The 72,089-nt window shown below is 46.3% G+C and overlaps 1 protein-coding gene across 1 annotated transcript; it reads right to left on the bottom strand.

The window, feature by feature from the left end:
- Positions 1-27,414: 27,414 nt before the first annotated feature.
- On the bottom strand, positions 27,415-71,690 carry AQP1 (aquaporin 1 (Colton blood group)). The gene is made up of 4 exons (XM_053259364.1): positions 71,157-71,690; positions 35,739-35,903; positions 32,822-32,902; positions 27,415-31,990 (listed from the first exon to the last, which is right to left on the bottom strand). Exons 1-4 carry the CDS (start codon positions 71,544-71,546, stop codon positions 31,817-31,819), a joined length of 810 nt encoding a protein of 269 aa, XP_053115339.1. The 5' UTR covers positions 71,547-71,690; the 3' UTR covers positions 27,415-31,816.
- Positions 71,691-72,089: the final 399 nt, after the last annotated feature.

Here is a 72,089-nt window from a genome sequence, read left to right as displayed (position 1 = left end):
GCAGGCAGGACACTTTACTGGTACGTGACTTCCTTGTCTGTCTTTTCTGGTGATCCTTTTGGTAGCAGCAACGTTGGATGATCGTAGATTTACACATACTTTTCTGTACATCTGTGTTAGCAGATTCCTATATCTGTATACTACAGAGATTAAGATATACAGTAGCTATAGCGATATACACTTACAGACATACATTTTTTTCCTCCCTCCCCCAACTGCCACCACAGAGCGAGCAGAGACCATCTTGCTCTAATGGGGGGAGAGAAGAAAGAAGTGAGCCAAAGGAGGCTACCATGTAAAGATCTAAATATGTGGCTTGATGTATTGTTCCTTATTTAAGCTTCGGGGGGAGGGGGGGTACATTGCTCTGGAAGGTCCCCCTGAAAAATGGCACATAAATGCCGAGAGAGAGAGAGAGAGACAGACAGACAGACAGACAGACAGACATAGACACATATTACCATTCAAGACACTGGCCACATTCACACATATCACGAAACCACAGTTAAATGTGGCAGAGGTTGGAATTTGTGTACGTCCAAATGCATGAAACCGTGGTTTCACAGCAAAAGTGACCTGCAGTCAAAAGCAATCTGCAGTTTCCCTTGCCAAATGCCAATTTGAACTTTCGGTTTGTAGTGAGTTTCATCACCCCAACTGAAGGTTTTGCAGCGGCAGCATTACATCCAAACATGGATGCCGCCATAACCACATTTTTACAGTTTTTGGAACTATAACAATAGAGAGGGCAGCCCAGACCCACCCAGGATCGTGCCCACTCCATGCCTGGGGCGCTTCAAGCTAGCCGCCACTCTGAATACTTTCCCCGCCCCTGTCTCTGATCTAATAAAGCAGTTGCCTCATCCCAAACATGTAAAACTGTCCAACAGGACAATCACGGGGGGGGGGCATGCCCTTTCCCCACTGTGTCCCTTGTTCTCCACTCCTGGCAATCAGGAGAGAAAGGGGTCAGGATGGCAAGATGGGCACTATCTGCTTTGCTCTCAGAAAGTGGAGTGATAAAGATGTATGTGCACATGCAGTCGCGGTGGCAAGATAAACAGGGCAACCCCTTTTGATTGCTGGGACAATAACATACAGAAGGGCAGCGATACCTGTGGTTGGGTTTAAAAGGCAGCCCCACCCAGGAATTCTTGAATGGCTTATGTCTATTTTTTGTACAATGATGTTGGGGAAGGGGGCCCCATCCCCTTCCCCTTGGGTTAATGTCCGTAGTCCCTAGGCTTACTCATGAGAAGGGCCGGGCAGCAGGATCAGCATTGCCTCCAGTGAAAGGAGCGATTCTACCTGTGTGATGATGGCAGATGCTGCTCCTAAGCGGACCACTCTCTCATGAGAGTGGCAGGCCATGGGGACACCCCTTCACGACTCATGAGAAGAACCATCTGGGGAGATGAGGGGATTGGGCAGAATCACTAATAGTGTGTGACAAAAGCAGATGCCGCCCGGCCTTGTTGCTCCACACAAGCCAGCCGAGGGGACGGGTACCCTGGCAAGAGCTCTCCCTGTCTTGATGATGACTGGCATGAAAAAATGGTCAAAGCAGGCCCTCTGGCAGCCTGTCTGCCCATTTAAACATATCAATCCTTATTTTTGCCTTGGACAGTAAGCCCACTCTCCTGGGGTTACATACAACTGGGGCTTCACTCTTCTACAATTCCCCATGGTGGCAGATCTGCATATGCCGCAATGCTGGTCCAAACCCAGGAAATCTGAGTGAGAGTAAAGATCTGTCACCAGTCCTGGCGTTTCCCCAGTCTGCCCACCTGGCAATGCTAAGACACATGGAGTGCCATATTCTTCTTTGGGTGTATCAAGGCTTCCCTGGAGAGGAGGGAGTCCCTGTGCAAAAATTCTATCATTAATCTGAGGGTGGGGGCACACAAGCAGGGGGCCCCTTTCTTTGGATGGCTCAACTCATGAGCGTGCAGTCCAATGGAAGACTGAAAGCTGGTGAGCCTAAGGTCCTTTCCAGTGGACTGGCCCTCTCATGAGAGGGCTAATCCCCAGACAGCAAGGGATAGGAGTGTGATTTGATTTCCATGGACTGCTTTGCCGGGGTAAGCCATTGCAAGAGCACTCTTAGTCACAGTGGGCAAGACCCCAGGATCCTTTGCCCTCCCTCATATACATATCACCTCCTAGGAAGTCATTGTGTTTCCTTCCCTCTCCAGATTAGCAGAAGAACAGTGCACCTGAGCATCCCTCACTGCCAGAAATTGTGCTTGTGCGAGACTGTTTTTTTCTGGGGCTCTTACTTGGGCAGCAGTGCAATCACTGTTAGATGAAGAGCTTGCATGGCATTTAAGTGAATTTAAATGCCCTTTCCCTGGTAAGGGTAGGCAGTCCATTCTGAAAGGGCATGATCAGGGTCGGCACACCCTTTGAAGATCATGGCCAATGGCTGTCATTCTGCAGATGTTCTGATGCCTTCCCCACAGTTTGGTGATGTAAGTTCTTTGGAGCTTGCTGGGATGTGGGCTTAGCTGACTAGGAAGAGGGAGGGATTCCCCTGCCCTAAAAACAGAGGTTGCTGGTCTGCGGTTGGATGAACATCTGCGATGTGATTCATGGTTAGAAAAGTTAACTGCAGGTTCGACAACCTCCTGTTTCACGTTACGTATGAATGTGGCCCCTAACTAATTACAGGGCAACCTTAAACTAAAACACTGAAAAATAATTCATTTTTCCTCAAACAGAAATTATTCTCCCACTAGTGGTCCAATAATAATCCAGACACCTCAACATCCAGTAGAACTCACCTGCCACTTGGAGACACAACCCAAAACTTTACCCCAGGCACATCCCTGGCCACAACCAGCCCCTCCCCCCAGCGACACCATCCCAAACGTAAATGTTATTTCTGGCTGCAACCAGTCTCCATCCTCCAAATCAGCTTCCCCGGGAAGCCCTCCCCCATGCTGACAGAATCTGCTACCACGGGATTTAGTATCCTTTTTGGCTCCCTCAAACCCTGTTTCCACTTTTATCCTAATCCTGGCTTCTACCTAGTTTTCTTTGTACTTCCAGGAGCTGCCACCCACTCACATACACACAATTAAACTCACATTTGGGTGATTGTCTATCGAGTCATCTGTCCCCATGTACATTTCTAATGTGTTAGAAAAATACATGGAACTAAAAAGAAAAATCAGGCTGGACTATATGAAGGAGAATAAGAGATATACACATTTAGAAATTTTCCTCTCTCTGATCTACTGAGGCACAGCCATTACCACAGCAGAGGAGACAAGAGGCATCTGGTTGGGTCCTCCAAGTCTGTTTTCCCACTTGGCCCATAAGAAAAAGAAGCAGAACACATTCAAGATGCAAACACTCACTCACACACACAATTTATTTTCCACACCAAATGATCCCAGTTACAGAGGTCTGCAGAGTAAATGCAATTGGTTTTCGAGCTAGCCACTAGCCAGGAGGAGTCTAAGGCCTCCTGCGAACTGGCTACCACTACCATCATTGATTTCTCCTTGGAATCCTGTTCAAACCAATACAGTTTGTTTAATGGTTGGACTTCGTTCTAGTTGCCCCTTTCCACCATACTTTTCATGGGCTATTTCTAATGCCCATCAGCTTGGCTCGTGGCCTGCGTCATGGCTCTCTCTCCCATTATCCAAATATGTTTTATCTATCTTTATGTTTTGCTGACCTTCTCCAATTTGGCAGCTGCAGGTTTTTATTTTTCTGTAACTGCAAGACACCGCACAGTTTCCAAGCAACAAATATTTTGAGGCACAACCCTTGCGACTGCCACAGTTTGCTGACAAGGGCAGAAACAGAATGCTCATTTTTAAAGCCTGTTTGTAAGTTAAATTTCTTTTTTCCATATGTATTATTTTTTTCTTTATATCTTAAGGCTCAGCACCCCTCAGGGCTGTGAAATGACAGTATAGGAAGTTGCCTTCTACCAAGTCAGACCATTGGTCCTTCTAGCTTAGTATTGTCTACACAGACTGGCAGCAGCTTCTCCAAGGTTGCAGGCAAGAGTCTCTCTCAGCCCTGTCTTGGAGATGCTGCCAGGGAGAGAACTTGGAACATAGATGATCTTCCCAGATCAGCCCCATCCCCTAAAAGAAATATCTTACAGCACTCACACGTAGTCTCCCATGCAAATGCAACCAGGGTGGACCCTGCTTAGCAAAGGGGACAATTCATGCTTGCTACCACAAGACCAACTCTTCTCCCAAAATAGCATGAAACAGCTCTGCACGCATCTTCCACCCATGCACCTACTCTCTTTTTCCATCTGTACAACACAGCAAGGCTATTCACACGACCGGAGGTGGGGAGGGCTTGTGAAGAGCAGGGGAGGCTGCGCTGTACTTACCTCCCCCCACAAATGATTGCGGGTTTACAGAGGCAACCTTTCCATGAGGCAAGGCAAGACAGATCCATCTCAAACAGCGGATTGAGGTGCCAGCAAGGCTGCAATATACTCTCCTACCTCCTACTCTAAAAAAAGATCAAGAAAGAGGGGAAAGGGGGGTTCTTCCTCTCCCCCTTGCATGCAAGGGTGGCGGCAACATTTGACACCCTGCCTCAGGTGCCTAGGAGTCGAGCCACCACTGCATGGTATTTATGCACAGAAACAGACACACATGTGGAGTGAATGTACAGATGCATTTTCCCCCAAATACAAGAATTTTAGTTTAACTGGATTGCAGATAAGAATGTATGGCCTGGTTCATATGTAATGGAAAACCGGAGGTCCCTTCACCTCTGGTTCCCAAACCAAAACGTACATAACAGGGAATTATAGTTACCAATTTTTTTAAAAAAAATGGACCCATGTTTTCCCTCCCCAAACTATACTATGTCATCTTTGGTTCTCTCTAAGTTTCATCTGCTCGGCCTCCAGTTTGCCTGTGCCAGCATTACATACGAATGCTGGCACAAAGTTTGACCTCTCTAAAACTGGAGTTCAGGGAGGAAGCTCCTCCCTTGCCCCAGCTCCTATTGGCTGTGCAGGCTGTCTTTCAGGAAAGAAGGAAGCACACACAGCCAGATCCCCCGCCTCTCGGCAAACTCGCTGATTGCAGAGAGACTGCTCTCCTAAACATATGAACGCTTACGGGAGAGCAGGGAGAGGGGGCACGGAACCGCGGGTCCACTAGACCCACAGTTCCATGTTTCGAATGACCTGGGCCTATGAGACACAGCTTTCAAAAACTTATCGCTTCCCTTCTGATGGAAGATTGCTTGCAAGAAATCTTAAAGGACTATTTGTATGCAGAAGCAGAACTGGACAGCTTCATCCATGCCAGCCATGGAGACGATTCAAATTACCTGGTTAGCCCTTTACTTATTTATTTGTAAAGCCTCCCCTCATGAACAAATTCATTGTTGCATTTTGGTGGTGCACTGATTACATTTGTTTTTGATACAGCTGACGGCCAGAGGCTAAATCAGCACAATCATGGTGGCTCCATCTGGTCACTTGTTTCTATGTAAAAATGTTCCTCTTCCCTGGAAGTTATAAATAGGCCACTTTAGTGTCAGGGATGCTAATTTCCATACTAATAGGGTCCATGAGCTACATTTCCTGTTAAAAATCCCTTCTTCAGCATGGATGGATTCCATGTTCTATGTAAACAATGGGTTGTAGGAAGATAAGGTCGGGAGCAAACTGTCTGGACTAACTCTGGCTTGCAATTCTTGTTTTCAGATTTAGATTCTTGCCATTTGATTTTGTATTAACAATTCACAATTGAAGAAGCTGTGACTTTCAGGGGGATTCAGTGGGCTTTAGGCAGCAACACACCCAGGCAGTTGGAGTGCATGGTTGTCAGGCCTCAGCCAAGCTCAGGGAGAAGCTATGGGGTCCTGGACCAGATGCAGGTCCAGCTGTGAAGCAGAGAGACAAGGGTGCAAAGGGCCAGAGGCAGTAGCCTCCGCCTGGGTGGTAGTCAAATCCTGGAGCAGACAGACAAGATGGGCTATAGGGAAGGTGAGACAGAGGAACCTGTTCAGCAGCTTCTCCCAATCAGCTGTTAGACTGAAGAGTTGGTTCAGTGGTCCAGGCTTTCCAGGACCTGGTGGGTCCCGATAGGTGAGTCCTGATTGGTGTGTCTGTAGGGGAGAATATGAGAGTCAGCCCGTTATTTAGCAGAGAACACCAGTTTGATGAGCTCATGGAGGAGATCTGGAGGTCTAAAACAAGTAAAGGTTTATTCAAAGAAGCTACAAACTTAAATAGAAAGTCTGCGCCATCTACTAGCTAGTTAACTCATGGCTGAAGGCAGAAGAAAAGAGAGCTCAAAGAAGAAGGGAGTGTCTTAAGGGTATCAGTCAACCATTCAAAAGAGATTCAGGGCAGAGTCTATGCTTATGGAGTCACATCTCCAACAGTGTCAAGTCAGCTGTCAGTATTGAGGCTGGTGTTGCACCCTTGACCAACAGAGCTTCATTTGCTGGGCTTGTCGAGACTCAAGAGACCAGAGCTAGAGTGGTGCATGGTTCCAGTCTGATCTGATCCTCTTGTGGAGGAAGGAAGAGGTGATTTCAAGTTACAGGGGGCCTGGGGCAACACCTTGCACAGGGTCCAAAATGGGGCTTTTGCCCAACCCTCGGCATCTCCCTCCAAACAGAGGTGCTCTTACCCCTGGACTTTGGGGCCGACGTCCAGGGCCTCCACACCCCCTGGGAGCCTCCAAATCCTTTTTAGTCTGTCCCGGGTGGTGTGATCACAATAAAAAATGTGTTTAAAATCCTGGAGGTGAGGGGTGGGGTGGGGGGGCCTCCAAAGGCCTTTAGGTCCAGGCTCCAAAATTACCTAGGTGCAACTCTGTCACCCAGCAAATCTGAATGGGAAGGGGAATTCAGCTGTGGGCAAACATCATCTCCCACCCTCTTCCTCATTGAAAGGGGGGTGGAGGGGTGGTTGCCACGGGAGCAGCTTTGCACCCTCCTTGGCCTCAGAGGGTGACGGAGGAGAAGCTGTTGCCATCCCCATGCTCATTTTGCGTTCTGAGAAAAGAAAGAGCACGTTCAGGGGCACAGGTTTTTGTAGGCTGCAGCCTCCGTCACGGGCTGCACGAAGTGGGAGTCTGCCGATCAATTCTGTGGATGGAGGGAGCGTGAGCTTGCAGGGCACACACTAATTCATCCAAGTTGTTGATTTTGGAAACCAAAGCCTGTCCTGATTACCGGCTCTTTCCTGTGAAAAGCACACGTCCCTGGAGCTGCAGCCCCCTGCTAGCCGAGCAGACAGGTGCCTTTCAACATGGCAATTCTCATATTTAGTAGGGGGAGAGCAATTGCCCCACATCTAAGCCCAGCACATCAGCCCTCCAGTGGTTATTGCTGCTGTATAACTTACATTTCTTGTTAGATTATGAGTCCTTTCAGGGCAGGGAACCATCTTATTTATTCATTATCCATTTTTCTGTCTAAGCCACTTTGAGAAATGTTGTTGGAAAGCAGTATATAAATATCCCTAGTAGTACTACCAGTAGGAGTAGTATTCTGGTTGCAACACACACCAGAGTCTTACTCCCTGGAAGATGTTCTAGGAGTTCCACCTTCTGCCCCTGTAACATCGGGAGCAGCAACTGGTAGTGCGTGGACCAAATCTGCCCCCAGTTACCAACCCAGAAGAAAGAAAAGAGTATGAAGGCAACCATAGTGGTGATGGTGGTGGTCCTGTCTAAAATCTTTGGTTGGCCCCTCTCACCTCTGCCACTGCTACTGCCACTGTCACTGCCACTGCCACCTCTGCCACTCCTGCTTCATCCCCCACCCACCCACCCACTCAATGTTAGATGCACCCCTGGAGGCAGGGCTGGCCCTTGGGTTTCTGGAGCCCTAAGCAAAGTTGACCTTGGCTTCCCCTCAACTGAGACGTATAAAGCCCCAGCTTTAACTTGAGCCACACAGACTGCTTATTTGTGAAGTAGAATGACCAGCCTGCGCAGATGATCAGTGAATGACTAGTCCACAGTGGTTTGGGAATACAGTGGGAGAGAGTTCCCAGTCTATTATGGGGCAAAACTTGAACACTTTGGAGATGAAAAGATGCTGCAGTTGATTTGGAAATCCAGCCGGAGACCTTTTTTTTTTCAGAAATGAATGCTGAGGAATGCAATTTGTCTTCAAATGAGGGGGTGCACTTATGAGACTAGCTGTTTATTGGGGGATGAGGTGGAATGCACAAAGATAACTGCATTTTGGGGTGCAGAATGTGCAGGCCCCTTGGGAAGCAGGATGCAGGGTTACATTTTACATTCTCACACCACTATGCAGTTCTTCGCTGTGGAATGAACGAGGGGAAGGAAGAATACAGCAATGACGTATTATGGCACCATTTATGCACCCCTCAAAAACTGTGCTCAAGGCAACCTCCTAGGTCTGTAGTGGACCGGCCACCCCTGCCGGTCAGTCCACTTATTGGGTGTGGGGGTGGGGCGTTAGACCACGAAAGTTGCACAAAAGATAGAAAATCAACTGTTCTACCTCAGATTATAGCTGGAGACCCTCATGATAGAATGCACTTCCATTTTAAAAAGCAACAACTCTGCACTTAGAAAACTAGCACACCAGGGAAAGGGCAAAATTGGATCTCTCTTCCCTGATATCTAGTTTTCCATACATCCAATGAATTATATTATCATGTACTGTGGCTGATTTTGTTTGCTTTCTTGCTGTCTGTTCACATGCACAAATTATTCTGGGAATAACTTCTGTGGGACGAGAGCTTGCTGGTCTTGTGGTAGTAAGCATGAATGGTCCCTTTGCTAAGCAGGGCCCACCCTGATTTGCATTTGAATGGGAGAGATGTGTGAGCACTGTAAGATATTCCTCTCAGGGGATGGGGCCGCTCTGGGAAGAGCACCTGCATGCTTGAATGAAGAAGGTTCCAAGTTCCTTCCCTGGCAGCATCCCCAAGGTATGGCTGAGAGAGAGACTCTTGCCTGCAACCTTGGAGAAGCCATTGCCAGTCTGTGTGGACAATACTGAGCTAGAGGGACCAATGCTTTATCTCAGTATAAGGCAGTCTCCTATGTTCCTGTGACTTTTCATGTGTACAGCCTATAAGTGAACCTTGGTACAAGCCCCTTCCAAGACCCCCTCACCTCTAGAGATGTTCACGGAACTGGTTCGGTGCTCCTTTTCTGGAGCGCCGAACTGGTCTCATCAGCCGGTGTTTGAGCTGGTTCAAAGGGCAGGGGGTTGCGTTAAGAGACAGGGAAGGTTCTTCCTACCTTTCCCTCCTTGCCCTGCCACTTTCCCCATCTGGCACTTGCTTAAACCAAGTGATTGCAGCCCTGTTCAGTGTCACCCAGCATCACCAAGCTCATGGCCAACGTTGTTACAGATATCATCGCAGAATATAGGCTGTTCCCAGTAAAGCTGCTTTTTGTAATTGGCTGATGGTGATTTCTGTGGCCCCTATGGTGTTGAGGTGCTCTTCAAGGTCTTCTGGAACTGCACCCAGGGCGCCAGTTACCACTGGGATTATTCTGCCACAACCTTTCAATTTCAATCTGTAGATCTTTGTGTTTTGTGATTTTTTTCTATTTCTTTTTCTTCTATTCTGCTATCCCCTGGTATTGCTATGTCGATTATTTTGACTTGTTTTTCTTTCTTCTCCACTACAGTGATATCTGGTGTATTGTGTGGCAGATGTTTGTCTGTTTGTAGTCGGAAGTCCCATAATATTTTTACATCTTCATTTTCTTCAACTTTTTCAATTTTATGGTCCCACCAATATTTGGCTACAGGTAGCTTGTATTTTTTGCAGATGTTCCAGTGTATCATCCCTGCTACTTTGTCATGCCTTTGTTTGTGGTCAGTCTGTGCGATCTTTTTACAACAGCTGATTAGGTGGTCCACGGTTTCATCTGCTTCTTTACAAAGGCGGCACTTGCTGTTTGTGGTTGATTTTTCGACTTTTGCTCTTATTGCATTTGTTCTTAGTACCTGTTCTTGTGCAGCCAGTATTAAACCCTCTGTTTCTTTCTTCAAGTTGCCATTCTTAAGCCATTGGTGGTCTTGGTCTTGGTGATGTCTGATTTTCCACTTATATTGTGCAAATATTGACCATGCAGTGGCTTATTTTTCAATTTTTCTGCTCGGTTCTTGACTTGTTCTTTCTTGTAGGCCTGCTCTGTTTCATTGGTGTTTAATAGTTTTGCATTATTGACCATTTGAAGTGCATCTTCTTCACTGTCTCTTATATATTCTTCAAGGCCTCTTTTCTCCCCCTCTGCTGTTTGATGGACTTGCCGCATTCCTCTTCCACCTGAGCTGCGAGGGAGGTATAGCCTATCAACATCACTGCGGGGGTGCAGAGCATGATTGATGGTCATGATTTTCCTGATCTTAAGATCTAGCGTCTCTAGCTCTGCCTGGGTCCAGTCTATTATTCCTGCAGTGTATCTGATAACAGGTATCGCCCAGGTGTTTATGGCTTGTATGGTGTTCCCGCCATTGAGTTTGGACTTGAGGATTTTTCTAACTCTCCTGATGTATTCACTTCCAATTTTTCTTTTAACTTCAGTGTGTGCGATGTTATCAGCCTGGAGAATGCCCAAGTATTTGTAAGGTTCTTTCTCTTCCAGGTTCTTGATCTTGCTTCCATTGGGCAGTTCTATTCCTTCTGTTTTTGTTATTTTCCCTCCGTTCATTATTAATGCAGCACACTTGTCTAGTCCAAACTCCATTGCTATATCGCTACTGAATATACGGACAGTGTTTAGCAGTGATTCGATTTCTGACTGGGACTTTCCATACAACTTCAGATTGTCCATGTACAGCAGATGGTTGATTTTACTTGATGTTTTAGATGTTTGGTATCCGAGGCCTGTTTTGTTTAGTATTTGTGAAAGTGGGGTCATGGTGATTACAAACAACAGAGGGGATAGTGAGTCCCCTTGGAAAATGCCTCTTCTAATGCTAACCTGTCCAAGTGTCTCACCATCGATTGTTAACTGTGTACTCCACATGCTCATTGCTTTTTTTATAAATATCTGAATGTTTTTGCTGACACCAGTTATTTCTAAACCTTTTAGTATCCATGTGTGAGGCAATGAATCGAAGGCTTTCTTGTAGTCAATCCAAGCAACACTTAGATTGGTTTTTCTTCTCTTGCAATTTTCTAAAATCATTTTGTCAATCAGCAGCTGGTCTTTTGTGCCTCTGGTGTTCAGGCAATTTCCTTTCTGTTCAACTGGAAGCTCTTTGTTAGTTAATAAGTGTTGCATCACTTCATCTGCTATTATTCCAGTTAATAATTTCAACATGGTTGGCAGGCAGGTTATCGGTCTATAATTACTTGGAACTACACCTTTTGCTGGGTCTTTCATGATGAGATGAGTTTTCGCAGTTGTTAGCCATTGTTCAATGTCACCTCCTTGCAAAATGTGATTGAACTGTTTTGATAGTTGTTTATGAAGGCTTGTTAGGTGTTTAAGCCAAAAGCCATGCAGTTCATCGTCGCCTGGAGCAGTCCAATTTTTAATTTTCTTTGCTCTTTCACTTATTAATTCTGGTGTTATTATTAGATCTTGCATTTGTTGGTTACATTTTTTGACCTCTTTCATCCAGCCTGCTTTTTTATTATAATCTATTGGATTGTCCCATAATTTCCCCCAGAATTGCACTGTTTCTTCTTCATTTGGTGTTTCTATGTTTCTTGCAGTTTCTCCTTCTATGCTTTGGTAGAAACGTCTCTGATTCGACTGGAATTGGAGATTCTGCCTGTGTTGTGTAGTTCTGGCTTCATATCTGCTAATCTTCTTTGACACTGCTGTTATTTGCTGCTTTATTATTTCCAGGACTTCTCTAATTTTCCTTGAATCTAGGTGGTATTTTTGGATCAGATACTGTTTGATGTTTTCATTCTTCAGCTTCTTGTCTTTCATATCTTTCAATTTACTAGCATCTGATCTAAGCCTGGAGATTTTATTTTCTAATCTAATCTTCCATTTAGGTGATGTACTACTTTCTTTTTTGACAGGTCCATTGATCTTATATCCGAGCTCTTGTGTTGTTATTGTTGCTGCACTGTACATTAGTTGGTTTGTTTCTTGCAAATTATTGGTTGTTATTTCTGCAAGTGCAGCATTGACATCTTTTAATACCTGAGCAAGTTGTTTTTTGGCAACTGTTTTTAGAGCTGGAAGTCGAACCCTGGTGGTTGTTTGGTTCATGTGCTCAGTTATTTTTTGCTTTAGTTCTTGTTGCTTCTCTGTTAAACGGCATTTGGGTTTTTGAGGTGAAGGCAAAGGGGAGGTTGCCTGGTTTTGATTTTGAAACAGTTCAGTAACAGTGGCATCCTCGATTTCCAACACCTCCTCTACCTGCGCCTGAGCATCTGCTTCAGTTGGTGGTAATTCTTTTTCCATATCTTGAGCCTGTGTTGCTCTTTGCAGTTCTTCCAGCTCAAATCCTGTGAATACTTTATTTCTTGTTATGTATCTTCTCTGGTCTGCTAGCCTTTGTTCTGTTATTTCTGTATCTGGATGCTTCTCTTTCCAAATTTGGTACATTCTTTTTAAATAACCTCTTCTAGTTGGACTAGACTTGTAATAGCAGATCATTATTTCCTTGTTGGCATTTTTCATATTTTTTTTAAGTTAAGCGACGTTTCTTCCAGTAACTTTGCAATCTCCAGCCCTGGTTGCTCAACTGAAGATCCTGAGTCCTGTTGCCCACTTGCCACTAGATGTCCAGGGACTCCAGCACCTGGCGCGATCCTTGTTGACCCGGGCGACGGCCGATCCGGTATAGATTTATTAAAGTTACGTCTCACCATATTGTTGATGGGAGAGGCGCTCTTTGTCTGGTTCTTCTGGTGAGACCTGTCCAGTATGGTTGGACCTCTGGCATAGCTCTCACCTTCCTCAGAGCATGCAAGCCCCACAACCATGCCAAGGTAGTGCCTCACTGGGGGTTGTTGTTGTTGTTGTTGTTGTTGTTATTATTATTCAAAATATTTATACCCCACCCCTCCAGTGCACTACTGCTCGGGGCGGCTCACAACAATAAGATAGACACAAGATACAATAAAAGTAATAAAATTAACTAAATTAAACAAGAAAAGAAATAATAAGAAGAAAGTTGTCAGATTAAAAACAATAATTAGGTTCAAATTAAATCTGAAAATTATAAAAAGCTAAAGAAGCTAAAGGACCTACCAGATATAACAAAATAATAATAATGGAGCATTAAAAAGCCTCCTTTGAAATGTGCATTTTAAGATTTTTTTTTAAAAAAAAACACTGAGGGGGAGGGAGCATGGCAAAGCTCTTCAGGGAGGACGTTCCAAAGCGGAGGGGGCACAACCGAAAAGGCCTTGTCTCTAGTCCCCACCAACCAGATCTCTGTTAGTGGCGGGGTCATGAGCAGAGCCTGAGATGATGAGTGGAGGGCCCTGGCAGATTCATATGGGTGAATGCGGTCCAACAGTTACCCCTGGCCCCAAGCCCTGTAGAGCTTTAAAGGTCAATACCAGCACCTTGAATCTAGCCCGGAAGTGGACGGGTAGCCAATGAAGCTGACGCAGGATATGTGTAATACTCGTGAAGTGACTTGCACCCATGAGCATCCTTGCAGCAGCATTCTGAACCAGCTGAAGCTTCTCAACAGTCTTCAAGGGCAGCCCCACGTAGAGCGCATTACAGTAGTCCAATCTGGATGTTACCAATGCATGAGTTACTGAGGTGCTAGCCATCTTCAAATATCTGAAAGGCTGTCACATAAAAGAAAGAACGGACTGCTGCGAAAAAGATTTTTAATTAGACCAGTGAAGTTTCTGGGGGGAGGGTGCATCCACCCACACTCAAAGCAAATCTTTTGCATCCAAATGTGTGCCTTGCAGGACAGCTGGATTCTCCTGGAAATGAGATAATTTTCATATCACCCTAGCGAATGTGCACTGGGGAAAGGGAGGAAGCTCTTATTCAGCCGGATGTGTTCCTAACTGAAGGGACACAGACATTGCTCTTCCTAGAAACCAGGAGGTTGTGGTTGGACCATTTGTTTTATTAGGTTTCAATTAGCTGGGTTTTTGAACGGTGGTGGAGACTCAGTTCTGAGTACATGGAATTCTCTGGTTGGCCATTGGATTCAATTTCTTTTTCATGTGAAAAAGACAAACAACAACACTGCTATTCTATTCTATTCCAGTCTTTATTGCGGTCATAGACCAGAGTAACAACACTGCTAGGAAATCCTGTTATGCCTTCACTGTATTTAGTTGTCGCTAACGCTACTTAGGAGAGACGCTTCGGTGTTTAGCAAAAAGGTACAGACGGTGCTGCCGTGAGGAACAGCAACTTCAGCAGACCAACCATGTTTTATATTTTCTAGTTTCTGCCCCATTTTTTACTTCATGTATATACCGCCTATAACAAAAGATCTCAGGGCAGCTCACAATCAGATAAAACAGCCAAACGTCTAAAAGCAGACATTTAAAACACACAAAGGCTCTCCACAAGAGCCTAAGAGGGCCCTGCGTGGAGAGCGGGCTTGATCTACTCTCCCCGCAGACGAGCAGGCAGCTTGCCCTGGGCAACCAGATCGGCCACCCAGACGATTACCAGCGGGTTGGGACAGTGGGGATGGGGGGCCTCCTGGCCCCCATAAGTCCCAGCCTGCCCCACACAAGTGCATGGGGCATTCTGGGGAGACCCCCGGTGCTGGGAGGCTTGCTGTAGCCTCCCAGTCAGGGGGGCTACTCGTGAGTTGCCATGATGCGGAGCTGCACCACAGCAGCACACAGCCAACTAAAGGGGGTTAGCAGAGCTCGCACCCCGCTGACCTTGTTTAAGGGGAGGGGGATATTAAGCGGGCTTGCTTCCAGGAGCCGCACAGCTCCAGGCGGTTCACACATGTAACGGAAACCGGGCTGGGCTCCCTTAACCCAGTTTCCACCACATGTGAGAATAGCCTCATTATGAGGAACAGCCCCATTTCTCCTCCTGCTACACTCATTAGTACGACTCAGTGCTGACATGGGGTGGCTCTTCTCCAAGTGCAGTTTTAATAGCGGGTTTTCCCCAGCACACCGTTAGATCCCTTACCAAACCACATTGCAGCTCCCATGGAGCTCGTTTCTGCAGGCCTTGCCATGGGCAACATCTCCCGAGCAGCATTGTTTGGGTTAGACAAAACACTCCGTGAATCGTTCCACTCTCTCTCCTTCGGTGGCAGCTGCAGCTGATTTGATTATTCCTGAGCAGATGCCTGTCTAGCCATGAATTTCTGCACCGGGGCCGATTCATTTCCTTCCCTGGCAAGCTTGCTCCGTTGCTTAATGTCTCCAGTTTTTATTACGGAATTATGATCAAGTTCTATTATTTCCCCACTATTTAATCTAATTCCTCCTTGCTGCCTTGTAAATTCATTGCTCAGGCGTTCCTTATTGACAGGGGCGAGGCATTGATTCCTGTCTCCTGTGTCCTATTGCATTCACCATTTATACAGAAACAAACTCTGCTTTTTGTCTTTCCCTTGTGTGGCTGACTCATTTTGAACATGAATCTTTGAATTTCTCTAGGACAAGTGTGCTCAACCTTGGGCCCCCAGATGTTATTGGACTGCCATCATCCCCAGCCCTTGTGGCAGGGGATCATGGGATTTGGATTCCAACAACATCTGGGGACCCAAGGTTGAGCACACTTGCTCTAGGACTTTAAATATAGAGCAGTGTTATCACTATCCCTAGCAGCAAAGGCCTGCATATTTCAGGGAGTTTGGGGGGTAAGCAAAGGGAATCTGTGTAGTGCACACTGTATTCTCTCCCCTGTAAGGACAAGATCAGTGGAGCCTGTCGGAACCATTGAGTGCCAAAGACAGAGTGGCCTTCTGTAATATCACCACTTGTATCCCATTAATTTTTAACCAATAGTGGTGAATCCAAGCCATCCATGTATATGGAAGAAAATGAAGGTGTGTACTCAGACAACGTTTGGGAATGGCGACCTTATTATAGGAGCATGTTTTTCTCACCCTTCCCCAAATCTTTATAGTGGCCCAATCTTAGGATTCCTCCTCTCTGGATCTTCAGAGAAGGAAGATCCATCTTGGGGTAAGAGGCCAGGACCAGGGGGGCATGATGCTTTCGGATTTGATTTTTAAATTTAATATACTTTATTTTTTGGCATTTATATACTGCATTCTGGGTATATAAATCAGGGTACATAAAAGCACTGAAAGGGTACTCATCAAAACAAAGAAAGATACAACCAGAAGACTTGTAAGAGCCAGATCTTTCTACGCTGTGCTCTTTAGGCTTTAGCTCTTCTCTCCTCCCCTCAGAGCGAGATGGCTCTCAGGTTGGCTCTGCCCATGTGCTCATCAGCACCCACCCAAAGCCATCTGACACTGTCAGTCTCTGCCCTCTCACCCACCAGGTGCCATTGCTAGCAGGTTGTATTAGGCTCCATATCACACTGCCGGGTACCCCTTCCTAACTAATGAGTCACCAGCACTGTGCTATCAGGCTCCTTCCCCATTGAGGCTGGAGCTTAAAGGGAGTTGGCAGCCCTAACTGGAAGCCCTTCACTTTGCTGCATATAGGCCAGTAGGAACCATCCAGGCTTAGATTACTCATACACCAAGGGCCATTCATATGTGGCCTAGACATATAGGTTATGCATGCAGCAAACTGAAAACTCAGAAAGCACAGTTGCACATGGAATGACCAAAGAAAAAGCCAGTAGGGATGTTCACAAATTTTTGTATTTGATTTGAATTTGAATTGAAGTTCAAAAATTCGCTTCGAATTCAAATAGAATTTGAAAATATATTTTGAATTTGAATTTAATTTGAATCAATTCAACCCTGTTTTGGCCTTTTAAAAAACCAATCAGGGGCCCTGAGTGGTTTTTTAAAGGTGCCAAACGACTCTCAAATCAAATCTGAATTGAATTTTGAAATTCAAATTCAAATTAAATTTTTTTTTAATTTTTCAAGGGCTGATTCAATTCGAATTAGAATCACTCAAAGCACCCAGATTTGAGTTGAATCAATTTGAATTTGAATTGAATTGCACATCTCTAAAAGCCTGCCAATGCTGGATTTGCACATCTCTAAAATAATTTGCACATCCCTAAAAGCCTGCCAATGCCGCTATGCACCTAACAGAAACACAGGAAACTGCCATATACTGATTCAGACCATTGGTCCATCTAGCCCAATGCTGTGAACACTGACTGGCAACAAGCTCTCCAGGGTTTCCAGCAGGGGTCTTTCCTTGTGCTACCTGGAGACTGAACCTGAGACCTTCTACATAGAAAGCATGTGCGCTACAACTGAGTTATGACCCCTCCCAATGACGTAGTTTGATATGATCCACTCTTAACATAGAAAGCTGTCCTACATTAGACCATGAGCCTGTCTAGCTCAGCGTTGTCTGTATTGACTGGCAGCAGCTCTCTGGGATTTCAGGCAAGGGTTTTCCCCAGCCCTACCTGGAGATGGCAGGGGTTGAACCTTCTGCATGCCAAATCTACCAACCTCTCTCCTTAGATCCACAGTTGTCAGCTACACTGCAGGGCTGCACCATTCAACCCCATGTGAAGGTGAAATGACTCTTACTGATGTCAGTCTCAGTAAGGAGAGCCAGTGTGGTGTAGTGGTTAGAGTGCTGGAGTAGGACCAGGGAGACCCGAGTTCAAATCCCCATTCAGCCATGATACTTGCTGGGTGACTCTGGGCCAGTCACTTCTCTCTCAGCCTAACCTACTTCACAGGGTTGTTGTGAGGAGAAACTCAAGTATGTAGTACACCGCTCTGGGCTCCTTGGAGGAAGAGTGGGATATAAAATGTAAAATAATAATAATATTAATACTAATACTAATAATGATGATGTAAAATAATAATAATAATAATCTATGTGTTGAAAGAACTACATTGGCTGCTGATACGTTTCTGGGCAAAATAAGAACATAAGAACAGCCCTACTGGATCAGGCACAAGGCTCATCTACTCCAGCATCCTGTTTCACACAGTGGCCCACCAGATGCCTCTGAGGAGCCCCTCTCTCCTGCTGTTGCTCCCCTGCAACTGATATTGAGCCATCTCAATAAAGCCCTAAATAGTTTAGACCCAGGGTATTTAAGAGAATGTTTTCTTCGCCATGAGCCCTGTTAAGATCATCTGGAGAGGTTCATCTGTGCTTGCTGCCAACCTGTCTGGCAGCTACTCAGGAACGGGCCTTCTCGTTGCTGCCCCTGGACTTTGGAATGCCCTCCCTGTTGAAATAAGAGCCTCCCCATCTCTGGCAACTTTTTAAAAGGCATGGAATACACATGTATTCACCCAGGCTTTTAATTAGATCTATAGTTTTAAAAATTTTAATACTGGGTTTTAAATGTTTGTCAGGATTTCCTACCCTCCTCCGTGAGACAGGGTTGTTTACCCCATCAAACAGCAGTGTGCCGAGAGAAGCAGAGGGCTTCAGGCACCAGGACAACCCCAGTAATTATCTTTCAGAAGTTAGGAAGGGCTCAGAGAGGTGGCCAATAGCTGCTAGGGGATGGGTGGGTGCAGCCCAAGAGGCAGCAGAATGGTGGAGAGGGAATAGCGATGATATCAGCTGCACAGCTGCAGACATGTGTAGAAATGCTAGTGAAGGGGGTGGAGTTGGAGAACAAGTCCCCTTTGGAGGCCAGGGATTGGGTGGCCAATCTACTTGCCTGGCCAGGGAAGAAGGAGCAAGCTGGAAGGGAGGAGGAGTGTCCTAAATGTAGATCTTTATTTAAGGCAGGGGCTGCCAAAGATGAGACGATCAGCAGGGATGGGGTTTGTTGGTCTGGTGGACCTGCGGAGACGAGTTCAGACCTTGGCTCCCGCTGATAGGCGAAGGAGTGGAGTGACTATACTTCCCTCCTCCCCCAACTCTGAGGCAATGCCCATGCCTATAATTTAGTGCGAGAGGGTGGGAAGGTTAATTAGAGAATTCCTTCTCACTAAACATGGACAATGTTTTTAATGCTTTAAATGATTTTAATTGTTAATTGATTTGATGTTTTAAATTATTTTAATTGCAAACTGCCCAAAGATGCAAGCTTTGAGCGGTATAGAAATTAGATAGATAGATAGATAGATAGATAGATAGATAACATACAGCAGTCTGGGTTGTGTGTTGTTTCTATAAAGGGAACCCTTTTTAGCAATCCATGTTAGTAACGGATTTCATCTTTAGGAAGTCATTTTGGACAACATTCATTCCTACGTAAGCATGGTCTCCAATATGTTATTTGACAAAATGATCACTTTGACACTGAGAACAAGACTGGGGTGACAGTGGCAGCCATGTTTGCTTAATCACATCTGCCCTTCTCACATTTATAGTGTAGAATGGGGACCTCTGATTTTAAGAGGCACAAAAGTGACGGGAGTTATAACTCTCCCTCAGCAACCTTGATGCCATGCGGCCTGTCTCCCAAACTCCATTACCTCCCAAGTTGGCTCCAGTACCTAAAGTGAACCAAGCTGGGACAAAAGTGCTCTTGCTGACGGATCTCCATGTTATGTAAACTGTACAGAAAGATACTTCCTACTTGCTGAATCTCAAATGCAGAGGCAGAGCGCCAATCCAGTGTCAAGCCTCAGAGGATCACAATGAAGGGAAAGCAGAAGGCAGCAACCACCATTCAAGTCATGATAAGAGTTCGACATAACAAAAGCAACACCAGCCAAAGTTAAAGCTCAGCTTGGATTGGACCTGTACCATTTCAAAGGGGAAACTACAGTCTTGCTCTATTTTAGCTTCTGCAATTAACATAAATCAGCTTCATAATTAGTCTTCAGGAGAAGCCCTGTTCAGAGTTTCCCCACCTTTGGAGACAAGGTCTGTGTCTAACCAGGATAGGGCCTTCTCTGTGGTGGCACTCCTGCTCAGCAGGAGTTCCAGAAAGGGAGTGCCACCACAAAGAAGGCCTATCCTGGTTAAACACAGACCCGGTACCTAGCTGTTGACACTGGGCATTTGGTAAAAACTTCTCTTTTCCCCCACAGGCATTTAGGAATATTTAATTCCAGCTGTCTTTGTTATATATAATTTGGGGTGTGTGTGTGTGTGTGTGTGTGTATAAATTGTGTTTGATATTATACTCTTTTTTTTCTTTTGTGGTTTGATGTATAAGCAGTGCTGGAGATGTTCTGATTAAAGGCAGGAAAGAAATCTTTTAATTAATTAAAAACAGATCATTATAGATAGTTGTTGTGGTTGTTACAAGGCAGGATGCAAAGACATTTCACTGTTCCAGGAAGAGGCTGAAATGCAATCTGCTGATGAGAGATAAGCTACCTCCTGCCTGCTTATTTACAGGCTAAAAAATGAGGAGGAAGATAGAGTTCACTGGTGAAAGCAACACTATCATCTCTTTCTCTTTTAAACAGAGGGAAGTGTTAAAAAATGACACACATACACACACGCCCCACACACACCTGCATTCTAAAGTGGTGCATTCCATTCAAGCACCTCTTTCTCCTGCCTCAGTGCACCAGGTCTCATTTTGTACATCCTCTCACTACAGCAGACCCTCCAAAGGTACCCAGGCAAATATGAATGGGATGAGACCTAGTCTTTTGGTAGCAAGCATGAATTGTCCCCTATGCTATTGCTAAGCCACTTCCAGTCTGTGTAGATAATACTGAGCTAGATGAACCAATGGTCCAACTTGGTATATGGCAGCTTCATGTATTCCTATGAGCACTCTCACACTCCTACGGTACCCCAACCCCAACATGGCAAGTGATGCAGCCATATGAGCAGACAATTCGCAGGCATCTGTTCAATGCCATCCTTCACCTAAACTTTAGAGATGACTGTTTGGATATCTTGTTCACCACTGAAATCTCAAAAAGCAAGTGGTATCATGGGGAAAGCTGTTTGAACTGTTATTCCTTTCACTTCCTGTAATGTCACGCCTGTCAAATGCTTCCTGTCTTTGACTTTCTTATCTTATGTCTGAGGAGGTGATTTTTTTTTTAAAGGGGAAATAAGCTTGATCCTAGGGAGTAGTAGAGGAGACTGCCAGCAGCACCTTATATTACTGGATGCTGGGGGGGAATTTTCTGGGATGCTCAAGGCTGGAAATCCAGCCACCACCTGGTAGCCATAACACCTTGTCTCAACTTAATGTTTTCAACCCCCTGTCCCCCGCTGCCCTTATTTTCTTTTCCCTGGCAGTCCTTGGAAGGCTGCCTTTGAATAAAGTACTTAGGAGCTTGGGTACATGTTACATTCATCACCTGGACAGTAGCTGTGTGTTAGCCAGGCTCTGAGGACTTGGGGAAAGTCCTTGTGCACGATGGCTTGGGACCTTAGACATGATGTGCTTTGGGCACATTAGCATTGCATGCATCCAAATGGGCCAGTACATGGAGCATGTGGCAATGAGGAGGTATAGTTTCCAGAATGGAGCAGATGTATTAGGAATTCTCCATTATTTATTTATTTATTTATTTAACAGATTTTTATACCACCCAAAACGTATGTCTCTGGGCGGTTTACAACAAAACAAAAACAGAAAGTAAAACATTACTTAAAACAAAAACAAAAAGTTTAAAACATTACAACCATTTACTATTTTAAAAATATTTTAAAACAGCATTAAAACCATTAAAACAATATTAATTAAAAGCCTGGGTGAACAGATGCATCTTTAAATTATCTCATTTTTTAATTCCCAGATGTTATGGAGTGGGTGTGCCCAGTGGACTCCAGCTTTCTGTCTCTTCAACTCATTTGTGTGTCTTCTTCCCTGCAGTAAAAAATATGCAAACAAATCTGATGTGACTGAAATTTCAGAGCAGGAACTTATTTTAAAGGCAACCAGGTGTGCATAAAAAACGTACATGGATAAGGACTCTCTGCACAGCCCATCTCCTGTATAAATGAGGCCTGTGAGTATTCAGAAGGCGATACATAATGTTTACTTTATCTCTCCTTAGCAGCTACTTGTCCCCTGCAAATCCCTTCCTAACCCTGCCCCCAGCGAAAATAAATTAACCACTACAAGAAAGAAAAGATAAGCAGTGGTAAACATTGGAGTGGGGTAAAGCAGCAAGCAGCTCTGGAAATCCTTTGAGCCTCCTCTTCCTGTTTCTGGGTCCACGTCAGAATCCTCTGCAATCAGAGCTGACCTTAATGGGACCACTTTTCCTGCAGTGGGCACCAGGTGGAGCTAAGCTCTTAGCATGACGGACCTCTCTTCCTAGTGCCTCCTTCGGCTGGTTCAGACAACATACAGAACTGCAGGTCCACTGGAGCCATAGTTTGGCCCCTGCTCCCACAACTCTCCAATCTGAGTTCAGACCTGACTGCATTCAGCAAGACTGCACTGCAGGGAGGCTGTGGAGCTGGCTATGCGGGCTTCCTTCTTTCCTGAAGGACAGACCATGCAGCCAATAAGAGCCGGAGAAAGGGAGGAGCTTCCTCCCTCAACTCCGGTTTGAGGAAAGCTTAACTTCAAACCCTGGATCGGATGTAATTGAGACGCCGCTGAAATGCAGTTATCTGCAGCATAACTTACTACAAGCTAACAGTAACAGTTGTAGTTAGAGGAGGAAAGCCAGGTGTCCATTTCCCCTCTAAGCTGCAGTTCCCCAGGTTCAGGCATTTGGGTGGCGAAACCAGAGGTGAACGGACCTCCGGTTCGTATGTTGTCTGAACCAGCCTATAGTCTATCTCCTGGGGCAGTGCTGCAGTGGATCTAGCAATGCAGAAATGGCCTTTGGCTTTCCTGCGTGCAGGATTCTGGTTCTTTTACTAACAATATGTCAGGCAGAGATTCAACTGGTGCAGCCTTTTAGCATGGAACTGCAGTTATATGAACATTTATGTATTAATGCATTCCTTTCCCACCTGTCCCACAAAAAGCTTGAAGAGTTATATTATCCCAAGTATGTGAGGAAGAGGAGGCCCAGGACCTGGGGCAGGGGTGTAGCTACAATTGAACAAGGTTGGGGGGAACAAATGTTCCTGGGCCCCTGAGAGAGAGGAGGAGCACCAGCTGGGTGACAGTTTGCTCTTCACTCTTCCTATTGTACCTCTGTGAAAAAGCTGGGGGGTGGCGGCAAGGGCCGAGCTTCATGTTTGCCTCAGGATGCTCCTGCTTATCATCCCATTAATAGACCTCTCCTCCATGAAGTTATCCAAACCCCTCTCAAAGCCATCCAGGTTGTTGGCTGTCACCACATCTTGTGGCAGAGAATTCCACAAGTGGATTATGCGTTTTGTGAAAAAGTACTTCCGTTTGTTGGTCCTAGATTTCCTGGCAATCAATTTCATGGGATGACCCTTAGTTCTAGTGTTATGGGAGAGGGAGAAGAATGACTCTCATCAGCTTTCTCCACACCTTGCATGATTTTATAGACCTCTATCATGTCTCCCCGCAGTCATCTTTTTTCTAAAGTAATTAGCCCCAAGTGTTGTAGCCTTGCCCCTGGTGCCCCTGGTGGCGCAGTGGTAAATGAGCCCCTGGTGGCGCAGTGGTAAAACTGCCGCCCTGTAACCAGAAGGTTGCAAGTTCGATCCTGACCAAGGGCTCAAGGTTGACTCAGCCTTCCATCCTTCCGAGGTCGGTAAAATGAGTACCCAGAATGTTGGGGGGCAATATGCTAAATCATTGTAAACCGCTTAGAGAGCTTCCAGCTATAGAGCGGTATATAAATGTAAGTGCTATTGCTATTGCTATTGCTATTGCCTCATAAGAAAGGTGCTCTAGGCCCCTGATCATCTTGGTTGCCCTCTTCTGCACCTCCTCCGGTTCTACAATGTTCTTCTTTAGATGCGGTGACCAGAATTGTGTGCACTACTCCAGGTGTAGCCGCACCATAGTTTTGTCTAAGGGCATGATAATATTAGCAGTTTTATTTTCAATCTCCTTCCTAATGATCCCTAGCATGGAATTGGCCATTTTCACAGCTGCTGCACATTGAGCCGACACTTTCAACGAGCTGTTGGGGGCAAAAAGAGCCCCTGGTGGCGCAGTGGTAAAACTGCCGCCCTGTAACCAGAAGGTTACAAGTTCGATCCTGACCAGGGGCTCAAGGTTGACTCAGCCTTCCATCCTTCCGAGGTCGGTAAAATGAGTACCCAGAAATGTTGGGGGGCAATATGCTAAATCATTGTAAACCGCTTAGAGAGCTCTGGCTATAGAGCGGTGTATAAATGTAAGTGCTATTGCTATTGCTATTGCTGTGTCCACCACGACCCCAAGATGTCCACCACGACCCCTGGCCAGTCACTGAAATGCTTCGGATCCCTGTAGCCAAAAGGTTTCGGCGCAGGGCAAGGGTTTCCTTTAAAAGGAGGCAAGCAGGTCCAACCTGCCCTTCCTGAAAGCCTCCGCCACCCTGCACCGCTCCATCATGGTGCAGTCCTCTGAAAACCGAAAGCATGCATCAACGCCATTTGTTTGCCAAATCCACGTGAGGGATGCTGGGGGAAGCATCCCGTCCCCGTGTTGGGCGGTTTAAAGGAGACAGCGGCATGGACTGCCACTTCCACAGGGCTGGTTTTCAGAGAACAGGGCTGCAATGGAGCGGCACAGGGCAGCAGAGAGTAGGACCTGCCTGCCTCCTTTTAAAGGAGCCCCTCACTGCCCTTGGGATGGTGCTGAAGTCATGTTGAGATCCTGTCCACTAGATATAAATAGATAGAAATATTATATATTTTGAAGAGTTTGTTTGTGAGTACGGGTGTGCAAAATCATCATACTTCCCGATGATTCAAAAGTCCCGAACATTGCATTTCCTATCCTGCCACTGAAATTAGATGAATGAACTCCCTTTTACACCAGAATATGCTGAGGCAAAGGTTTAATTTTAATTTTTGTTTCTCTGAAGAAATTCTGCATATAAACATACTTTAACTGTTGTTCTCAACAGATTTTTAACACTCAATAATCAGATCAATGATTCCAAAATGACATCATGTCCAGGAGAAGCAGATCTTTCTCAGGTGCAAGTTTGCTATGATTCAAAGCTATATGGTAATTATCCAATAAGATATGGACCACATTCGCATGTAGCACGAAACCGGAGGTAAAGGGGCCTCCATTTTCGATTCGTGTCCGTCCAAATGCCGACAACAGTTTAGGCAAAAAAAATGGACCCATGGTTTCCCTCCCCAGATTCCAATGCTTTTTATGCACAGGAGAGATCCATCTCTTGCTAGATGGCACTTTTTCATTCTGCATGTAACTATTTAACATTAATTATTAATTCAACTTCAATTTTTATGAGACCCACATTGAAAATCATGCATACATCTTATAAAACCAAACCCTTTGGCTCCTCCTGCCCGTTTTTTCTTTCTTTCCATACTTCTTGTCGTTGCATTTCCTGGTTTTATCTGAGTCTGATACACAAGGCTGATAATGTACAAAAAAATCAGGTCCTTTTCAAAGTTTATAGTTAGAATATGAAGTTTAATTTTAAAAGATTCACTAGGCAGCCACTGCTTCTCTGGTGTGTGGGAAAGACAATGGAAACTTCCTGCCTAGTGGGCGGCATTCATGTTATTTTTCAGCTGCGTGCATTCAGACATAAATAATTAGAGTCAACAAGCTTTATAGAACTGCATTCACCTCATTTTGATCAGATGTATAATTTGCCCTGCAGGATTTTCTGCAGGATTGAGCTCAGGAGAAATCACTTTTGCTAATTTTCAGCTGTGCACAGCACTGATTGGCTAGTGCTTGTGTATCACAACATCACCCACTCCCCAGAATAGTTTTTCAGGTTAACATGTTTTTTAAAGTTCAGAAGAATAAAGCACTGAACAAACATCTAGTTGGATAAACTTGCCAGACACTCCCAAATCCCACCCCCACCCCCAAAAGTCAGATAGCCTACTTGAAACATGGGGGAAGAGTGAGGTGAAAGAGAAAACCAGCTCTGAATATGGGGGCAGATACATAGGTCTTTTGAGAAGCAAAAGTATGGGGAAGCAAAGCTTACCCCGCAGCAGAAAATTCTGCATGGAGTCCTATTTGTACATATATCTGCATACAACCTCAGTGTCTTGCCTTCTAACTTACAACCATGTTCAGAACAGATAACGCTAGGAGATAAAAGCATCTCAGCATCTAGCAAGGACTGCCAGTGATTCTCCCGTTCAAAAATAGAAAAGAGGCAAAAAATGTACAATCATGGTTTAACTCCCTGACTCATGTGACTCCAATTTCCATGTAGCAGAAACCTTGATTTAAATCAACACACCCTGGCATGATATAAATAAAATACAGAGAGGAATATCAATGATCATGTTATATTTTAAAATGCCAAATGAAAAACGTGTTGGTCTGTACACATGGCACTGGATGCCAGGTAAGGGGAAACTGCTCCCTTCACAACCTGTTAATACAGCAAACCCTATTTTGCTGCTGAACATGATCCAAGTTGTTTGTGCTATGAACAGGAAGCAATGTTGAAGGACCATCTTGACTTGCATTGTTTCACAACGGCTATCTTTTCTGCAGGATGTAACTACTACAATAATCTTTTGAAAGGCATCATAAAACTTTCCTTTAATATCTCTTGAGTCTCTGATATGGAATCAAACCATGTGATTTTCAACAGTCTGTGCACTAGATATACAATACAGAGAAACCTCAGTTTTACAGACTCCAATCTTATGGATTTTGTATTTTATGAACAGTGTCCACTGAACCTTTTGTTGTTGTTGTTAGAGCCATACAAGTTGTATTTTACAGAGAGCATCCACAAAATCAGGGGGTTTGTCCACAGAATCAGGGTTTTTCCCCAGTGAGTTATTTGCAAGCTGCATGAACCTTATCTAAATCACATTGCTTCCTCTGTCTGCTCTTGAACTCAGTTATATGGACTTTCACATAATCTGGACAATCTTTTCCCCCCACATAATCCATAGAATTAAGGTAAAACTATAGATTTATATCTCTATTATATCTATATATCGATATCGATCTATCTATCTATCTATCTATCTATCTATCTATCTATCTATAAAATATTTTAAAAATACATTTTTAAAATGTCACTTTATAAGCTTTGTTTTACTTGTAGTGAGGTGTTTATTTTTTAAACAAGGGGAAACATTAAAAAAATGTGATCCTGTACCTGCAGTCTGAAGTGGCACATTACACTCTGTCACCTCAGAATCCTACCTCCTGCCATTTTGTTGCCTGTGAGGACCAGACCTTAGTTATATTAGTCTGGATGAAATCAATGGACCTTAAGAAATTCACTATAGTTCTTTGGTTTCAATGGTAGCCATGCACAACAATCTTTACTTGGATCAGGATCACAGAACACGTAATTAGTCTTTCCACCAAGGTGTCATTAGATTATGAATCAAACATCTTTTCTGGGTCAGCGACCATTAATAAACAGAACTGAACTTAACTGAATCAAACATCAAAGCATCTTCACAGATGTGAGCACAATGAATTTTATTTTTAAGCCAATTGCAAGTCCATTCATGTCATAATATTTACATGCACAATACACAAGATACTATGTCAAATGTATTCAAGAAGGAAGGAGAAGGTTTTCTACTTAGTGATTCCCCCCTCCTAGTTTCTTTTCTTGGTCCACATATTGAACTACCTGGAAATGTTCCTACCCTGTTTGACTCCCAGATCTGTTTTGTTTCCTGGACATCAGAATGCATGAACTATCATATCCACAATGGGTCAGGTAAAATGAAATATGTGGTCTTTTTTTAATGACCCAGAAAGTATGGGCAGGTTCAAGGAATGGTGACAAAATGTCAAAAAAGTGAAATTCAACATCAATTTCAGGTTTTCTCTCAAGGTGAAAGATCTGAAAATGTTCCAAATGAATTTCCCTAAAACAAGCTAAATTTCACAGGGGGGTCTGCATTGTCCTAGGAAATGCCAGATAAGTGAAATTCAAGGTGAAATTCAAGGCTTCTCCCAAGGGAAAGAATCTGAGGTAAGCCAGACAAATTTCTATAAGACAAGCAAAATTTCTTGGGAGGTTTCTGCACATTATTAGGTTCTTCCCACTCTGCGTTTCCACATCACTTGATGTCGCAGTGAGCAGTTGAAAATGTAAGAAGCACTATGGGGCTATTCTCACGATCAACAAAAATCGGAGTAGGAGATCCTAGCCTGATTTTTGTTGATCGTGTAAACCACTGGGCTTGCAGGCGAGCCCAGTGGCTTACAAGCAGGTCACCCGCTTTGGTAGCTCTCCTTAAATCCCGGGTTTGCAGAGCGAGCGCTCAGCAAATCTGGGCTTTCTGATCATGAGTAGCCGCAGTGCGGCTCTACACCATGGCTACTCATGAGGAGACCCCTGGAAGGGAGGCGAAAAGCTGCCTCCCAGCTCTGGGGGTCTCGCCAGCATGCCCTGCGCGCGCCCACTCCCCCCAGCCCCCGCCGGCTCCGTCACGGAGCCGGCAACCGTGTGGCCGCCCAGGGCTCCCTCCCCGCTCACCGCCCTAAACCAGGTCTCACTGATCATGAAACCCAGCTCTATATCTTACTAAATGTAAGAAGGGGTGATATGGAAGTTCTGTCTATAAAAGAACTACACCAAATTTCACCTCAAGTGAAATCTGAGGAAAATCTGGCAGATCATCCTTAGTACACTTGAGGGAAGCTAAAAGAATTTCACAAAGACAAGTGACATTTCTGAGGGAATTATGCACATTTATTCCTTGGTTGTCACAGAATTTCTCCTCATGTAAAATATGAAGTGAATTGGGCAGAGTCTAGTGAAACACCTGCTAACAAGAGCAATGTGTGTTAACTCAGGCAACAATAAGTATGACAAAAGTATCTATAGTACATGTTAAATTTACTTTCCCAGGTTTTCTACCTTTGGGTGTTGACTCTCATTTTAATTCGTTGCTACAAAGATCTATAAATACACAAACAAAGCAACAAGCCCCAGTTGTAATAATAAAAGAAAGTTTCTAGGAACAGACATTTAATTATTGTGCCCATTTAGAATATTGTGTATGTTGTCCCTGAATTTCTCAGTATTAACTAGAAAAATAGGGGAAGGGAATTGTTTTTGCATAGTTATGCTTAAGAGGTTAAGAAAAGCAGAGCTATCAGGCCAGTGTGCGGAGGAGGGAAGGACATGCGTTTCTACCTATTAAAGGCAGTTTTCGTCCAGATGTGAAAGTAATTGAGCAAAATCTTCTCACCATGTAGGTCTTTCCTGCCCGATTGTTCCTGTCCATCCTGACCAACAATTGAGGTGGAAAGACCCATGTGGTTGTTTCATTTCCACAGGCAAGGCGCACGATGGAAATGCTCCAGGGAAGTGGCCCCCATGCAAGCGAGTGTGAATGGGGCCTCTGAGATTGTGCCTCAAATGGTGGGATGAGAGGGCTCAAAACGGATTTCTGAATAGCTAGCAGAGGCATGGTTTATCTCTTGTGCTAATTATTGCTATAGTTTCTGAATACTGGCCTGCCCCTGAAACTTCATGTGGGTTTTCTCCTCTGTGACTCTTATACTGGGATGAAAACATGACTACTCTAAATCTATCCCCACAGTAGATTCAAGGGTAGTCCTTCCATGAAGCAGGGTGAGGTGGTCAGTGAGGCCCAGACACAAAGAACGGCACAGGAAGCACCAAGCACTGGCCCCCACCACCATGGGTGCTACCCCACAGCCGCTCTGCTGTTCCTCCACCCTTCGTCAACCTGCTGGGGAATGCTGTTCATTTCCCCCTCCATGGCCTACTGGGGCATAGCTCTTCTTGCCCATCCCTCTGTCCCCCTGCCACCAACGGAATGCCCTGCCACCACTGGCTTGGTGGCATAGTCTACAGTGCTTGCAGGCCTCTCCTGCTTGCTTGCCAGCATGGCCTGAGGATTCTGAGCACCCTCCCACAGATTAGGTGGGGGGGCACCCTATTGTCCTTTGCGTCAGACAGCAAGGTATCTTGGTCCACCCCTGAGTAGAACATGTGTGGAATGTTCTTCCTATATTGGGTTTTCTGATCGTTGTGAAGATTTGAGCATTGGCTGAACTGAGTGAGCCAGTGTGGTGAGTAGAACAGTCTCGGATTGGGAAGGAGAGGACAAGGTTCAGTTCCCTGATGCTCCTTGGTGACCTTGGGTCAGTTGCTAGCCCACAGCCTGACCTAACCTCACAGGATTGTTGTGAGGAATGAGGTTGGAGAGAGAACCCTGAACTCAAACATGGAATCATTATGTTCTTGCTCCTTGGTACAGTTAACTACTTTGGTTTTACTTAGAATTGAAATGACTTGGGAGCAGGGCTTGAGACACAGTGTCCTAACTTTAAATCGATTGCAAAATTTAAATTTTCCCAGAATTCCTAATGAGGGATATTTTTGCGTGTTGGGCTTCCATGGGTGGGGGGGAGGGTGGCACCAAGGTTTAAAAGCAGTCGCTTTGGCAAGCTGGTAATCTGTTTGCCTTAGATTTCATCTACAAGAAGTAATATTTTATAGTCAGTCTGGAAAAAATAAAATGGGAAAATATAATTATTTTTTTTGGTCAAGTTTGAATCCTGACAGAACTTGAAATTGTTGATTTATTTTTTCCAGCTCTTTGATTTGACTTTTCATGATATAATTCCCTTCATGGCACTTTATGTAATGGGCAAACCATTGATATGTACAAATACAGTTTATATGTGCTTAAACCTATAACATGTACACCTTTCTTGGATTAGACAGCTTTCTATACATGCAACAGAAGTTATGGTACACTGTGATGATGAATGTATATTGACAGACAAAAATAAAACTTGGTTTGTTCCATGCAGTTAAGTCTACAATGTTTGACAGCAAAATCCACAAAAAAATCTTCCTGCGTGGAGACGAAAGAGAGTTGCACCAGAATTCTTGGGTAGTGTTCATTTGTTCAATTAGGCTTGTGCAAAAGAATTACTGGGGGGTGGGGGGGTGGTTTAAACCCCAAATGTTTATTTCTAAGGCAGAGGTGGCCAACAGGCAACCCAGAGGTCAGATCCAGGTCTCATGCAAATTTTATCTGACCCTTGGTAATTCTGCCAAATTTTAATCAAAGTCTCATTTAAAAAATGCTTTCATTAAAAAGTGGGGGAAACAATACAGTATTTCCAGGAAGAAACAGACATACAGTCACTCTTTCATGTTATACCTCTCCTTTGGATGTGGAATGCAATATGAAAATATGCACATTTGTAAGTAACGCTATGGACTCCACAACTGTGAAGCTCTTACAGCTGGAGGTGTCAACTTATTGTCACTTGACCAGTTTGCAAGATGAGGAGATGTCTATTTATGTGACAAAATACACTTCCAGTCTCAGGACCACTTTCTAGAGAACAGTGCGGCCCCCAAGAAAATAGAAGTTGGCCATCCCTGTTCTAGGCCTTACTTTCAGAACCGGCACTTGCATATACCTAAAATCTGGGCCTCACCCTGAAATAAATAATTTCACTCTGGTGACATCTCTGCAGTCAAAAATCTCCTCGACGTTCATTTCTGGCTGCACGTTGGCTGTTCACATGGACTTTGTTGTCATATACTGATACATTTTGGTAAAAGCCAATCTCTTCAGATAGAGAAATATCGATTTGGTCTTCCAGAATCATTGCTGCAGATCTCCTTACACTCACCCACGAAAAAATATAATCATTTTTGCCCCATATTGATTTTTCCTCACTGTGCAGCCACAAATCTAAAAGGCTGGAAAGAATGAGAGAAAAAGAGAGAAGGAAACCCCTAACAACTTATAAAAACATTTGGAAGAACTGCTTGTTGTTTTACAAAGAGTCTATAATACTGATAAAAATCTTCAGAAATTCGGTTTTTCTTTTCTTTACATCTTGATTCTCCTTTATTTTGGCTTCATCTCCACTCTGGAGTCATCTGCATCGAGGTCATATTCTTCCACCTGGCCACTGGTCCAGACTTTCATGCGATCGGTGACATCGCTGGTCCTGGGAGCCAGGATGAAGTCATAGATGAGGGCAGCACTGGCTCCTCCAATCAATGGGCCAACCCAAAAGACCTGCAAAAGACCATCACAGATGCACTTGATATGGCAACTCACACAGAAATGTTAATTCTAGAGCTTCGATAAATCTTAAAATAAATCTTAGTCAACAGACACATCAGTTAATCCATTAAATGTGCATAGATTTACATACAAGAAGAACAATAGTGTTAAAGAAAAAGGAATTCTTTCTCTTTTTTGAGATGATGCATGTCTGTACTGCAGTAGGCCTGGTCTCAAAAGAGGAAATCCCCCTTTTCTCACAAACATATACAAATTGCAGGTGCCAAGCACCATCTTAGGAGGAAACACTTCCTCTAATATGGTGTTCACTCTCTGCAGTTTTTATATGTATTTCCATAAATATTTAACAAATGTTTTAATATTCACTGCCCGATTATTTGGGGGAATGTATTTGATGGATCAACCTGTCTTGAAACCATTCTTCTAACCAATTCATCAAAGAAATTCACTTTGTAATCAAATAGTTCTTGTTCATTTCCCTGAAGCAGTAGTACTTTGTGGGCAAGAGCTGTCCCCACCCCAAAGAAAAGAGGGTAGGTAAAGAAAGGGAAAGCAAAATGATTCTGAAGTGCTTGATAACAGCAGCCAAAATAAGGGTGGGAGCTGCTACTGAGCTCCTAAATGTTTCTCACACATATATGTTATAGACAATGGGCTGCATACCCTCCATTGCAGATACTCTAGCTCTGGGGGTTTTTCCCCCTCCAAACCTATAATTCTGTGTTTGAACTTCATATCATAAAAAGCTTCCAGGATAACCACACACACACACACACACTTGAATAAACATGTGTCCACTTCAGTGTTATGTTTTGAACCTACCCAGTGACTGGTAAAGTTATTGGCAATCAGCGCTGAACCAAAAGATCTGGCAGGGTTAATTCCGCAGCCGGTGTAGTCAATCTACGAGAAGCAGAGAGGATGACAATTAGGAAGAGGCATAGATGCCACCATAAATCTGACTGGATGACCTTTTCCCATGAGGCACACTCCCCTCCCATACAAAAAAGAAAGAAAAAGAAAAGAAAACTCAGAAGCTAATTAGTTCATGCTTGCTTATAGAGAGGCTCAAGGGAGACTGGGTTGTAGCCCAGTGGAAGGGCATCTACTTTGCATGCAGAAGGTCCCAGGTTCAATACTTGGGAGAATCTCACCCAGGTAGGGCTGAGAGAGACTCCTGCCTGAAACCTTGGAGAGCTGCTGCCAGTCAGTGTAGATAATACTGAGCTATATGGACCAATGTCTGACTCGCTATGAGGCGGCTTCCTATCAGGGGCATAGCTAGGGGAGAGGGGGCCTTTGCTTGCCCCTCTCCTTGATGGCCATTTGGAGTGAGAGAGATAATGAAGAAAATAGGGAGGGGTGGAGCTGGGGGGCCTTCAGGAGCTGGGCCCCCCAGCTTCTTTGAACCCCTCCACTCAATTATAGCTACACCCTTGCTTCCTATGTTCCTGCTTCTACAGGACCATAAGAAGGTGCATTGAATTTCCAAATGGCCAATGGCCATTCAGAAATCCCATGCATTCCTATGGCCCTTTGGAAGCAGGGCTTTTCAACTGGCATTCCCTGTCATTCCATTCAGAAATTCCATGCATTCCTCTGCTTTTGGGAAGGAACCAGGGCTTTTCAGTTGACACTTCCTGTCACTAATTTTAGTACATTCCCTAGAGCAGGCCTGCTCAACTTAGGCCCCCCAGCTGTTTTTGGACTACAACCCCCATAATCCCCAACCACAGTAGCCAATAGCCAGGGATTATGGGAGTTGTAGGCCAACATCTGCAGGACGGCCAAAGTTGAGAAGGCCCGCCCTAGAGCATCTGCTTTGCATGCAGAAGGTCTCACGTTCTATCCCTGGAAGCACCTCCAGGTAAGGCCAAGAGAGACTCCTGCCAGAAACCTTGGAGAGCCTCTGCCAGTCAGTGTAGACAATACTGAGCTAGATGGACCAGTGACTGACTCTGTATATGGCAGCTTCCCAATTTCTGTCCCTGAGGTCTCCAGTAAAATGATCTCAGGTAGCCAAGGTGGGAGGAAATCTCTTCCCAAGATATTCAACAGCTTTTTGAGGAACAGCCTGGACAGGCCCTCCTATTCACCAATTACTTCCTTACCTGAGACACTAAGAGGAAGTGGTAAATGTATCTCCAGGGCTTGCCTTCACCCTCAACAACAAGCTGCTTCAATTGACCAAAGCCAGACAGTGCATGTATAAGGTCCTAGGTTCTATCCCTGGCAACTCCATTATCAGGCTCTGGGACAACTTTGTTGAGCTGTCCATCAGCTACTGATGGCCATTTGCCTCCTGGATGGATATATACTGTAGTAATGTAAGAGGCACCTTATACCTGAATATGAGTTTAAGGGGAGATAAGATAGCAGTCTTCAAATATTTGTTGAAGCAGACTTGGGAGCATAGGGTTTCACCAGGGGCCCCTACCCCATTGCCAATGTGTGCATACCAGAGTGCACGTGCCCTAACCACACCCCCTGAGTCAACAGCAGAACCAGGGGGCATGTCAATAACCAGGAAGAGGGCTGTCCGGCTCCTCTCCTGCTCCTCCCCTGTCAGCACTCCTTTCAAGCACTCACTGAGTGGGTGCTTCTTTCCTTGCCTTGCTCCCAGTGAGGCAGAGAAAGGAGCTCCCAGCCAGCACTGGAACAAAGCAGTGACTGAGGAGAATCAGGAGTGGAGCTGAGCGGCCTCTCTCCCAGATATTGCCACACACTCTGCATATGACATTGATGCAGCGGGGACATGGTTGCGAGGCTGTAGGGACAGTTCCAGGAAAATGGCGGCTTGTGTTCCTTGAACATGTTCACCCAAGGCAGACTTGATCTCTGTTGCTCCTGAGGGCACGGCTGGAACCAACAAGTGGAAATTACAAGGAAGCAGATTCAGGCTAGAGGTGAGGAAGAATTTCCCAAGTACAAGAGTTGTTTGACAGTGGAACAGTCTGCCTCATGCAGTGGTGGCCTCTAGAGGTTTTCAGACAAAGGCTGGCTGCCCATCTGTTGAGAATGCTGTAGCAGTTTCCTGCACTGAGAGGCAGGGTGGTCCAGAAGGACTCCGAGATCCCTTCCAACTCTGCATTCCATGATTTTATGAGTCAGACCAGTTTTATGAGTCTGACCAGGTTCATTATATAAGGTAGCTCCCATCATTATTTATCCAACCAGGAGGAAAAAGCAGCAGTTTGTGAGCAAGAAGCTTGCTAGGGAAGGACCCTGGCCAATCACCTCCCTTGTCTCTTCTCAGAATTGGCTCCTGCTGTTCAGAATTCCAACTTACTTTATTGTTTGTTTGCTTGTTTGTTTATTGGTTTGTTTATTTATTGTATATGCTGCCCTATATCTCTGGGCAGTTTACAATTAAAACCCAACAATCAAACCTAAAAACAAATTAAAACAACCGTCAATAAAACCCAAATCATCATAAACTAAAAGCCTGATCAAATCGGTGTGTTTTCAGATGTCGCTCAAAAACAACCAGAGATGGGGAGAGTCTGATTTCATATGGGAGTGTGCTGCAGAGCATCTGGGGCAACCTTAGAGAAGGCCCGGTTTGGGGTCACCACCAAGCGAGCCAGTGGTGGGAAGCTCAACCAGACCTCCTCCGATGATCTTAATAGGTGATGGAGTTAATGAAGGGAAAGGTACTTTCTTAAAGATATACCCTCTGAATATACCTTTGTCTTGGAAATGGAAAACTGCCCTCCCCCAGATGAGAATTTATACTCACAGCAAGAAGATGTCCCAGGGCTACAGAAAGGCCAATGGCCAATGGTGCTGATCCAGAGACATCATTCCTCCTCCGGTCTGTCGTGGCAAGGACACAGAGCACCAGCTGCAACGTGCCAATGATTTCAATGCCAAGGCCTTGTCCTGAGTTGACTCCGGCTGCGAGCTGTGAGGAAACAGGACAGAGAAGAGGAGAAAATTATTTTAGCAAAGTGAAGGAGACCCTTCGTCTGACCATCCCCTATTTGAGACAGAGAATTCCCACACAGCAGCTTTCTCCTCTCTCCAAGACACTCCATAGTGGAGTCAGATGCTGCTGGAATTCCTGCAGTTGCCTGATTTGCTTCTGTGGTTGGGCCGGCCCTGTATACACATGAACTACTGTAGATCAAGCAATGACCTTACCCACTAAACCTTCCATGAAAATTGCTGGTGTCGCATCCCCTGGTTTTACTAGATGTTATTGGGGAGAGGAGAAAGTGGAAGAGATGCAGAGCTGCTGTTTACAATGGCAGTTATAGGAACATAGGAAGAAGCCTGATTCTGAGTCAGACCATTGGTCCATCTAGCTCAGTATTGTTTTCACAGACTGGCAGCAGCTTCTCCAAGGTTTCAGGCAGGAGTCTCTCCCAGCCCCACCTGGAGATGCCAGGGAGTGAAGCTGGGACCTTCAGCATGCAAGCAGATGTTCTACCACTGAGTTACGGCCACATCCCATAAGGGAAACATCTCACTCCAGACAAAGCTCACCCATCCAAATGCAAACCAGGACAGACCCTGCTTAGCAAACAATTCATGCTCGCTACAACAGCTCTTCTACAACAAGCATCTCTTTAGCATCTGAGGGCCATTCACTCATCCCATGTGTTTTGGCTGCCTGACACTAACATGTACCCTGGTCTCATGCTCCAGTGCCTACACATTCAGCTGTATCTGTGCAGAACCCCTTTCATGATAATGCCAAACATGTGGCCTCTCGGGGGATAACAAGTGGCATCAGGGTATAGCTCACAGATGTGGGCCCACTTCCTGCTTGGGGGTTTGAAGTTTAGAACAGCAATTCCCAACTGTGGGTCTCCAGATCCTGTTGGACTACAACTTCCATCATCTGAAGCCACAATGGGCTTCCACCATTGTGACCGGGAATGGTGGGAGTTGTAGTCCAAGAACATGTGAAGTCTCAAAGCTGGGAACCCCTGGTTTATTTTTTAAAAGGTGGCTAAAGGGCCCATGGCTGAGGTGCATCCAGTTATGCATGGTATGGAGAAAGTGGGTACAGACACATTTTTCTCCTTTGCTAAAGGAGACTAGAACCCATGAAACTGGGGGCCATCCTATGAAACTGATTGAGAGGAGATTTCAGATGGACAAAAGGAAATACTTCTTCACACAGTGCATAATTAAACTGTGGAACTCTCTGACACAAGTTGTGGTGATGGCCACCAGCTTAGATGGCTTTAGATGCGGGTCTTACACAGATTGATGGACTACGGATCTATCAATGTTGCTGTTAGTCTTGATGGCCATAGGCTACCTCTAGGTTCAGAAGGAGAATGCCTCTGAAAAACGCAGGGGATCAACTGTAAGACTGGTGGACATGCCTGGTTCCCCCCACATGAGGCATCTGGTGGGCCACTGTGGGAAACAGGATGCTGAAGGAATATTGGTCCGATCCTGCAGGACTCTTCTTGTGTTTTTCTCTTCCTCTAGTACTCCTCTAAGAGCTGTATCTGCTTGTATGAATCGTTGCTTACATCGGCAAAAGAAAAAGGCCTGTCAGCTGCCATAACAACAACACTGCATTAAAACCCAGATTGAGTGATAATATAAAAACCATGAATGCAGCCAACTAGAAATGAAGGGCCAATGTTGTGGCTTGCTTTGCACTGACATATCCTTCTTGGCAGCGTTTGCAAAGGAACGTGTTAATTGGAACCAGAAGCTTGTTCTCTAACATAAAAGGTCACCTGTATCTAAGGGGATAAAAGTCAGCTCCAACCACCTACCCTTCATTCTCAACTTCAGAAACCCTAAATGTTCTTGTCACACTGAGACATTTCTCAGAAATTGCTAGAGAAATGAGCATAGATAGAATAGAGGCTGCCAAATCAATGAACCCTACACACACAGAACACACACTTCCTTTGTCAGTTTTAATGCTTCATTTTCATGTTTCTGAGGCAAAACTATGGATTGGACCGTAATGTGCAAGGGCAGAATTCAGCTCACTCAAAGAACGTGAGCCCTTTGGGGACAGGGTTCCATCTTATTTGTTTCTTATTATTTCTCTGTGTAAACTGCCCTGAGCCATATTTGGAAGGGCGGTTTAGAAATTGAATAAATAAATAAATAAATAATAATAATAATAAAAGATCTCCTAGGGAAGTGTATGGAACCAGTTTTGCAAGATCGGCTCAAATCCAGACCGTATTGGAGCCGACCCAGCCTGGTCCAGTTTGGACACCTAGAGGGATTCCCCTTCACAACTATTGCCGCCGAGCCGGTTCGTGAGCTGGTTCTCTGAACCGGGGGCTGGTCTGGTTTGGATCACCACCACCCTCTTTCGGGCTGTCCAGTTCAAACTTGGATCGCCCAAATCAGGCCAGCTCGATGTCAATCCCGGCTCGAGGTGAGCTGGTTTGCACATTAGGAGCTCCCCGCCCCCTCCTCCACACAGAAGCCCCCCTTGCCTCAACATATCTACTTCCTAGGGATCTCTTGACTTTCGATAGAGGCTTTTTGAGGACACTGGACTGCTGTGCAGTGGAGTGGATAGGAAAGAAACCCTTGAGCGAGTTTCATTTTGCTCATGCAAACTAGGACCCAACCCTATCTTTGCAGCCCACCTCAAGTACCGGCACCACTCCAAGGTGGCAGCCATTTCCCAGGATCTCCAAGTGGGTGTGCCGAGAGCAATTGTGCCTTTTCAGAACAGTCCGCCTGCCCACGGCATGGAACGGGCATTTAAATCCCTTTAAATGTCATGACATGCAAGCCCTTCTTCTGACCATGATTGCACCACCACCCTCATAAAAGCCCCACAACAACAAAAAGTCTCGCACAAGCACAATTTCTGGCAGGGGCGGAATATGAGGGGCACAATTTTTCTGTTACTCTGGGAAGGGAACACGATGATTTCCGAGGAGGGGATATGTATATGAGGGAGGGCACAGGATCCTAGGGTCTGGCCACTGTCACCAGATCCTAGGGTCTGGCGCCCTTGTGATGGATCATCCTGGCAAAGCAGTCCATGGAGACCAAACCACACTCCTGCCTCCCGTGGGGGCGAGCACTCTCATTAGTGTTCAAGTGGTGTAGTCCAGATCCAGGTTCACCATATCCCTGACAACTAGGCTATAAACAGGAGATATGATTGCATGATAACCTTTGAGATCTGGATAAATAAACTCCAGCTCTTGTTGATTTGGCTAGCTCCCCATTACCAGAACTTCAAGCAGGAATGTTGGAAATGAATAGCATATTTTGGATTCAGGACACTTATTTGTTATCTGCCTTTTTTAAAAAAGCAGAAACAGGAAACAGGAAATTAAAGTGGAGAAGGTAAACCAGTGTGCATTCTTTCCTAGTGGCTAGACTTTTTCCCATTAGAAAAATGGATATCAAGTGAGAGAGAAATTGGTTTCCATTGCATGAACATAACAACAATAACAATAATTCTGTTTGCTTGTTACACAAGGTGGTACTCTGGCATGCAATGGTACTTTTTTGCATTATCAAACAGCCTTTGGCTAGGCAGATGGCTCTCTGCCATTCAATTCATTTTATATAAGCTGGAAATGGTGGGTTCCTCACTTTATTCCCCTCACCCCACAACACATGGAAAACTCTACTAAGATTTCAGTCACGCGGGCTGAGACAGACCTAAAGGTTTGCTGTAACACAGCCACACCTGTTCACATTCTGTGTTGCCAAGCTTTCTTCTAAATGGCTTAGTCACGTGACGGCTGGATTACTGTAATGTGCTCTACGTGGGGCTGCCCTTGAAGAATATTCAGAAACTAGTGCAAAATGTGGCAGACAGGATTTTATCTGGAGCTGCCCACTGGGATCACATCACACCCATTTTGAAAGAGCTGCACTGGCTACCAGTTTGTTTCCGGGTCCAATTCAAGGTGTTGGTTTTGACTTTTAAGGCCCTTAACGGTTTTTGGGCCTGGGATACCTGAGGGACCGTCTTCTCCCAAGGGCTGCTGCCCATTTGACGAGGTCATCTGAGGGAGCTCTGCTCTAGATGCCGACAATGAGGGAGGCTCAGTTGTTATGCACATGGGACAGGGTCTTCTCTGTTGCTGCCCCAGACTCCGGAATGCTCTCCTGGTGGCTATTAGCTCCTCAGTCTCCATCACAGGTTTTAGAAAGTGTGTGAAATCTTCGATTTTTATCCAAGCTTTTATATTATTGTCTCTACTGCTGCTTCTTTGTATTTTGTAGTGGTTATCTTATGCTTGTATTTTAAATCTTTTTAGTCAGATCTATGTTTTTACATATTAGCTTAATATTTTAATGATGTAATTTTTACAGTCTTGTTTTAATTTTTGTGTGAGCCACCATGAGATTGTTTTAATGAAAGGTGGTATGCAAATTTAACAATAAAACAATATATAAATAAATAAATGCAGAACCATGGCAATAGGATTGGTCTGGAGGTATGATTCTTGTTTAAGGTGTGAGGGGTTTTGGATTCACATGCTGGAAAGGTTCTGCTCAGGGAGCTCATATTATTATACCTTTCACAAGAGCTCATCACACAGTAGTAGGGCGTATGCTTTGCATGTAGAATGCCTGAATTTCAGACACTAGCATCTCTGCTTCTGGACTATTCCAGGTAGCAGTACTAAGAAAGACCTCTGTCTATGAGATTTGGAGACCCACCATCAGTCTGAGACCCACCACAGTCTCTTGGGCTAGGTGGATCAGTCGTCCAACCTAGTATAAAGAAGCTTCCTATGTTCATATGAAAAATAAGGAGGCTGTTCACCCAACAGAAAACTGGGTAGGACAATTGTGTGTGCTCCCAATTTTTGGTTGTGTGGGTGCAAACAACTAGGTAGGAGGAGGGAGAAGTGATAGTGTGGGAGGCAGGAGCTGGCTAGGACAGCCTTTTCTCCTACCTTGGTTAAATGCTGGGTATGAAAGCTGGGTAGGACGGTGCTGTCCTACCCAGCTCCTGCCTCCCATACAATCACTCCCCCACTTCTCCTACCTAGTAGTTTGCTCCCACACAACCAGAAATTGGGAGTACACACAGCTCCCAAAGCTGGGTAGGACACTTGTCCTACCTAATTCTCGGTTGCATGACCAGCTTCACAATCAAATTGGTATTATTCCCCACTGATATGTTACCTTAAGGCAAGGAGGCAAAAATGCCAGCATTCAGTAGCTACTGATGGCCCAGGGTGGGCCTTCCATGATGCAAGGTGAGATGGCGGCCTAGAGAGACAGCTTTTTTGGGTGCTGGCAGAACTGCAAAATACCCACTGCCTGCCTCCCTCACCATCCACTGCTGCAAAATCCCTCTCATCTATCTGCCTCCCTCACCATCCACCACCATGGGAGCAGCTCTTCCTCGTTTGCCTCAACTCCGTCCCTGTATAAAGGCAGAGGTGGGGGAAGGGAGCAGAAGGAAGTGGACTGGGCCAGTAGACTACTGGTCTAGAGAGTCTCCATGGAAATATTCTCGGCCATCACTCTATTTTCTGGCTAAAAACACTTCCTCCTTCTACTCCTTTCCCCCATTTTTCAAAACCCAGGGCAGGAGTGGAGGAGTGGGATAGAGAATTGGATACACCACTCCATATAAAGTCTGACTAGTGCAGAATAAAGTGCAACTATTACTTCTTGTGCCTTGGAAACCATAGTTTTTTTGCAACTGCATCACAAGCTGAAAACTGCCGGGTTCAGCTTCTAATTGATACCATTCCAAGATCTTTTTGACATGTCCTAGCCAGGTATCGGAGGGCTACAGGCTACCTCCAGCCTCAAAGGCAGGATGCCTCTGAGTACCAGTTGCGGGGGAGCAACAGCAGGAGAGAGGGCATGCCCTCAACTCCTGCCTGTGGCTTCCAGCAGCACCTGGTGGGCCACTGTGCAAAACAGGATGCTGGACTAGATGGGCCTTGGGCCTGATCCAGCAGGTCTGTTCTTATGTTCTTATGTATCCTCCATCTTATACCTTGCCCATGTGTAAATCTTTGTGTTTGTCTCTGTTGAATTTCATTTTATTAGTTCCAGCCTAGTGTTCTATTTTATCAAGGTCCCTTTTGAATGTTATTCCTGTCTTCTGAGGAGTTTGGTATTCATTCCACTTTTGTGTCATCTGCAGATACAATGAGGATTCCCTCCACCACTTCATCTAAGTCACTGATAAAAATGTTGAAAAGTGGCAGGCTCAGAATTACTAAGAATAATTATAGTCCCATCTGTATTATCTCACAGTGGTTAAAAAGAGTAGTTGGATCCTGGTAGAAGACTGTAAATATCTGCATTTCAATGGCTCTTCCATTCAACATTGCCAGCGAGAGCCATTCCATTTGCTCAATTGTCTCATTCAGAGACTTTACCTTTGTCTCTTTCTTGTGTGAATGTTTTCTTGGAGCCAGGGAGAAAGTTTGAGAATAAATCAGGAGGGTTTTAAAACTGTGACCAAAACAGTGTCAACCAACAGGGCTAGCAATAAATCTTGAAATATTTGTTTAGCACTTTTATTTTCTCCCTTGTAGTCACCTTAATTTATTGACTCTATAAAAGCATGGGAAATGCTGTCACAGAATGCTCTGCTCATAGCACCAGAATGAACGTTGCTGCCGAAATCTCACCTACAGCAAAATTCAAAGCAAACCCAGAGGAGGTTCCCAACCAGACCCAAAGATCAAAATATGTTATGATAAGCGTGGTGTCAGGAGCTTTCACACATTGAAGCTCTTCTCATGATCAGTAAGAAGAGCTTCTGCCCGCTCTCCCCACAGATGAGCAACCTCCAAGCCCTGGGCAGCCAGATCAGCCACCCACATGACTGGTAGCTCCGCCATGGAGCCGGTGGGGGCCATGGAGCCAGTGGGGGCTGTGGGGATCAGGGGCTGCCCGGCCCCCGGAGGTTGCAGAATGACCCGCATGAGTACATGGGACATTCTGGAAAGACCCCTGAGGCCGGGAGGCTGGCTGCAGCCTCCCAGCTGGGGGTCTACTCATGTGTCACTGTGCACCATGGCAGCACACAAGCAAAAAAATGTAAGGGGAGGGGGAATTAGGCGGGCTAGCCGCCTTGGAACCGCCGGGCTGTCCCACAAGCCTGGTGGTTCTGACAATCAGTTGAAAGCAGGCTAGGTTCCCTTAGCCCGCTTTCTACTGGTCGTGGGAATAGCTTCATTCTTAAGTGGGATACCAAGAGAGGAGATGGAGCCATAGTCCAGTGGTAGAGCATCGGCTTTGCATGCAGAAGGTCCCGGGTTCAATCTCTAGCAGCATATCCAAGAGACTCATTTACCAAACCCTGGAGAAACCGCTGCTAGTCAGTGTAGACAAGACTGAGCTGGATGGATCAGGTGTTTGACTCAGTATAAAGAAGTTTCCAGTGTTTCTACGAGAGATGAGCAACCTACTAATATATATTTGTTTATTTGCTACATTCACATCCTGCCTCCTCACAAGATAGTGCTCTTTAAAAGTTTTTATACTGTTTTTACATTTATTGTGTTTTCTAACCTTGTACACTGCCTAGAGATGAATATACCAGGTGATATAGAAATATGATTTATTGGTTGATGATAAATAGATAGATAGATAGGAACATGATTGAGCCGGAATCTTCTTAGGAAGAGACAAAATTAGAACATGGCACTGAGGAAGGGCTGGGATATTTAAAGACTGTCTGCTCTGCATATTTATGCCTTTTATGTGGATCGGGGCGAAGGGATGGAGCATTTCCCAGGAGCAAGGTCCAAAAAATTCCATCATGTAATGAGACAGCTAAAGGCAAGCATCTATTGTGGCCAATGGATTGGCTAGCATTGCAAAGAGAGGTGGGGCTGAGAGAGACACCTGCCTGCAACCTTGGAGAACCCGCTGCCAGTCTGTGCTGACAATACTGAACTAGATGGCCAAAGGGTCTGACTCAGTATAAGGTAGCTCCCTATGTTCCTAGGAGTTCCTGTTGAGACTAAGTGCTAGTTGGGCCAATCCTTGCCTAATGTGGCTCATTTCCCAGGCACACCTTTGATAAGTTTTGGCTACCTTTATAGGCCTACCCATTGTAGGAGAAAGGGGCCTGCATATTTCCAGTCATATAGGGGGCTTCTATACTTCTAATCAAAGTCCATGTTAAGATATTGTTCAGAATCAGTGCACAACGTTTGCATCCAGCACGAGTTATTTTAACCCTGTACTATAGCTAGGAAGAAAGGAGAACTGAAACCAGCTCCTGTTAGAACATCTCCAGGCATTCTGGGGAAAAGGGGAAGTACGAGCTGCTGTTCCAGATGCTTGGGAAACAGATGTGATGGGGAATTTCCACTGGGTGCTAGCAATCTAGAATAGCTAGATTGTACAGGGAACTCGAAATATTAAAAAAAAAATGTTCATTGTTTTCAAGTGAGAGTTACTGGAAGAGATTAATATTAAAACTCTGAGGTAATCCTCCTCTCAGCAATACACAAGAACCCAATATATTTTCTTGCAAACATGGCAACAGTAATCAAATCTGAAAACGCATTCTAAACCACGTCTTTGAAAATTCGATGGGCAGTGACTTCATCAAGACCTCCCTTTGAGGAAAAGGACTATAAGAGTCTGAACCGTGGGTTTGGGGGTTGCCTTCACATTATGCCATCACACTGGGTCATCAGATTCACAGCGGGTTTCCAGCTGAGGGCTGTATTCCTGGACTTTAATCAAAGACTGGTGAGATCTCTACTAAACCCTTTAATTGTTCTTAAACTCTTTAAGATAGATCTTTCAACTTAAATAAAACTCATAAACTGTTGTTCTTTGAGTGTGTGCTTCATTTTCTAAGCATTGGGCAAACAGCTGAACACAAACCTGAGATCCATACCTAATCCCTGAACAAGCAAGGCTAACAGGGAATCTTGGGTACACAAGAACATAAGAACAGCCCTGCTGGATCGGGCCCAAGGACCATCTAGTCCAGCATCCTGTTTCACACAGTAGCCCACCAGATGCTGCTGGAAAGCCCACAGGCAGGAGTTGAGGGCATGCCCTCTCTCCTGCTGTTACTCCCCTGCAACTGGTACTCAGAGGCATCCTGCCTTGGAGGCTGGAGGTAGCCCTCCGACTAGGAGCCATTAGTAGGCTAACTACAGCTCTCATCATTCCCAGCCACAATAAATTCAACAACAGCTGTAGTTCAACAACAGCTGGAGGGCCAAGTTTGCCCACCCCTGGTTTAAATAATTCCAGCAGCTGCACAGCACCTAGGGAGAAGGACCCTAGCTAGGGAGAAGAACCCAAGAGGCCCAGTTCTCAAGGGAAACCATAACATGCAAGTAGTATAGAGGTGCTTGTGAATTTTGGAGGGTGGCAAGTTCTATCTCCAGCCTCTGTAAATTGTCCATGTAGACAGTGGTGGATTAACGGAGAGGCAGATCAGGCATTTGCCTACAACAGCAAAATTTGCCCCTCAGATTTTGCCACCTCTCTCTGTGGGCAGCAGCCGCTGCAACAAGGGTGGAGTGGGTGGGGAGAAAGTCCCCCCTTTTACCTTTTAAAAAAAGAGGCAACCTTTTTTGTTGAAGGTAAAAGGGAAGCCTTTTTGTCTATGGGCGGCAAAAAGCTTAATCCGCCCCTGCATGTAGAGCAGATGCTACAGTAACAGCTTGCCCCGTGAGCTGTTGTACAAATATAGAAACTACAGGAGGGTTACCACATTAGGGCCACTGTTTATATAGCAAATAAAGATCCGTCTTCCATATGACAGAGACAGCTGCGATCATTTTGGAAGTGAGGATACACTTGGGGGGAAACAAATGTGTTGCATTCGGTTTGATGGCATTCTGGAAACCAGACTCAGCTACATTAGTAACTGAATAATGGAAGAAAATAATGCTGTCAGGAAATTGGAGCTGGTGTGATCTTAATGGGAGATAATATTGAACCTAGGGAAGCTGGGTGCAAGTCAGCCTCAATAATCTATACACATGCCAGTTCCAAGGTGCTATCACAATGAAAAAACACAGACGTTGAGGTATGCAAATAAAGGGGAGAGGTATGCAGATTCTCAGTGGCTGTGATCATGAGGAAAAGGGAGCAGGTTGAGTGTAGCTCCTACAGCAACGGTGTGCCTGAATGCTCCCCTTTCCTTTCTTTCTGATACTTGAATTACTATCCATTTCCAGTTGGAGGGAGTGGATTAAGGCACTGTATATACTTGGAGAGCACACAGAGAGGTACACAGACAAAGTCAGAATCTGGGGCAAGACTCAGACCTGGCCCAGAAGCATCAGTAGTCAGCCCCGGCAAAGGGGTGCCAGTGGGATTTCTGGTTAGGCAGAGCCATGCTGGAATTTGGGAGGAGAATGTCTCTGTTTCAGTCTTCTCTGTGTTCACCAGCAGGGGCGTAACTAGAATAGGGCAAAGGGAGACAGTTGTCTGGGGGCCCACTGCCTTGGGGGGGGGGCAGAGGCAAGTCACATGACTGACTCCTCCAGCCGCACACCCGCCCGGGCTTCCTTCAGTTGTTTTCATCCTGCGAAATTGATGTGAGTGTTAAGACCTGGAGCTACCAGAACCGCATGTCTTTCTCTAGTACTATTAAATGACTTGCATCGTCCACAATTTACAAAACCTTAAAAAAAAAAAATAGGATGATGTTCCATTGTGGCATATAGGATGTGTGTGTGTCCGTGTATTATATAAATAAATTTTACTATTCTTTTTGTTACCACTATTCAGCCTCATTTAAGATTTCTTTACTTCATGAGCTTCAGTGAGGTGAGCCCATTTTAAAATCTTGTCTCTGGGCCCACTCCAACCTTGCTATGCCCCTGCTCACCAGAAGAGGCAGCAGAACACAGATCTGGACTAGAATAAGGATTGGACTAATTCTGATCCTAATCCTGGTTTCTCTTGATGGGGCGGGAATGTGTACCTGTCTGGAGTGTAACAAACAAAAAACCTCTCCAACCGTAAGTCCCCCAAAGATGCACGAAACAGCCCAGCTCCATAAGAGAAAGGAAGCATTTGTTTGACTGTTTTGAGCTGACCTCGCAGGCTTGTAATAGGCAACAGGTACACTGGGGAAATCAGGGAAAAATTATGGGCTTCAATCAATGCAACTTGACATTTTGAGCACAGAAGATATGACACTACCATACGATCACGTCCCTCTACTTAGTTCTGTCTACACTGGCTGGCAGCAGCTCTTCAGGGTTTCAGGGAGGGGTCTTCCCAAGCCCCACCTACTACTACTACTATTTATATAGTAGGAGAGCTGGTCTTGTGGTAGCAAGCATGACTTGTCCCCATAGCTAAGCAGGGTCTGCCCTGGTTGCATCTGAATGGGAGACTTGATGTGTGAGCACTGCAAGATATTCCCCTTAAGGGATGGAGCCACTCCGGGAAGAGCATCTAGGTTTCAAGTTCCCTCCCTGGCAGCATCACCAAGATTGGGCTGAGAGAGACTCCTGCCTGCAACCTTGGAGAAGCCGCTGCCAGTCTGTGAAGACAATACTGAGCTAGATAGACCAAGGGTCTGACTCAGTATATGGCAGTTTCCTATGTTCCTATGTTCCTATACCACTTTCAACAGAAAGTATGCAAAGCAGTTTACATGGAAAAAGAATAAAAACGAGATGGTTCCCTGTCCCCCTAGGGCTCACAATCTGGAAAAGAAACGCAAAGCAGAAACCACCAACAACCCCTGTAGGGATGCTGTGCTGGGGCCGAAGAGGGCCAGTCGCTCTCCCCCGCTCAATAGAAAGAAAAGCACCACTTTGCCCAGTTAGCAGGAGCAACCCGGAGATGCCAGGGATTAAACCTGAGACCTTCTGCATGCAAAGCCGGTTCTCTACCGCTGAGCACTGATCCAGTCCCATGACTGAAAAAAATCATGATCTGTGCAAGATGAGAGGCCACAGCACAGTGGAAGAGCACATCATTGCATGTAAATGGTGCCGAGATCAATCCCTGGCACTTCCAGTTAAAACAAAAGCTAGGCAAGATCTTTGAGAGCTGCTACCAGACAGGGACCCGCTAGATGGACCAATGGTATATCTTAGACTAGGGATGTGCAGAACGTTTCAATGCGAAATGGGCTGTTTCGAGTGTTTTGAGCTTCAGACAGAACACCCTTTAAATAAAGGGCCTGTTCTGCACTCGGAGCAGAACAACCCTGTTTTGATTGAAACGTTTTGAGGTTCCGAGCACCATTTTGGAGGCCTGTTTTTCCTTTGCTGATTGGTTTTCTGGCACTGGCTTCTGATTGGCTTGTGCTTCTTGGTTGGCTTTTTATTATACAAATCAAGTGTTGTTACGGGCAACTGTGCCCCAATTGGCTGGGGGGGAGGAGGGGGGACACAAAAGGAGGGAATTTCAATTTCAAAATGTATTCAAAGGGACTGGGAGGCAGAGAGAGCCCTTATGCCTCTCTTGAAGAGGCTGTACCAGGAGAGGAGGAAGGGGGGGTTGTTTTTGTGGTTTTCTTTTCTCAGCACTTGAGTAGAATATGCTGTGCTATTGCCGCTATAACTATCTGGTTTTGCTAGATCTCAGATTGACAAAGGCAGGACTTGTGGTGAGAAATGGGCAGTGGCAGCTTTGTATGTGTGTGTACTATTTCTTGGTGATTGCTGTGATGAGCTCTATGTCTGGCCTTGAGACTAATTTGTGCTTCACTCAAGTTCTGGTCTTCTCTGCAATCTACATTGCAAGGTGTACTCAGTCAAAAAGTGTGGCGGAACTTGCTCTAGTTGAGCTTAGGGTTATGCTTGCTGCTAAGTAAAGGTGCTGCTGTGTAGCTGTTACAATGCTAGGAAGTAACATAAGGAGCCGGGTCTCACGATCTGTGAGACCTGGTTTGGGGAAGTGAGCGGGAAGAGTGGGCTAAGCCCGCTCTCCATGCTCACGAGTGGGGAGGGACCCCTGGGCGGCCAGATCGGCCACCCACACGATGGTCAGTCCTGAGCCGCAGCCGGCGAGAGCTGGGGAGCTCAGGGGCCGCGCAGCCCCCAGAAGCCCCAGTATGCACTACGCGAGCGCTCAGGGCATACTGGGGAGACCCCCGAGCCAGGAGGCTGCTTTTAAGCCTTCCGGCCGGGGGTCTACTCATGAGTAGCCGTGGTGCGGAGCCACGCCACAGCTACTCACGGGCAGATAGCCCGGGTTTGCGGAGCACTCAGTCCGCAAACCCGGGCTAAGGGGCGGGCTACAAGAGCGGGTTAGCCGCTCCAGAACCACCAGGCTCGGCTGCGAGCCTGGTGGTTCTGATGACCCGCAAAAATCGGGCTAGGCTTTCCTAGCCCAATTTTTGTGATCGTCAGAATAGCCCCAAGGAGTCATAATTGTGTGTGAGAGAACAACTTGTGCCAACGATGCTACTGAACTGCGGGCACTGCGGCAGGCAGTGGATTCTGGGTCAATGATTCTTTTTTTGGCCATTTTTGGACTGTGTTTGAAATGTGTGTTCTGCGTTCGGAGGGACAGATTCCTTTTTACTGTGTGCTACTGTGGTGTTTTTCAAGGACACACGGTTACAAAATGCATTGCAAAACTTGCGTGCAGTGCACTCTGTGAGTACTGCTTGTTCCAGCCATAGGGAACAAATGGGGAAACTCAAAACACCCCATTGGTCCCCATGGGTAGGTCCTAGGGACACCAGAGTGGGCTGGGTGGTAGGCCATCATGGGTGCTACATATCACCCAACCAGTGTTCCCTGTAACAGGGATTCTCAGCTGTTGTTGCCTACAACTCCCATAATCCCCAACCAAAGGCCATTGCAGCTAGGGATAATGCGAGTTGTAGGCAATAACAGCTGGGAATCTATGTTAGAGGGAACACTGCACCCACAAAAGAAATGGGCAAGTGGCCGATTTAGAACAAAATGTTAACCTTTCCCCCCAAATGGGTTTTGGGAAAAGATTAAAAAATTGTTAAAAATTGCCTGCTTGCCCATTTTGTGGGTTGTGTGGTAGGTAGCACCCATCATATCCTACCACCCAACCCACTTTGGTGTCCCTAGGAGCTACCCATGGGGAACAATGGGGTATTTCGGTTTTCCCCATTGTTCCCTATGGCCAAAACAATCAAAATGTTTTGAGTTTGTTCCGTCGGACCAGTTGTTTTGACAAAACATTTCATCCATTTGCATTTCATTTCAAGCTTGAAACAGAACAGAACATCCATTTTGTACACATCCCTATCTTATACTAAAGCAGCTTCATATGAAAGTTTACATCCTGTATTCTACCATAGAAAAACCACAGGGCTCTGTGATCACCAGGAGTCGACACCAACTCAAGGGTGCACTTTACCTTTTATTGTTAGTATTGTAATTTAGTTTGGATGGGTTAATATTAATCTAACAGTTTATTTTTCAATTATTTAATTTTCAAATTCAGTTGGAATTTGTAAAAAGTAAAAAAATAGAAAAAAATACAGTAACAATTTAAAAAAATAAATTCTCCTCGATGGAGAATTTGATTTAAAAAACAAGAATGAGGCATTACTAAAATAGCCTCTTAACCAGTGAACAACATTTGTTAAAGAGCAAAGAATAATAGGTCACCACTTTAACCACTGTTGGGAGAATAAATGTCATGACCAATGACACATCAGGGTGGGGCAGGCAGAGAAATGAAGAATAACGTATTTGGGAAAGCTGTATATGGAAGAGCACCATCAATCAAAATTAACACTCTTGTTGTTTATGCCCATTTTGTCATGGTACCCTAAATGACCACAACTGCGTGTGCCATCCGAAAGATGGATTTCATCTTGCTACATAAACAATGTTCCTAACATAGCAACGCTACTGCAGTTACCAAACCTGTTATTTTCCTCTGCTCTGCATTGCATTAAAGCCATTATCTGTTACCAGCCTTCTGTGGCTCATACTGTTCTACTGAGAAATAGATCTCCAACAAAAGAACCCATCACCCAGGTTCTGCACAAACATTCAGAAGATGTCTTAAGGCTAGTTCTCCCTGAGCTGATGCAGCCATGTCTGGGTGGCACATTTTATTTTCTCTTGGGGGTAGCTTTTCCATATTATTCCTTCCCCCCTTTCATTTCATCTCCCCGCCTCCACACACACACAACGTCATTTGAAGCATCCAGAAAAGTCTAACTGGCCAATTGGAAGAGAGACCTTGACAGAGGAGCCAGCAGGTAACCTTTCTCTATTTAAAAAGTTGGCCCTGCTTAGCAATTTGAAAGTGCCAAAGCTTTGCATTTTTCGTTGTCCCTACTTTTAGCAGCTGATCCAAATCCAAAGGCATTTTCAATGAACTCTATGAGCTTTGGATAAACCCTATTTAATAAAGTCACTCCCATGGTAAGTCTGGCACTATGCAAACCATAGCAAGCAAGGACTTTAAAAGACGTCAACACCTTTCCCGTGGCCCTCTCATCGTTTCTGGCAAATGTTGCTAAGTGTGTGGTGCTTTCGTGAACAGTCTCAAGGGCCTAATTGCAATCTGGAAGGTCAGGCTTCCCTTTGGAAAATGGAGCTGCCAGTTATATTGCCTTGGAGGTACTGTACTTACTCTGGACTCCAGCTTTATGGGGGCTGGGAGAGGTCAACCACTGCTAAGGGAAATACACTCTATACATGCTCAGAAACACGTTTCTTTTATCATTAGATCACTCCAGGGTGCGGGTCCTCATCTTAAGAGCGGGTTCTAGGACCCAGTCCTATTTGGCCTGTTTTAAATGAATGACATCCTGCAGTGACTCGCTGAAATGATTTCAATGTTAAATTTATAACATGCCATGTTCTCAACAACAGCAACAAAACATGATGCTACCTATGATACTCAGACAGGGAGGCGCTTCACATGATCCATTGGGAGCTTTGGGGTTTGGGGGAAGGGGAGCACCTCCATGCAGTGCCCTGGCCCCCTGAACCCCAAGAAGGTACCCCTCCCCTCTCCCCCCCCACCCTGAGTGCCAGCTGTGGCTGCAAGCAGCCGTGGCTGATATATGATCCAAAAAACAAGTTTAATGGAGCACTCCGTTAACTTCATTTAAGGGGAGGGGTTGTTAGGCGGGCTAGCCACCAGAGAACCACCAGGCTCGCCTGTGAGCCCGGTGGTTCCCACGACTGATCAAAACCGGGCTGGGCTCCATTAGCAGGCCGTAACGGAGCAGGCCGCCTGGAGCAGACTGCTACTTGTGTGTGGGGAGAGTGGGCTAAGCCCAGTCTCCCCGCAAACCCTCCCCAGGCTCTTCTCACTAATCGTGAGAAGAGCCTCGGCATCTTTTAAAGCACGTCTGAATAGGATTCTGCAAACTGGGGGTATGCAGAGAAGCCCCTTGAGAAATGTTGCAGGCCTTGCAGAAACTTGTTTGCTTGGCTTCCCTTGAACCTTTTCAGATGTTTCCCCTTGCGAGGAACCCTGAAATTCATTTCAAAGTTTACTTTCCTGCTGCCCGAAATCTCAGTGCCAAATTATAAAAGCATACAATAAACCAAGACAAACAGACATATCAATGACATCCACATGTTGGCATTGAGACTGGCAGGCAAAAATTGAGAACCTCATTGGATCTCAGAAACAGAGAAGAACACTGGTGGCTTGGGAGCGGCCACAGCTCAATGGCAGGGCTTACGGTTTTCGTGCAGAAAAAGGTTCAGTCAAACCTCCAATCCAAGTTCAATCTCCAGTTAAAAGGGGAAAGGTACATGGAGGGGAAAGAGCCAGGAAAGACCTCTGCTGCTGAGACCCTGAAGAGCTGCTACCAACTTGGGCTAGACAACTTGGGCTAGATGCCAGTGCACCTGGCCCCAAAATAAGGCTAGGTGGTTATCATGCCAGCCTCAAAGGAAAAGGCATGCCTCACAAACCCAAATTCTTCTCTGGCTCAAATTGAAATCTGATGTTAAAAGCCTTTGGGAAGACATTCCTGAAGAGGCACTGAGACTTCTCATTCTGGTGCACTAGCAGTGTGCACGAGAAGGGAGGGAGGCCAAGATCTCCCTCCTCTCTTCTCATGCTGCCCCAGCCCAATAAATTTAGGGAAAGGGGTTGAGGGACCAGGGTGACAATAAGGCTATTCACACATGTGGAAGAAACCCTTCCCCTGTGTGGATCCCGGCAGCTAGCCCACCTAATTGCCCCCCCCATTTTTTCCGCAAACCCCGTTTTGGTGATCATGAGTCGCTGCACTGCCATGCTGCACCGACTCACAAGTAGACCCCTGACCAGGAGGCTGCAGCAAGTCCCCTGGCCTTGGGAGTCTCTCCAGAATGCCACATGCATTCACGTGGGGCATCCTAGGATTTCTGGGGGCTAGCCACTCATGTGCGGGGAGAGCGGGCTTGACCCTCTATCCCCACCAAACCCTATTAGGCTCAACACACTGATCGTGTGTAGAGCATCTCTGTGTGTGTGTGTGTGTGTGTGTGTGCATGTAAATTTAAATTGGCTTTTTAAAAAAGCAGAGCTATTTGCAGAGGGAGTTGGAAATACTGTAGCTCCACTTATTTCCCAGCCAATCTGTAGGGGTGGGATCGCAGCCATCTCTACAGGCAATAAAGAGCTATGTGGACCAGTGGTCTGACTCAGTGTAAAGTGGTTGTGTGATCTGCCATTGTTTTATTTGGGATTCTTTTAAATGCAGGTGACGGTGGGAAGGGAAGAGATAACAAACTCTAATAAAAAGTGCAGTGCGTCTCATATTGCAGTTTAGAATAAAGAAAGGTCACAGGCTTTAGCAGATTGTGGACTGCAGGAGTAGCTCAGCAGAGCATGGCAAACCACTAAACTTTGCACCCAAAGGATCCATGCATCTTCTTGATCATTCACCACAAACCCACACATCTGGGCCAAAGCAGAGTACATTTGCCAAAACAAAACAAACATGAAGCAAGTGCCAATGGATTCACAGAGCTTTTTCACCATTCACAAACTAACTGGGACATAACACATGTCCCACGCTCCACAGTTCAAACACAAAACCAAATGGGACACAAAGTGCATTCATAAGGGTTCTGTGTGTTAAAACCACCACACATGCCTCTAGTTTCACAGTTCTCGTGCAGACCTTTTGGTTCACAAACCAACTTCAGCATAGTGAATTTGTTTCAATAATTTTTTTTTAATTCGGATGTAACAGTTTGTTCCACTTTCACCAGATATGGAGGCTCTTCTCACGATTAGTGAGAAGAACCTCTAGGGGGTTTGCACATGAGCAGGGTGGCAGCCCACAGACGAGCAGGGTGGCAGCCCTGGGCAGCAGGATTGGTCGCCTACATGACTGCCGGCACCGTTATGGAGCCGGCGGGGGCTGGGAGGATCAGGGGCCGTGTAGCCCCCGGAAGCTCCAGTATGCCCTGTGAGAGTGCGCAGGGCATACTGGAGAGACCCCCGAGCTGGGAGGCTGCTTCTAAGCCTCCCAGTCGGGGGTCTACTCGTGAGTTGCTGTGGTGCAGAGCTGTGCCACGGCAACTCATGATTAGAAAAACTGGGTTTGCAGAGCGAGTGCTCTGCAACCCTGGTTTAAGGGGAGGGGAAGTTTGGTGGGTTAACCGCCTGGAAGCCACCGGGCTTGCCTGCAAGCCCAGTGGCTCCCATGAGCAGGCGAAATCAGACTAGGTTCCCCTAGCCCGATTTTGCCTGATCGTGGGAATAGCCCCATGAAGTACTTTATGGTCGGAGATAACACTTCCTGGCAGCTTTACTGCACTAGGGGAAAATTCATTAAAAATCACAAGATTGACCAATTTCCTTGATACAGAGATACATAGGGAGGAGAACTGGTCTTATGGTATCAAACATGCATGTCCCCTTTGCTAAGCGGGGTCCCCCCTGGATTGCATTCGAATGGGAGACTACATGTGTGACCACTGTAAGATATTCCCCTCAGGGGATGGGGCTGCTCTGGGAAGAGCATCTGCCTGCTTGCATGCAGACGGTTCCAAGTTCCCTCCCGGGCAGCATCTCCAAGATAGGGCTGACAGAGACTTCTGGCTGAAATCTTGGAGAAGCCGCTGCCAGTCTGTAGAGACAGTACTGAGCTAGATGGACCAATGGCCTGACTCAGTAGAAGGCAGCTTCCTGTGTTCAATAGATTCATAGAGTCCTGCCCTCCTGAACTACATGCTTGCCCAGTTTCAGAACTCTAAGCCCAGCCGTTCTGGAAATGGAAAGGGTTGGGCAAAGGGGATGCATGTTGCACTTTTTAATGAAGGACAAGCCATTCCAGAACTATAAAGGGAACCCTCTTTTCCCTTGGGGTAAATCATGGGGTCCTCTAGGAGAGTGGCCACACAGACCTGGGCCCTCAGGTCCATGCCTAATGGTGCCCCTGGCCATCACTCAGCTGACAGGCCCCCTCTCCCACAGGGGCCCGGGGACATTTGTAATTCCCACCCAACTTTGTTCAAGTATAGCTATGTCCCTGCTGCAAACTGAGGCCAAGATGAGTCTCTCAGGGAAACCTATTCTATAATCTACCTGTGTCCATTGCTAAGATGTAGGGTTGCCACCTTCCTTTTCTGACAGAGTTCTTGTACCTTTAACAGCTGTCTGACATACAGACATTCCAGTACAACCTTTCCCATTGTGCTGTCTCTACAAGGAGAATGGTCAGTTGCCGAATGTATGCCCATCGGTCATCAGTTAAGGGCACAGGAGTTGCATCAAAACCACAAGGCCACCCTACTGAAAACAGCTTGATGTGCTGCTCCCCATGCCCCCCCCCCGCAATACAAATCTTCCAATTATGGTGATTGTCACCAGGGCATCCTGCAAGACTAGACTTCCTGCTGTATGTTGATAGGCAAAAAGAAGATAAACCATTTCCTCAGTGCCTTTATTCTTCATGCCCTCTTTAGTCTTTGGCACTTAGCCCCCTGCTTCTCAAATCACCCCAAACCTCACTGTGTCACAAAGCCCTCACCCTTCCCTCAGACTAAGGTGAGGTTTGCCCCCATTACCAGCACTCTTTCTCTTCCCTCCATGGCCAATAGCAACATGCCCTGGATGTCCTTTCCTCCTCAGAAGTTTGAGTGTTTGTGGACATTCTGCAACATCACAGCCACTTAGGCAAGAGCCACCTTTGAACCATATGCCAGTTCTGTTTGTTTTAGATTTAGTGAAGCCTTCAACCTGAGTGATGATTTTTCCATATGGCATATCGTGACAGGTTCTGGGGGGAAATCTACTTCCAGACCACTATGCTATTGTTTTCTCTGCTGCTGAGTTTAACCTCCTCCTATCTCTTCCTTTCCTACAGAACCACTCTGAGCTCAGTAAACTTCCTCCTCTTTTTCTCTCGGTGAAAAACAACAGCTGGTGCCCTGCCCATCTCCATGGAGATCCCTCCTCTTCTCCTACCCCTAACTCCAAGCAGATGTCAAGGTAAGAGTCTCTCTCTCTCTCTCCCCCCCCCACCCCATATAGCTTTTACTGAGAACCCGCTTCATTCACGTATGTTACAGTTTTACAATAAGCCCCTCCATTCTTGTTCTGTGGCAGATATAGAATCTATTCATAACTGTGCTCACTAAATCAGCCTTCCACAGAAAGTCTCAAAGTCTCTTTGCGGGATAACCACTGATTCCCTCTGCCACCTTTTCTGCACGCACACACAGATGGGCTCGGTTGCCTATGTACACTAGGAACATAGGCAACTGCCAGATCCAAGTCAGACCATTGGTCCATCTCGCTCAATCTGGAAGTGTTGCCCGGAAGTAACAGTGTTTGCCTTCTAAGCCCCTTTCACACATCTCAATGCTTTGGAGACTCTCGGGAGTGATGCAGTTGTAACACATTGAGGTCATGCCCACGACCTCCAGCTGCCGCTCGGGACGGCTGCGGGGAAGGCAGAAGCTCGTCTGCCTTCCTCGGCTGGCGAGCGGCCGCCATCTTTGACTCCGCCTTGCTACGTGCCCTCGCAAGAGGGAGAGGGGAAACTTCCCCCACCCGCATGCCGGAGGGCCGCGTGGCTGCTCGCATTAGGGCAGCTGCTGCACTCAGCATGGCCGCTCCTTCTCCTGGCTCCTTGCCAGAAATGGCGGCGGGCCAGGCGGAAGCCTTTTGGCCCAACGGCGATTGTTCACACGATCACCTGCCGAGGTTAAATGATCTGCCATTTCGTTTAACCTCGGTTAACCTCAGGTCAAAAAGTCGGGCTAGCGGGGGAGAGAGGCCTGGGATCAGGAGCAATCCCAGGCGCTCCACACGAGCAGCCCAACCCAGGCTGGGCTGCCCTGATCTGGGCTGAGCTACTCGTGCGAATAACCTTGCAACGTTCTGTACATGCTCAATTTCTGTTTCCCCTCCACATATGAAGATTAAGGCTTGGAGTGTAGTTAAAAAAAGAAATGAAATGCTTGGTGAATTTCAGGGTTCCACTCAAGGTACCTGAGAAGGAGAATTTTCAAGGGAATCTAAGCAAGTTTATTTAAGATGCACACACATTCTCAAGGGATTGCTGCACTTTCCTAGAAGGCCCACTGGCAGCTTCTTGCATGAGGATCTGTGCTGGTCTTGCGGTAGCAAGCATGACTTGTCCCCTTAGCTAAGCAGGGTCCACCCTGGTTGCATATTAATGGGAGACGATGTGGGAGCACTAGAAGATATTCCCCTCAAGGGATGGAGCCGCTCTGGGAAGAGCAGAAGGTTCCAAGTTCCCTCCCTGGCTTCTCCAAGATAGAGCTGAGAGAGATTCCTGCCTGCAACCTTGAAGAAGCCACTGCCAGTCTGTGAAGACAATACTGAGCTAGATAGACCAATGGTCTGACTCAGTATATGGCAGCTTCCTATGTTCCTATGTTCCTATGACCAAGCTGAAATTACATGGGTTATGCCTCTTATATCCCACAGTGCTTCACTGTTATTCTAATAATATTGCTATCCTCAAGCAACTGCTTGATGTTTGTGCTGGATCCAGAGCTTCTCCTGGGTCCACCACTGGGTTGCCATATTTCCCTGCTGAATCTGCTCCTAGGCCTTTAACCAGGCCCATAGTGAGGCCAGTGGCAGCCCCAGTTCAGCCTGCCGCCAGCAGCCCCCCTAGCCACTCCCCCTGTGTCTGATGTCAGACATCAGCATCTGACGTCAGACACAGGGAGTGTGGTTTTGCTCACAAATGGGGCCACACAGAGCAAAATCTGGCCAGAGCTGCGTCCACAGCGTGGCCAAGAGCGGCTCTCCCTGCCTATCAGGCGAAGGGGGTGTGGCTGGGGCACGAGGCACAACCCCTGAGCATGGTGGCCCAGCTTCTTTGAACCCGTTCGCGCTATGGTGGCTCCGCCTCTGCCTTTAACAGCCATGGGATGGGGCCCTAGCTCAGTTGTAGAGCATCTGCTTTGCATGCTGAAGGTCTCGGGCAAAATCCCTGGCAGCATCTCCAGGTAGGGTTGGGAGAGACCTCTGCCTGAAACTTTGGAAAGATGCTGCCAGTCAGTGTAGACACATTGAGCTAGCTGGATCAGTGGTCTGACTCCATATAAGGAGCTGTGTCATTACCAGGCTCTCCCGGCTAAATCACTGTGGATAACCAGCATTTAAGCAGGATTCCTAACCAGGATTCGTTAGCAAATCCAGTTAAATGCTGGTTACCACAGTGATTTAACTGGGATTGCCTGGAAATCTGGGGTTCTCATGACACACTCCATTAACTCTTTAACTGTGATGGTTCTGGCCAGAGAACACAACCTATACCATTTTTTCATGCTGTTTCTATTTATTAATTGCTCATACTTTAGCTACACTTTTGTTTGTTTTGAACTATGCTCCTGGGGCAAGGGGAGACAAGCACAATATAATGTTAAATTCTAACAATTTGAGGATGTGGCATATCTTATGTGGTCTCATTTTTAGAACTAACCAAAGAAGGGCCAAGAATAGAGATTCCCTGTTCAGATGCAAGTGGATTCCCAGATGCTGGGGACTCATTCCAGAAGGGTTGCTCTCTGCACAGCCTGCAGAGAGCAAACTACCCAGAGACATCTGGCTGGCTACTTTTCGCCAGACCCAGCATGCAATTCTTATATTCTAACGTTCCCGCACGACTGTGGAAATTTTAAGGCCCCAGGGATGGTTAACAATATAGTTAGGAACAGTTTAAATATAGAGCGACTCAGAGGAATGTAGGCATGTGACGACAGAAATGAGAAGAGGGAAGGCCGCCGGACAATCATTGCTCAGGTATGGAGCTGAAAGCTTAATGCTAAGAGCTACTTGAAAATGTGGTTTTCTCCCTCCAGAGAGCAGGGGTTTTTGAGTGCTACTGCCTGTCCTTCCAAGCAGGAATAATGCAGATGGCAAGAAGATTCCTTCCTCACACCTGCTTCCAGCAGTCATGCCTCTTCTACTCTAATTGAACACGTCCTCATTTTATTTATTTCTTTAATCCATTTCTACCCTGATTTCCTCTAGAGTACTACTCCAAAGTGGCTTACGAGAGTATGAAAAATTTAAAAAGAGCCTATCCCTGAACACAACTGAGAAGGATAAAACACACACGAGAAACGTGAACAGCAGCAGCATGGTAAATCAAATAAAACCAAATCAAGTGGTAAATGAAATGGTAAATGAAAGGAAATATCCCAGGAAGGAGCAGCACCCTGTTAAATGTGGAAAGTCTACTGAAGCAGGCCGTTTAACAAGGGGTTTTAAAATGTTTTCAAAATGTATTTTTATTTTATTAGAACCTTTTGTTTTGTTTTGATGTGCTTTTAATTGTATGTTTCATTCCATTTGTTGTTTTATTGTTTTACTTCATTAGCCCCCTGGAGAACAATAATTATGAGACAAATAACAAATTTGTCCCATAAATAAAGTTGCTATTTTATTTTATTTTATTATTATCTATATACACACAGTCTACCAGATGTTATTGACTGGATTTGGTACTTTAATTATCGGGCCCTTTCCAAGGGTCTAGGATAACTAAAGTAAAATTAAAGATAGCGTCGTAGTATTCATGCTGTCCCAAGTAGTGTGGCCTTCTGTAGCTGATGTGTTGTAATTTTATCGATGCACAAGGTTTCGAGATGGTGTTCAAGTTCTTTTGGTACTGCACCAAGGGCACCAACAACTATTGGCACCACTACTGTTTTCTTTTTCCAGAGCTGCTCAGTTTCAATCTGAAGGTCCTTGTATTTAGTTATTTTCTTCAGTTGTTTTTCACCAACTCGTCTATCCCCAGGGATTGCAATATTAATTATCAGAACCCGATTCTTCTCGATGACTGTCAGATTTGGCGTATTATGCGTTAAATGCCTATCAGTTTGTATTCAAAAATCCCAAAGGATTTTTGCCTCCTCATTTTCTGTTACCTTCTCAATTGGACGATGCCACCAGTTCTTGCTTTCTGGCAATTTGTAATTCTTGCAAAGGTTCCAGAGGATCATTGCAGCAACTTTATTGTGTCTTTCCTTATAATCAGTCTGTGCGATTTTCTTACAAGAACATACAAAGTGCTCAACTGTTTCATCTGCTTATATTATTTCTTGTTTACACAGTCAGACAGGTGTTAGTGACTGGTTTGTTTTATCCAGACATCGAGTCCTTCCCAAGGACCTGGGATGGCTGAATTTTATTGTCAGTGTTGTTGCTGTTGTTATAGATATCGTCGCAGAATATAGGCTGTTCCCAGTAAAGCTGCTTTTTGTAACTGGCTGATGGTGATTTCTGTGGCCCCTATGGTGTTGAGGTGCTCTTCAAGGTCTTTTGGAACTGCACCCAGGGCGCCAATGACCACTGGGATGATTTTGGTCTTTTTCTGCGACAGCCTTTCAATTTCAATTTGTAGATCTTTGTATTTTGTGTTGTTGTTGTTGTTGTTGTTGTTGTTGTTATGTTTCTTTTCAAAACTTGTATAAGTGTAGGAAGTGAAGAAACCCAATAGAGCTTCCTAGAGAGGAAATCCTTCCATTTTGGTGCCACCACTGAAAAGGCCCCATCTCTTGTTGTTATTATTTATTAGGAAGGGGCCATAATGGGGTGGTAGAGCACTAGTGGGCTGACTTGAGGCTTATGGGATCCACTTTGTTTTTCACTAGAACCCCAAGATCCACTAACCAGAGCCAGGGGCAAAATAGAGCCCCCAAGAGGAGTGAGTGGACATAGAATCAAGGAGCAGGGTGCCTTTCAAGACTTACTCAACCAAGGATGATGTTTTCGGTATCAGAACTGAGCTCCCAATCCTTTCATACAAAACAAGAGTCAACAATGTTTATGTTTATACAGTATGACGCTGCCCTACTGAGTCCGACCACCAGTCCACCTCACTCAGTCCTATCTACTCTGACTGGCAGTTCTTTAGGCTCCAAGGAAAAGTTATTTCCGAACATCTACTATTTGAGAGCGCTTTAACTGGAGCTACGAGTAATTGTTTACTCTCTCACGTGAATTCCCCCTGAAATTTCACCTAAAGCAAAATTCAGAACAATTGCAAGGTTTCTCTGCAGGGAAAGGAATCACCTTATCTTAGGGATTTCTAAGGAAGCCAAGTGAATTTCAGTAGAAAGGAATCCTGTCACGGAGAGGTGTTTCAGCACATGACATCCCTGGACGTTGCCTAAACCAGGGAATCCCAGCCTTGGCTCCCAGATGTTGTTGGACTGCAACTCCCATCAGCCACAATGACTTGGGCTACGGATGATGGGAGTTGTAGTCCAACAACATCTGTGGAGCCAAAGTTGGGAACCCCTGGCCTAAAATGACAGTTGAATGGAATTCGGAGGTTTGTCCACAAGTAAAATATCAATGAGATGTTTAAAAGAGCAAAGAAAGTGTTGATAAAAGACTAGCAGAATTTGTGAAGGAGTCTTACTCACTCGCCCCACCACTCTGCCTCTTTCTAATTCCTTTTTCCTTCCTGACTTGACTTTGTACCGACTTCTTCAGGGCATCCTTTATTCCTCCTTCTGCCTCTTTTTTTTTTTTGCAGCAAGGAAAAGCAACAAGAAGTCCGGAAAGCATTTCCTGTCCTGCAACCTCTTGCATTTCTCTTTTCCAGAGATGTCTTGATTCTGAGGAAACCCAGAGCACGGGAGTTTAATGACAAGCCCAGTCTGGGGATCCCTCATGCCAACACCCTTGGAAACCAGACCACACGGTGTCAGTCAGCCGCTTGCTGATGGCCACTCCAATTGGTGTCTGGGCTGGAGTAGTCTGTTTGTCTGCTGCGTGGGCTCCTTCACAACGGCAGTGGTTTCGGAGGGAATGAGCACATCTCCATTTTCAAGCTTGATCCTGAGCTGTTTCAAGTTAATGGGGAAGCTGCTACTGTCTAGTGGGAAGCTAACCACCTTTATTTGGAAAGGAGTCCTGTTGCTTTCCGTTTGATTCATTTCCAAGTAAGTAGGATTCCAGCCTTCTGAGCTGTGGAGAAACCTCTAAGAAAATTCTCCAGTGTTTTGTTTCCCCTTGAGAGAAACCCCAGCTAACTTGGCAAAGAGGCACCTCTTAATGTGGTGATTCTCTTTATTTAGCAGGGGGAGAGTAACTGACCCTATCCACCCCCAGCACCGTACCTCCAGTGACTGTTGCTGGTGTCTGTCTTGTGTTTCTTTTAGATTGTGAGCCCCTTGGGGACAGGGATCCATCTTATTTATTTATTATTTCTCTGTGTAAATTGCCCTGAGCCATTTTTGGAAGGGCGGTATAGAAATCGAATAAATCACCACCACCACCACCACCACCACCACCACAGTTTTTGACTGTGTGAATGACAGACTTCCATACATTAACATTCCACTTGAAACTGCCTGAGAATGAAACCGCACGACTGGGAAAGATGACATTCTGAGCCCGCCCTGCCTGCTTCAGTAGGCTTCCTCCTTTTCTTGCTATTATCACACGTACATCCAGAACATTACTATTTCTGCCCTAAATCCTGGTAGCCATGATGTGATCTTTGTGTCCCACACTCCTGCTGCTCCACCTTTCCTTAGCTTGTGTCCCTACAACTGCATCTGAGCCACCACTACAAATGACCTAGACCTTCCGAGGGATATCTGTGGAGCTCCAACTCAGAAGAAATGCCTAAGAAATTCTGAATGGACTCAAACTTGAAACCACTTGTTGAAGCTAAGCAGGACTTGGTGTGGCCTGTGCATGGATGGGAGGCCCATAAATCCCACCTGTGGAGATGGGGCTGTAGCTCAGTGGCAGAACACCTGCACTGCATGCAGAAGGTCCCAGGCTCACTCCCTGGCAGCATCTCCAGGTAGGGCTGGGAAAGGCTCCTGCCTGCAACCTTGAAGAAGACGCTGCCAGTCAGTGTAGACAGTAGTGAGCTAGATGGACCAAGGGTCTGACTCGGTAGAAGGCATCTACCTAATGTTCTTAAGGTTCTTGATAAGACAAGCAATGTTTTGGAGAGGGATGGCGGTGCTCCTTGCATCCCTTGAGCCCCTGGTGGCGCAGTGGTAAAACTGCCGCTCTGTAACCAGAAGGTTGCAAGATTGATCCTGACCAAGGGGCTCAAGGTTGACTCAGCCTTCCATCCTTCTGAGGTTGGTAAAATGAGTACCCAGAAATGTTGGGGGCAATATGCTAAATCATTGTAAACCACTTAGAGAGCTTCCAGCTATAGAGCGGTATATAAATGTAAGTGCTATTGCTTGCTATTGCTAATAAGCTGAGGGGACTATTGACCTGACCAGAGCCACAGCTGACTTAACAAGAAGATGGAGTCAAGGAGCCAAATGGCTCACTTGGAATTGTTTGGTCTTATTTTTCTGAAAAGAGTATCCACCAGAGGTGCACCTAGGTAATTTTGGAGCCTGGACCTAAAGGCCTTTGGAGGGGCCCCCCTTAGCTGGAGCCCCCCCCCCCCCCCCGACTAGCTGGAGGGGCCCCCCTGCTGCAAGTTAAGCATCATCACCTAAAGGCCTTTGGAGCACCACCACCACCCCTCCAAGGACTTTAACATATTGCCAAGTCACATAATTCTTTCCCCACTCCCCTCTCCGGCTCTCAAGCACCCGGCACAGGTCACAATCACACTCGGCTGCCCAGCACAGTCCAGGCCAGCGGCGACCCCCCCCCCACCCAGAAAAGACTGAAGAGTATTCGGGGGGGCCCCAGGAGGTGTGGAGGCCCAGGACTTGGGCCCCGAAGTCCAGGGGTAAGAGCACCACTGTACACCACTTTTTGTATTTTCAAATAGAAAAGCAGAGGAAACATATAATAAATATATTCTGCCTGGTTCTTTATGAGCAAATGCAATGGCCTTACGCTGACTCAGAGGGCAGCTCCCCTTTGCTGGGTGTGTTGGGAGTCGCTCTCCAGGATGCTAGCAAAGGGTTTTCCGCCGCTCCTGCTGCCTGCCTGAAACCCTCTTTAACTGGAGATGCTGAAGACTGAACCAGGCACTTTCTGCACACATAGCAAGGGCTCTCCGGCTAAAAGAGGGCAGGAGTTCTCAACCATGGATCCCCAAATGTCCTTGGGCTACAAATGCCATCACCCCAGGGGTGTAACTATCATAGGGCAAGGGGAGACAGTTATCTGGGGGCCCACTGCCTTGGGGGGCCCTCCAGAGGCAAGTCACATGACTGACTCCCCCAGCCGCACACCCACCTGGGCTTCCTTCAGTTGTATTCATCCTCCGAAATTGATGTGAGTGTTAAGACCGGGAGCTACCAGCACATGACTTGCATCATCCACATTTCTTTACTTCATGAGCTGAGCTTCAGTGAGGGGGGGGGCATTTTGAAATCTTGTCTCTGGTCCCACTCCAACCTTGCTATGCCCCTGCATCACCCCCAGCCCCACTATCTTCCAATAAATTTGACCTAGACATTTTGAGCGTCAGAGATGGGTCCATAGCTCAGGGGAGGAGCATCTTGTATGCAGAAGGTGCCAGCTTCAATCCCAGATATCTCCACCTAGGGTTGGGGGAGAGTCCTGCCCAAAACCTGGGATCAGTGGCTGAAGGCCATCATGGCTGTGGATGATGGGAGTTGTAGTTCAACAGCATTTAGGGACCCAGGTTTAAGAAGTGCTGCCATAGGGGGTTTTCCTAGTACTTGGCTGCCCAAGGGTGAATGAATCCAGAACCATAAATGCAATATAGGACAAATTTAGGAGGGAGGAATTTATCCATGCACTTAAAAAAAAAAAAAAAAGTAGGTCCTGAGACACCTTTTACAAAAGAAGCTTCAGTGTTGACATTCAGCATGGACCCGGAACACTTGGAGTACATGGAACAGGCTTAACATAATTTGGCTGCATATATTACATAGCAAAGGTGGACATCGCTGAGAAAGTATGGCATCGCTGAAGGGCCACAGCATCCGAGGACCTATGGAATGATTTGGCAGATGGGGGCCCTCAAAGTCAGAGCCCAGGGGCATAACTATAATAGGGCAAGGGGAGACAATTGTCTGGGGGCCCCCTGCCTTGGGGGGCCCCCCAGAGGCAAGTCACATGACTGACTCCCCCAGCCGCACACCCGCCCGGGCTTCCTTCAGTTGTAGTCATCCTCTGAAATTGATGGGAGTGTTAAGACCTGGAGCTACCAGAACAGCAGGTCTTTCTCTAGTACCATTCAATGACTTGCATCGTCCACAATGGACAAAACCCTTAAAAAAATAATTTAGGATGATATTCTACTGTGGCACGTAGGAAATAAATAAAAATATCAATTCTACTCTGCTTTTTGTTACCACTATTCAGCCTCATTTAAGATTTCTTTACATCATGAGCTGAGCTTCAGTAAGGGGGGGCCCATTTTAAAATCTTGTCTCTGGGCCCACTCCAACCTTGCTACGCCCCTGTCAGAGCCCCTCTGTTTCCAGCCTAAAACTTTCAGTTAACTTTTGGGTCAGAAAAAAAGAGTGAGTTAATCAGGAGTGACATGTGTGCCAAATGGCAGGGCACACCCCTACCCTCAACTCGGAGAAAAAAGGAAACACATTTATCTGTTTCAGCAAAAAGAGTCTCCCATGATGAGAGACGCTCTTTGAAAAAAGATATTTGCCTTGGCAAGTGTTGCACAGAGTCCTGTATCTGGCAAGGGATAAATATGCAAGGAGTGTGAAGAGAGGCGTGCCCTGCAAAGTTTGCAGGTGCCAAATGGGTCCCAAAGAGCTGCATTTCGCCACCCTGCTGGCACTCCTATAATCTGCTGCCTGAGTGGCTGCCTCACCTTGCCTCATGAAAGGGCCGCCTTTGCTGCTGAGGGTGTCAACTGTCCAGTAAGCTCTCTGGCCCTTATGGACCCTGAACCCAGGCTCCTTATCTCTGCTCATCTATGACTCTCTCTATTTCAGTAGACCTTAAACCCTGGGAGGTGTTTCTTCTGCCCCTAAGGAATGCAGCCTCCTCCTTCTAATCCACACACACGCTCCCTCTGTCAGGATTTCCAGCAACACTATCCAAATACTTATGACTCTGCAGTAGCCATGGATAAGTCAATGTTTAAAAGACCTGAAGCCGGAGTTTTGCGCGGATGCTCTGGACCAAAGCCAGCTGCTTTAGCAGAAGCAGCTGGAGTGAGGCTTGACAATGTTCTAAAGAGCTAAAAGGTTCAGACAATGCATCCAAGTGTTCCACAATTCTATCCTCACTCACCCCCAACATTCTTCCCCCACTTTCTTTCTCCAAACCCCAAACAGCCTGAGCAAAAGGAAGGCAGGTGGGGGCGACTGTTTCACCCTTCCTCCTCTCGTCCCTTTTTCAGCTCAAGATTGCACCCCTCCCTACTGCTTTTTTGGTCCATGTAGGAAAAAATACATATGGTGACCGTGAGGCTATTCACACAATGGAATGAAATCGGGCTAGCCTCCGCTAGCCCAATTTCATCCCACCGTGGGAACCACCGGGCTCACAGCTGCGCCCAGTGGATCCTGAGCGGGTAACTCACTCAAGCAGCCTGCCCCTTAAGCCGGGTTTGTGAAGTGAGTGCTTCACAAACCCGGTTTTTGGGAGTGAGTGGCCGCGGCAGCCTCCCAGCTTGGGGGTCTCCCCAGTATGCCCTGCGCACTCACACAGGGCATACTGGAGCTTCCGGGGGCCACACGACCCCCGATCCTCCCAGCCTCCACCAGCTCCGTCACGGAGCCAGGAGTTGTGTGGGCAGCCAATCTGGCCGCCCAGGGCTCCCACCCTGCTCGTCTGCGGGGAGAGCGGGCTTAATCCGCTCTCCCCACTTACCTTTACAAACTGGGTCTCACTGATCATGAGACCCGGCTCCCTGTATCTTTTCTTATTTAAGTAACAAATCAGCTTGGGGAGAAATGGGGGCTCCTCCCTCTCTGCTTCTGCTCAGTGGAAGCTGAGAACAGCCTCCTGCCCAGTGCCTCATTAACCCCATCAGGACCAATGGTTAAAGCTCCATTTAAAGCTCCATCAGGAGCTTTAAAGGGAGAAAGAGGTTCAACGAGGCTCTCCACACAAGCAGAGTGGAGAGCCTTAGAGGGTTCTGTGGGGAGAGCTCACTGGGCCCACTCTCCCCACAGATGAGTGGAGAGCCTGCCCTGGCTGGCTGGATTGTCCACCCACAATACTACAGGCTCCATCACAGAGCTGGTAGGGGCTGTGGGGATCAGGGGCCACCCAGCCCCCAGAAGTCCCAGGTTGCCTCACACGAGTCCCAGGAGACCCCCGAGGATGGAAGGCTTGTTTTAGTCTCCCCATCGGGGTCTATTCGTGAGTCACCGTGGCACGGAGCTGTGCCACAGCATCTCACAACCAGGGAAATGAGGTTAGCGGAGCACTCACTCTGCTAACTTTGCTTAAGGGGAGGACTACTTTGGCGGGCAAGCCACCATTGAACCTCCGGGCTCACCCACGAGCCTGGTGGTTCTCACAATGGGGAGAAACCAGGCTGGACTCCCTTAGCCTGATTTCCCCCCATCGTGAGAAAAGCCTCACTGGGTCTTTCCAATGCTAACCAGGATAGATTTTCTCTCACCAGGATCTGGAGTGACCATAGGAACATAGGGAAAGTGCCTTATACTGAGTCAGACCATTAGTCCATCTAGCTCAGTATTGTCTGCACAGACTGGCAGCAGCTTCTCCAAGGTTGCAGGCAGGAGTCTCTCGTAGCCCTAACTTGGAGTTGCTGCCAGGGAGGGAACTAAGTTGGATGCAAGCAGGCAGATGCTCTTAGGGGAGTGGCCCCATCCCCAAGGGGAATATCTTACAGCGCTGACACTTGTAGTCTCCCTTTCAAATGCAAACCAGAGTAGATCCTGCTTAGCAAAGGGGTCAACTCATGCTTGCTACCCACAAGACCAGTGGAGGGAATGAGCTCTAGCTGCTGCCTGAGATCAGTCAGCTATGAAGAGCTAACTCTTCGGTATAGCAACCATCCTTTGTATGCAGCAGCAAGTGAGAAACATAACCAGAGGGAGTTTGGAGTTCCCCACTCATGTACCAATGAGCATGCTGTGTGTGCCTACGTGCAAGGGCTTCCCCATTCACACCAGCAGCAGCTCAGCTCAGTGCACAAACCCTTCTTTGTAAACAGAGCTTCTTCCAGCAGTGCAGAGAATGGAGAAACCAGTGCTCACAGCTCCATATTTTGTGCATCCATTTAGAGCCCACAACTATCATCTTAAGGTTCTAGGGCTCTGTGTGCAATGAGATCTAGGTGGACTCAGGACTTTCCCAGGACCTCGTCCTTTCTGAAGGTCACTGTGGTGGCAACCCTTGCTGAAAAGCATGATGGGGGGACCCAAGTGTAAAAGTGGATTTCCTCATCCAATTAGACCTGCAGGGGGATTACAAGTACTGAGTGAGGTCATCCTAAATTATTTTTTTAAACGTTTTGTAAATTGTGGGTGATGCAAGTCATTTAATGGTACTAGAGAAAGACATGCTATTCTGGAAGCTCCAGGTCTTAACACTCACATCCATTTCGGAGGATGAGTACAACTGAAGGAAGCCTGGGCGGGCGCGTGGCTGGGGGAGTCAATCACGTGACTTGCCTCGGGGGGGGGCAAGGCAGTGGGCCCCCAGACAACTGTCTCCCTTTGCCCTATTATAGTTACGCCCCTGTTGCTTCCACACAATTACTTCGACCCAGGTTTCCCTCCTACCTTGCTTTCACACGGCCAAAAATTGGGAGCATACACAGCTCCCAAACCCAGGCAGAACACAGTTTTTGATTGTGTGAATGACCTCGGTATGTTGTCAAGCTGGAGACCAAAAATGCTATACCAAGAGGAAAATTGAAAACTAAAGGCACCAACTCCTGTTGCTGCACTGAGTTAGGGGGGAAAACCCCACGAGGCTGTTCACACGCTCAGGCAAGAACAGGCTAAGGCAACCCAGCCTGCTCTTGCCTGGTCATGTGAAGCCGCTGTGGCAAACCCACCTGCGCAGCCAGCCTTTGAAATGAGGGTAAGGCAGAGCTCCCTTAATCGATCCCCATTTCCCTGCTCATGTTCAGTGCTGGCTACTTTTAGCCAGCACTGCAGCAGTGACTGGCATTTGGCCATCGCTGCTGGGATACCCATAATGCACTGCACACTCACGCAGTGCATTATGGGAGTTCCAAGGGCCAGGAGGATGCAATCCCGTTCCCCGACCCTCTGCACTGCCGGCAATCGTCTGGACAGGTGATCTGCCTGCCCAGGGAGTAATGAAGGATCGTCTGCAGGGAAGGTACATCTGAGCAGCCTTGCCCGCTCCCCTCCACCAAGCCCTTGTCACTGATCCTGTGAAAGGGCTCTATATTTGTCCAAATTCTCCCTTCTGTGGAGCTCTTAAAGGTACAGTAGCCCAGTCAAACTCTAGATTGGCAACCCTAAAAATGGAATTCATAGGATTGACAAGACTTTAAATACCTCGGTATAGTGGACAACTAGATTAAAAACAAGTGGATACACGCTGATTATAATGGCAGCACAGCTGTGTGCTGAATCAGGCAAAGAGCTATTGAGGTCATTCACACAATCGAAAACTGTGTTCTACCTGGGTTTGGGAGCTGTGTGTACTCCCAATTTTTGATTGTGTGGAAGCAAGGTTAGAGGAAAACCTGGGTAGCTTTTTCTCCTACCTTGCTTCCGCACAGTCACTTCTACCCAGGTTTTCCTCTAACCTTGCTTCCACACAATCAAAAATTGGGAGCACACCCAGTTCCCAAACCCGGGTAGAACACAGTTTTCAATTGTGTGAATGGCCTCATTGTTTCCTACTGTAATGCATCCCTAGTTTAGGGCAGGGGTAGGCAACCTTGCTCTCCAGCTGTTAATGAACTACAACTCCCATCACCCCCAGCTGAAATTTGTTCTTTAGCTGGAGAGCCAAGCTTGCTTACCCCTGATTTAGGGCACCAATTCCAATAGCCAGTAAAAGCAAAGAATGCATCTGTTCTAATTGCAAGCCATCTGAATCAATTCCCCAAAGACTTGGCAAACCCAACATAAGAGTTGTCCCTTTTGGGGCTGGCTTCTGTGCCTTTAAGAACTGCAGTGTGGGCAGAAAACACACTGGTAAACTCTTCCCTAGTATGGAAATGCAATGATGGGCAATGTTTGCCTGTTGGATTTCTGCCTCCAATGAAGCTGTTAAAGGCACAGGTGCCCTTTCATGAACACACTTTACATGTTCTTCCAGGGTCCCTCGTTTTTCTTCCATACTTTTCCACCCACTTTCCAAAGCTGGTCTTTCTCCATGTACGATGCAGAAAAGAAAACAGTTTACTTTCTTAGCAGGGTTGCCAACTGACTTCTGCTAAGGATCTGATGCTTTAACTGCTGTTTGTGGACAAGCAGAAATGTAGGAGATGAAGCTTTTTTCATCTAGAATGACCAGTTGTGAGGGAGCTTCAGGGCTCCTGTATTCGGAACAGTTCTGTGAGAGAGAGAATTTCTATAGATGCAACTTTTCTCTCTGTGGCATCTAGCAGAACCTTTTTTGCTTGTCACATAATTAAAAGCACAGAGGCCCTACCAGGGAAAGAGGTTGGCAGCCTTGAAACTTTTGCACTCCGCTTTACCACCATATAATTCAGTGACTGCTAGAAAGCAGAACACACACACACACACACACACACACACACACACACACACACACCCAAACTCATTTCATATAAGTTGGTTTTAACCTTGATTTCCCTGCAATTGGTGGCCAAACCATTAATCCCCACCTAAGAGTGCTGACGAGCCACTCCCACTGCAATTGGGGCAAGTGGGCTTATTGAAAGCCATTGCCACCTTCAGAAGACCTCGGTCATCAGGGCTACTGGCCTTCAGTTCAAGCACCGGTTTTAAGACACACCCAGACACCGAGAAGGAAATCTTGACTGCCCTCTTACCGCATTGAGCCCAAGCGTATTGTCCGGCACTGAGGAGGTGACGCCCGAAAGAATCGCTGTGGCCACCACAGCCCCCAAACACTGGGCAAGAATGTACATGATGGCCCGGAAGATGCTGATCTGGCAGCTCAGGAGAAGGCCCAAGGTCACCGCCGGGTTCAGGTGGGCACCGCTGATGTGTCCCACACTCTGGGCCATGGTGGCAATCGCGATCCCAAAAGCCAGCGAGACTTTCACGTTGTCTTGAGGGGTCCCTGAGACTGTGCCGTTAGTTATGGGGTATTTGCAGCCCAGGGCTGAGCCGATGCTGATGAAAATGAAGAGGATCATGGCAAAAAACTCAGCCACCACTGCTCTCCAAAATATTTTCTTCTTGAATTCACTAGCCATCTTTCTTTCTTTCTTTCTTTCTTTCTTTCTTTCTTTCTTTCTTTCTTTCTTTCTTTCTTTCTTTCTTCTCGCTCTCTCACCTCACCCACAACCTGCCCTTCCCAACAGGCTTCTTTGCTGAAGACTGAAGAGACTGGACAAGAATCTGAGAGCTCCAATTATTTATAGGACTTTGGGTGGTCGGTAGGAGGGGAAGGGTGTTGCACAAAGGGAGGAAAGAACATTCGACAGAGATGCTGACTGCTAGACTGAGGCAAGGCTCTGTTGCCTGCCAATTCTTTTCTTTTTTTTTTAACTTCTTCACTGGCTTCCCCCGCCCCAACAACTTCCACTCCTCCGTCTTCCTTAGCAAACTCTGATCTGCACTGCTGTGTTCTTTTTTTCCCTTGGTTGGTTTTTTTTAAGCATCTTGAAGAAACCCTTATTAAAAGAGTGATCAGAGCAGTGCCTGCCTGAGAAATTCCTAGCATCCTTCCCTCTCTCTCAGGGTGCTTGGATGCAGCAAATCAACCAGAAGGAAAGCTCTTACAGGACTTCTTAATG

This window comes from Hemicordylus capensis, chromosome 6 (genome assembly GCF_027244095.1).
Source record: "Hemicordylus capensis ecotype Gifberg chromosome 6, rHemCap1.1.pri, whole genome shotgun sequence".
NCBI classification, from domain to species: Eukaryota; Metazoa; Chordata; class Lepidosauria; order Squamata; family Cordylidae; genus Hemicordylus; species Hemicordylus capensis.
Note: the sequence above shows the minus strand (reverse complement) of the source record. Positions and strands in the feature narration are given on the sequence as shown.

Excerpts from the sequence above, each read along its gene's own strand:
- AQP1 (XM_053259364.1), bottom strand. The coding sequence starts at position 71,546 with ATGGCTAGTGAATTCAAGAAGAAAATATTTTGGAGAGCAGTGGTGGCT. Across the intron at positions 35,904-71,156 it reads ATACGCTTGGGCTCAATGCG|CTCGCAGCCGGAGTCAACTC; the intron begins GTAAGAGGGCAG and ends GTTTCCTCACAG. Across the intron at positions 31,991-32,821 it reads ATAACTTTACCAGTCACTGG|GTCTTTTGGGTTGGCCCATT; the intron begins GTAGGTTCAAAA and ends GGTCTTTTGCAG.